Source organism: Malus domestica, chromosome 11, assembly GCF_042453785.1.
Source record: "Malus domestica chromosome 11, GDT2T_hap1".
NCBI classification, from domain to species: Eukaryota; Viridiplantae; Streptophyta; class Magnoliopsida; order Rosales; family Rosaceae; genus Malus; species Malus domestica.
The window spans coordinates 32,843,379-32,915,467 of NC_091671.1; the positions used below are offsets into that span (position 1 = coordinate 32,843,379).

A 72,089-nucleotide genomic window follows, 5' to 3' on the forward strand; every position below is an offset into this window, starting at 1 on the left:
CATTAAAGTTGAGGGGATCATTGCTACAATTGACTGTTTCCATGAAATTTGAATTCCACTAACAACGGTCAAATAGTTTAGGCTCGCTCTCTCCATTCACAATCACGGTCCTGCGCCGTCCGTTTACGTCTGGGAAGGTCTCGCAGCTTTGAAAGCTGAAACGGCATACATACTGTGCCTTCGCAAATAGCAAAACAGAAGCAAAAATGAGGATGGTCATGGATGAAAGAAGAAGCGCATTCGCCTGAACTTACTCTCTCTCTCCCCCCTCGAATTAAGGGTTTTTTTGGGTTGGGAAATTGGGGTTCTTGGCTTTGAAATCTTGGGTTTATTTTGCCCTTTTTGTAATTTTGAGTTCTAGTTGAAATTGGATTTACTAGGTGTAGGAATCTGGTTTGATTGACAAGAATATGGCAATTTTTCGTATTTCGATGTTGCAATCTTTATTTGTGTTCGTGTTTACCATTGTACTTCTTTTTCTTAGCCTACATATTCTTAGCAACCAAACATATCCTAATCAAACCTGAAGGTGCATTTTCTCCGTTTTGTCTTTGTAATTCATGCTGTCAAATGAGAATGCTGAGCTTTAGTAATATAATGGAATTATTAGGTTCCGCCCATGCTCTTCAAGCTAGTTGATGGCTGCATATTCGAATTTCCCTGAGGATAGTATGGGCTTGAACTTCGACTTAGTAGGACCATCTTCGCCACAACTTCCATCTTCTGTCTTCAAGTCAAGAGCCAATGACTTTGTAAGCAAGAAACGGAGAGGGGAAAACCAATATTTTACATTCCACATCCCATTTTTGTTCTTGTGAATCGTTTGCTGAAACTATGTTCGGTTATCATTTCAGAATCGATTGAGTTCAGTTCTATGTTTACAAGATTGGGAGTAGGGACAGGATTTAGAGCTTTACATCTTTACGGAACCCCATTACTACATTAGGATACTTGCAATCTCTTTTATTTCATGCAATTTCTATGGACCTTTAATTTGCTTGTTTACATCTTTCTTTGTTGATTGATGCAGGAAGAACGTAATCGATGTGGATCTCACATTAGAAGCCAACTCAACGTATGTGAGTTCTAGTATACTCAGAAACAAATATCGTGACATTCCCACACCTTTTTTCCTTTAATTTTCAGAAATGGTTTATAATTCAGAAAGTATATGTGATCACCAATTTCTAATTCTTCTTTTTTGGATACATTGCTTGTAGTGATGATGACTGGTTTTACCGAAGCCATCTGTAAGTACCTTTGACCCTTTGATTATGAGGCATTCTCCATTTTGATTATGATACATAAGATGTTTTATTTAGAATCTTTTTTATACATAAGATGTTTTATTTAGAATCTTTTTTTTTTTTTTTGCATTTTCCGAGAAATAAACAGGGGTCTAGAATTGCTTCTTGAGCAAGTTTAATAGTTATTGTAATAGTATATTACGTAGCTAGCTGTAATTTAATAGTTATAGTTATTGTAGATAGCTATGTGTATATTCCTCTCTTTCAATAGAAGACAAAAACCCTTATATCCTTCTCTTTATTTCCCTTGCATCATTTTCTTCCCAAAGTTTCTTTTATTCCTCTCAGATCTTTCTCTCTGTTACTTCCTACCCATTGATTTTCCATGGACACTGTAGACTCTAGATCCTCAATGCTTATCAGGGGAGGTCTTAAATCTGATGCGCCTGTTTTCAGCAAGTCATTGTACAACCTTCAATGCCTTCACCCATAAACAACGAGGGTGCTTTTGAGGCGTTCGCGGAGTTGCATCACGATGTGTTGGGGAGCTCCCACCTCAGGCTGGGGGCGCATGGGGTGAATGTGTTTGCTGACCCATATAAAGGCAAGAAGGTGAATGTATTTAAGCCTGGGTCTCTAACTCCCCATGTTCGGCTTCATCAAAGAGGTACTAGCCCATTATCAGCTTGCCCCTATTAATCTTACCCCTACTGCCTATAGGGTTATGTACGCTTTCGAGCGCTTAAACATGATTTATGAAGCTGGGTTGGGCTTTCCTGAGTTCCAAGCCTTATATCTGTTAAAGAGCATCTTTGCAAGTTTGAGCTACTTTTTTTCCAGAGTCGCCATGCCGGATAATGGAATCAGACTTGGATTAGGAACTTGCCTAACAAAGATTATGATCATGACGTATTTCGAGTCATAGGGAATTAGAAAGGTGACGTTAAAGGCCGTCGCATTCCCGTGATACATGCGGCATCATCTGCTATTTTCGATCATGCTCGCTTTGTCAGAGTCGTGAGGGCGTATCTAATTGATTATGCCTTTACTGTCATTCCTGATATTCATAGGGACTGGTCTTGGATCATTCATCCAAAATAGGATTTTCACAACAAAATGAAGGATATTACCAGGCGATGTCTTGAAAAGGTGGTGCTTGAAAGAATTGGTGATTATTTGGACGTGAAAAAGATTAATAGAGCTGTCAAAGTTCCCAGAGATGACCAGACAGAGTCAAGGATGGCAAAGAGGAAAACTGCCACCTCTTCTCGAATAGAATGCTGGTCATCCTAGGGAAAGGTTCGGGAGGAAGTTATCGATTTATGCAAATCTTGTGGCACTACAGAAGGTGGAGCAGAGTCAATGGCAGAGCTGTTAGCAATTGAATCTTGAATCTAGACCTACAATGGCGGTTAAAAGAGGAAAAGTGGACTTGGAGTATTAAGTACCTCTAAGAAGGAAGTGACTTCACAAGACCAACAAAGTGGCCACCAACAAGTTTAAGAAAAGAAAGACAGAGTTGGTTGAGGTCGTTAATGTTGAGAAGGTTATAAAGGTCGCCGATGTTGGTAATGTTGTTGCGCCTGTTGATGGGGGGACGAATCCCGTGAAGTCGATGTTGAAGTTTACTAGTATAGTAGAGTTAGAGGATGCGAGAGTGCAATCCGTCGAAGTGGACTTTCAGGCTCCGATCACTCATATCCCCGAAGTGGCACCCTAGGTCGTAGAAACTAGCAGTCTTGACAGATTAGGCACTAGAAAGTCCATGATATAGAGGCTGTTAAAAGCTAGGTTATCTTTTTCTTGGAAGGTAGTTCCTCGCCTTTCGCCCACTCTAGAGGACGGTCATCATTGATGTAATACTACCCCGGGTTTCCGGATCGAGAAATATATATTCAGTATCTTTATCCACCTTGGACTTAAGCATACAATCATCCTGGGGGTTGAGATCAAAGTCAAATTCTTTAATATTCCTCAGCAAACCCCGATTTTGATTGTTATGCAATGTTGATGGCCGGAGCAAGCAACTCTGCCCTGTAGAGCTTACGGGCAAGGTTAAAGCTCAAAACAGTATAGGAGCAAGTGTTTGTCTAGTCACCCTCAATCTCTTTTACCCCGATCGGAGTAGGATACCATATCACTTGATGGTAAGTGGAAGGGACTGCCCTTATAATATGTATCCAGTTCCACCTTAAGATCGTGTTATGAGGCGAAGACGTGTCTAAAACATAAAAGTTAATCATAGGATTGTAAAGGTCGGCAACGATCGTCAATTTAAGTCCCTAGAGTGATAGGTGTCCCTTCAAAACGCCATTAAAATCAACCAAGTTTTCTTGATGTCGCTGAGTAACCCCTTCCGCTCTATGATGTCTTTGAAGAATGGATTAACTCCGGCTCTGCCATCGATTAGGATACGACTCATCTTCGTGTGGGCTATCTGTAGAGTGTGCGTCATCGTGTAAAGTGCAAACTCGCGCCATGTCCAAATCCGAGAATATGATTATGTTACTATCAATGGGGAAAACTTTATTGACAGAGGCCACTATCTTCGGTTTCTTGCAGGCAAGCTTCTACTCTTTTTTTGAGGTCCCTAGATACTCTTGGGCCTCATAAATGCAATTGATATGTAACGTAGCCTCTTCACAGACCTTTCATCTTCGTCGCTTTTATTCATCTGAGTCAATCTTCTGGTGTCATCTCGCTTATCTTCTTTCGCCTTCTTGGCTGTGAACTCTCAACAATGGCCATAATCAAGCAAATCCTCGATGAAATCCTTGAGGTTTATGCAATTCCTTGTTATGTGACCTCAAATTTTTTGGTAGTTACAATATTTCTTGGAATTGGGATTCGAATTCGCCATAGGACAAAGCCTTGCATGTCTCTGTGATTTCATTTAGTACGTTGTTGAGGGATGTGTTCAGTAGAATGAAAAAGGATGAATCTCTGCGATGCTTTCCGCGCGGTCCGTCTACCTTGTCCGACGAGCGCAACATTGACGAAGGGCCAGACTTCAATGGTTTCCTATTCTGTTAGTATTCCTCATCTCAGATGACTATCTCTTCTGTCTTGTCAAAGCATTCTGCAGTGTGATATGCTCATACTTGGGTCTATGGAGCTTGCAACTGAGTTTAAACTTGATGGGAAGTCTCTTTTTGTATGCAGAGAAAACCCTCATGAATTCATCGCTGAGGATCTTAAAGTCGGTGATGGATTTGGAAAAGAATTATACGTACCATTTCATGGCATTTCCCTTCAACGTGGTAGGGAACATTTTGCACATTAGGGAATATAAGGCCATAGCTTTCCGGTACGACATTATATGGCATAAAGGGTCAGAGTATACCCTGAAATATTTCACCCTTGGCTGCGTGAACTTGTTTGGTGGCGGTTCCTATGCTAGAGCATTGGAGAAGGAGTCACCACCGTAGCATGATTTTATGAAGTCATTATTGAGTATCTAAAAAGTCAATTTATGAATGATTTTATGAATCTTCATTTACCCTCTCTCGGTGTAGAGCATAGAAGTCGTTATTGAGTATGCAGTTAAGCAAAGTTTATGAATGATTTTATGAATCTTCATTGAAAATAAGTAAAATGTATCAAAATTTGCTAGAAAGAGAAAACTGCAAAACAACAAAGACAATCCTCAACACCTGAAGAGTACATCGATCTGCTTGATTCTTCAAACTTGATATGCCTAAATAGGATTCATGGAGTGACAGGAGGTCACACCTAATACTTTCTCAGATTGCAGGCGTTCCGATGCTTTTAAATCTACTTGTCATTCATGGTGGTGAGGGTGTAACTACGTTTTCCACCTATCCTGTTGACAACCTTCCCAAATAGGATCCATCCTTATAGAGCATTTTCCATGGGCAATGATAAAGTCCTTTCTTAGGAATACGTCTCCAATCTGGAACTATCAAATCTTGGTCATTTATTGTAGCAGGAAATGAGTTGCCGCCCGATAAGCGGCTATTTAATGACAACTTTCTCGCGTTCTTCCTTTGCCAGGTACAGGTTAGTGGCCACCTCATTGTTTTGCTCCAAATTTGGCAGTACAATGCTGATGGTTGGCATAACGACGTTGGGATGGATGATTGCCTCGGTGCCAAACGCCAAGGAGAAGATAGTTCACCATTAACTTAACATTTGCTTGTATGACACTCCCATAGGAGCTTGTCTGGCCACTTCCCTTTCTTATGTATGAAAGACTTCTTAAGGCAATCCATGATAGTCTTGTTGGATGCCTCAGCTTGCTCGTTTCCCCAGGAGTATCTTGGTGTAAACATGTGATGTGGGCCGTTGTCAGTGATGGTGTAATGCAAGATTCCAAATAGGCAGATGATGTTCTTCTAGATAAATTTCTCTATGTATGTCTGGGTGATTATAATCATAGGTTTAGCCCCAACACATTTGGTGAAGTGGTCGATCGCTACGCTCATCACGTCTCTGCTCAGTAGTAGGCGGCATTGGTCCCACCGTGTCGATCGCTCACTGCATGAATGGGCAAGGGCTTGTCTGCGAATGGAGTACACTAGCAATTATCGCACCTTCATACAAGTTTTGTAGCGACTTGATGCATGGTTAGCTAGTAGTAGCTTGATATGAGCTTTATGAGAGAATCCTACTCTAGAGTGGTTGCAACAAACGCCTTCATGGATCAAGCTCAAAACCTTCAAGTCTTCAAGAGGTGCTGCACTTTCGTGCTTCTTTCGGTAAAAAAGTTTAGCTCCCCAAGAATTAGGCCATGGGCCAAAATCCTTCAGTTAGCTAAGTCATGATGAAAACTATTGTGACTAATTCCGGGAAACTCTGGCACAAGTCGTCATGCACCCATTTACACCAGAGCAGCCAAACCCATCCACGTTTGGATATTTGGGCATTTTACCTTCTCCCAGAGGAGAGTAAACGCTGACAAGAGTGTAAAATATTAGTTTAACTTCTCCTGGAGGAGACTAGGCCATGAGAAGGGTGTAAAAGGTGAGTCTACCCTCTCTCGAAGGAAAGTAGACACAAATAAGGGTGTAAAAGGTCAACTTACTCTCTCCTGAAGGAGAACAACCCCTAAAAATGTGCAAAAGATTTGTTTACCCTATCTCGGATGAGAGCATGAAAGTTGTTGCTGACTATGCAATCAAGCAAAGTTTAGGAATGATTTCTCTTGAAAATAAGTGAAATGTATCAAACTTAGTGCTAAAAACTATTTAAAGAGAGGTATATACACACAGCTATCTACAATAACTATAACTTTTAAATTATAGCTAGCTACGTAATATACTAGTACATTAACTATTAAACTTGCTCAAGAAGCAATTTCAGACCCCTGTTTATTTCTCGAAAAAACGTAAAAAAAAAATTATTCTAAATAAAGCATGTTATGTATGATAATCAAAATGGAGAATGCCTCATAATCAAAGGGTCAAAGGTACTTACAGATGGCTTCGGTAAAAACAGTCACCATCCCTACAAGCAATGTATCCAAAAAAGAAGAATTAGAAATTGGTGATCACATATACCTTCTGAATTATAAACCATTTCTAAAAATTAAAGAAAAAAAAGGTGTGGGAATGTGACGATATATGTTTCTGAGTATACTAGAACCCACATACGTTGAGATGGCTTCTAATGTGAGATCCACGTTGATTGTATTCTTCCTGTATCAATCGGCAAAGAAAGATGTAAACAAGCAAACTAAAGGTCCAGAGAAATTGCATGAAATAAAAGAGATTGCAAGTATCCTAATGTAGTAATGGGGTTCTGTAAAGATGTAAAGCTCTAAATCCTTTCCCTATTCCCAACGTTGTAAACAGAGAACTGAACACAATCGATTCTGAAATGATAACAGAACGTTGTTTCAGCAATCGATTCACAAGAACAAAATGCACCATCAGGTTTGATTACTGTGTTGACTTCTAATGGGATGCGGAATGTAAAATCTTGGTTTTCCCCTCTCCGTTTCTTGCTTACAAAGTCTTTGGCTCTTGACTTAGAGACAGAAGACGGAAGTTGTGGAGAAGATGGTCCTACTAAGAGTCAAAGTTTAAGCCCATACTATCCTCAGCGAAATTCAAATATGCAATAGCTTGAAGAGCATTGGTGGAACCTAATAATTCCATTAAATTACTAAAACTCAGCATTCTCATATAACAGCATGAATTACAAAGACAAAATGGAGAAAATGCACCTTCAGGTTTGATTAGGATATGTTTGGTTGCTAAGAATATGTAGGCTAAGAAAAAGAAGTACAAGGGTAAACACGAACACAAATAAAGATTGCAACATCGAAATACGAAAAATTGTCATATTCTTGTCAATCAAACCAGATTCCTACACCCAATAAATCCAATTTCAATTAGAACTCAAAATTACAAAAAAGGCAAATTAAACCCAAGATTTCAAAGCCAAGAACCCCAAATTGCCAGCCCCAAATAAACCCTTAATTCGAGGAGAGAGAAAGAGTACAAGTTCGAAAGATGAAATTTTGTACCAGAAATGCCCAGTGATCGTTGCTGTTCTTGAGAGCCATATTCTTGTCGATCAAACCAGATTCCTACACCTAATAAATCCAATTTCAATTAGAACTCAAAATTACAAAACGGGCAAAATAAACCCAAGATTTCAAAGCCAAGAACCCCAATTTCCCAACCCAAAAAAAAAACCTTAATTCGAGGGGAGAGAGAGAGAGTAAGTTCAAGGAGATGGATTTTATACCAGCAATTCCCAGCGATCGTTGCTGTTACTGAGAGCCATATTCTTGTCTCCTTCAACTTCTTTGCGCCGCTGGAAAGAACCTCCAAAAGCCTCAGGCGAATTGGCTTCTTCTTTCATCCATGACCATCCTCCATTTTTGCTTCTGTTTTGCTATTTTGGAAGGCACAGTATGTATGCCGTTTCAGCTTTCAAAGCTGCGAGACCTCCCCCGACGTAAACGGACGGCGCAGGACCGTGACTGTGAATGGAGAGAGCGAGCTTCAACTATTTGACCGTTGTTAGTGGAATTCAAATTTCCACGAAAACAAAAGGTTCTCACATTGGTAATGGGCCGGGTTCAATTTGAAGTCCGTTTCAAAATGGGCTGTTGGGCTTAATTTTGGCACATTGTATTTTTAGAGGTTTCAAAATTATACCAATATTTGACAGCTCGTGTAAGAGACCGGATAAGACTAAAAATATAGACCCGTTTGCTTGAAGAGGTTTTTCAGTGTAAATGGAACACAGCCGAATACACCAACTGTCATAATACAAGTGATCGGATACCTGAAAAGAAAAAAAAAAAATTCCAATCATTTACATTATGATACTTCAGAGGTACACAAAAAAATTTCTCATTTATCTTGCCAAAATCATTGAACAACCTTGACATTTTATGGTACCCATACATGTTGCGAGTTCATTCATGTCTACTGGGAAACGAACGTTGTGACGGACGGCCTTGCCAATTGAAGTTATTACATGAATCTTGGGTATCATTGTTTTGAGAATCCACCTGAATGGATTGGAACTCATTTATTTGATGATTTGATCAGAGTCTTCAGGACTCGAACTATTTATAATAATTTATGGGGTAATTTCATTCTGCAACCTCAAGTTTGAGTACAACTGCAAACTCATACATCATCCTTAAAACATTGTAATGTCATACACAAACTTTCTATTTCATTGCAATTTCATACATCCATCCCAATTTCTGTTATTTCCTCCATTATTTGCCTATTTGGAAGTCGTGGACCCCACATAGTTGTGCCACATGGATAAAAAATAACTTTAAATGTTAAAAATTAGAAAATCTCATTTATGGAAAAAAAAATATATAAAAAAAATAAGGAACGCTTACTGGATCTCCCATTCTCATTGTCCACCGAGAGTAAATATGCAGGTCATGAAAACGTGTCTCAAAATGTGTGTCTAAAATGGTGTCCCCCCAATTCTAACTCTTTATATAGAGAGATAATTAGATATAACTCCAAAAACATAATCAATTATTATGGCACTGTCTATCCCGCTCCTTCAACGGCGGAGCGAGATTCCCAACAAATTGTACAGATTTGTGCCGTCAAAGTTGTTTGGAGACTTGCAACCGAGTTCCTAGATTAGAAAAATCTATCCTTACAGCGTGGAGAATGTCTTAGCTTTTATGACATCCAAGGGCTATGAAGAAATTTCAAAGTGAAGTAAGGGCAACATCGCCGGCTACAAAACAAACATAACAGAAGATGTTGGAATGCACTACTTCAAATCACTCTAGAAGTAAAACTCAGACTATTAAGCATCTTCCCTTTTTATAGATAGTATATGTAGAGAACAAACTGACAATCCAAATCATTTTATTCAAGCATTTATACACACACACACACACACACACACACACACATATATATATATATATATATATATAATTTCAACAAGAAGAAACACTGTCTTTCGAAACTAACTTGAGAGGACTTGGTGCTCCTTGTTTTGCTACAGGGCCTTCGGAGACCACATTATTTATCGGCTTATAGCAAAGACCATAATTTTTAGTAGGCTTAATTATATGGGCACGGGATCGACAAACAAAGGAACAATGGAATCCTTAAGCACTAGTTCGGCATGAGTAAAGCCATCTTCATACTTGTATATAACTACATTTGCACGTGCAAGATTGAGAATTCGCAACAGAAGGGGCCTAGGAATGGTGGGAATCAGCCATTCTTCGTTTATGTCCTTCCATGCATCATCACCTGTTTGGTGAATTCGAGTGTTGTTTCTTCTTCTGTGGCACCATGTTAGGTCATGTAGCATTCCACAGCCGATGCAATATGTCCTCTCTTTTGCTCAAACTACATATACATACATACATGCATGAATTTTAAGGTTAAAAGAGCTTTTTAACTGTTAGATCTTGATTTGTGTGTGTGTGTGTGTGTGTTTTTATATATCAAGGATCTAAAGTGAAAAACTTAAATCCCCCAGAGTATCCAATGCTCCGGATGCTATAGAAAATCCCATGTGATTGTTTGTCTAAGTACAAAATATTGTTTTACGAAAAGAAAAAGTTGAGAATAAAAATACTTTAGTCTACGAGTAATGTTATTCGTACTATATTTACTAATGAGCATCTCAACTAAAGATGGATCTCACATACATGGGTGAGTCGCTTCTCTATTATTGAGTAATGTATTCAGTAAATATTCTACAAATATCTAGCATTACTCTAAGTATATTACTCATATATCACTAGTATATATGCGTTTATAGATATTAGTATAGGTACGAACCTTGTGGGATTTCATGTCATCCATGAGTCTGCCAAGTAGTAATAAAGCGTGAAAACTCTTAGAGTCATTGAAAATCCAGTCCAAGGAGTCTTTTATCACAATATCTGCCATTCCAGCAAATGACACGACTGATAGCAGAAAGTAGGACGTGGTAAGTGCTACCGACATATATTCATCCATTTTTGGTGTGTAATTTTGGTGCAACCATTTGGCTTTCTCGAAGTAAGCTCGAACCAGAACCTTCATCTGTGAAATCAACACGCAGTCTCTAGTTAATTACTTTCCGTATGTAATCTGATGATAATACAATTACAACATTATTTTTCATGATCAATTAAATTTGCTAATAAACAAGATTAATTTAATGGTGTAGTGGTATTCATATAATTAACTTATTATGTGGTTTAAGCTCAAATCTCACACCCCTGACTCTATATCATGAGTTTTGGTAACTTTCACGGTAGTGGTACAAGTGTGACACTGAAAGTCAATGAAGTATGGTGAGTCATTGAGACTCCCAGAAGCAATATGAGATTTGAACATAAAAAGTAAAAAAACCACAACAGGCCTTTTGAGCAATTGTTATGAGGCACTAAAACGTGGTATGATCAATTCATTTATATCATGATAATACTTTGATATGTTCTTGCTACTATAATATACGCATATATTCACTTTTAACACCTTATTATAATATGAAGTGAATGTGCTCAGTTGAAAATATTAAAAAGTTTTACTGCTTCTGTCGCATAATGAATGCCATATAACTTCCCCTCTTTTGTAAGCTTTTCTTCGATTTCAATATGTTCATCCAACATAGCTTGATAACAGACTTTCATATACTCCGACAGTTGGTCCATGACTGAGATATCCCACCTGCAGGTGATTAAAAAAAATTAGTAAGACCTTCTCGAGTGATGATTATATTTTGAATCAGTGTTTAACTAAACTTGTAGTATTAGTATGAAATTAAAAGGATAATTGACTGTATTAATATATAATCTATGAACCTTTCAACAGCTTTAGTAAACAGTTCTAGTTCTGCATATATTCCATACGCATCATAAATGTCATCAATAGTGGTAATCATAGCAATAGCTTTGTAGAATATTCTCCTAGCAAAGTAATGCTCCGGCTCGAAGAAGACTCCCAATGCCCAAAAGTAGCATTCAACCACTCTATTTCTTATAAAAGGTAATTTGTTTACAAAGTCCAAATCCTTCCACCACCTGCCAATTAATAAATAATAATAATGGAATTAGTCAATCCAATTATTATTTATTGTAACTTTTATGTGTAACACTTACTAATAATATATGTAGCCATAGAGAATAACAGGGCATAGTTTGATTAGTGTCAACAAATGTATTATAGTTTTATGTGTCCAAATAGCGTTATTCACACACATTTACCTTCACTATTGTAAGAACTGACATGTCACTACAAGAAAACAGCCACTAAACAAGTGCGATTTCTGTGCTTTTTCTTGTAGCGTGTATATGGCTTGTGGACGCAATCAGAGTTAACCTTGTAATTTCACTTAATTCTTTCTGATGGACTTGCTGCAACAGATTGAAGTCCAACTTTGCAAAAGTTAGGAGAGTTTGATTTACTGAATGACCACGTTCTTCATAAATAGACAAGTAACTCCTTGCTTCTAGCCTAGTGAAGCCCTTCCGAAATGGTTGATACAAGGCATGAGTTACTTGTTTCGAAAGTAACGAACTTAAACGGTGCGCTTCAATCGAAGATTCAAGATGAGCGGTGGTGAAAGTTAGTGCTTCATCTAGCAAGTCCTCTCCGTGAACTCTAACATGTGCGGCTTCGAACAAGCTTAATAGCCGTACTGCATCAGTTGCAAGTGATTCCTTGAATTTTCCATGGACGTCCTTGAACTTATTGAACATGTCTGCTAGCTCCGCCAAATACACGTGTTAACGTAAACAAAATTAGGGAAAATCCAAAGTTATAAACATTATTAATTAACAAACCATGACCGCAAAGAGAAAACTGACCACATGAAACCTTAAAACCTTGTTGTCTAACCAACCGAAAACGGAGAGTTTTCTCCGCCATCACCTTCATGATAGCTCTTGTGAATTTGCTGCAAAACTTCCTCAATCTCATTTTCGAAACGGCGGGAGACACCTAATTGCTAAACGTTATTGATTATGTTCAATTTTTCGGAAGGCATTGATGGAGCCATTACCATCCTCTTCACTTTCTCTTTCAGTTCTTGGACATCTTTCTCAAGTTTTGTATCTATTTCCTACGTAAACAAATTAAAAGGATGTTAAGAAAAGTATGATGTTCAAGCATGGTGTATGAAAATTAAAAGTACTTATCAAAATTAATCTACAATAACAAAGTATTTATTCTAAATGTAAGTCGCAGCTATTAACAGCCCATTATTAATTAGCATTATTAGGCATAATTTTCTGTTGGAAAATTATTTATTATTTTATTATTACTTATGGTTTTCTTGTGGACAAGGATATTAGAGTTTCTTACCCGTCAAGGATTAGGGTTTTGCTTTAGTTTTCATTATATATAGTAGTGATTGTATTAGTTTATTTCATTAAGTCATTTGCAATGTAGCATCTTGGGTTATGTAGCCGTCATGGCAATCTTTCGTTCACTTAATAAAATTATATTAGTTTATAGTTAGTTTGTTCGTTTGTTAATCACGCACTCTGATATTCAACTTGGTATTAGAGCAGGTTTGATCCTTCAGGGTTGAATCTGTTATTGGTGGCTAGTTTGTTTGTCTTGTAACGTTCCTCTTCTTCTTTGTGGTTTGTCGTGGTGCCCTAGTTAGGGTTTTGTTGCTTAAAAAAAGGTTGAGAAAAAAAAATTGAATCTGTTTGCTGCATCATGTCATCGTCTTCTTCCACACTCAGAAAAACCGCCACAAACCCGCATCACCATCCACGCATGCTGATCTGCAGAACCATCCACCACCGCTGCCGTCCCGACAATCTCACCGCCGCTGATTGTGTCTAACATGCTTGTTCCCTGCATGTTTTCTTGCTTGCCTGAATCAGGAACACAAACCACCACGACCTGCCGCTGCTACCTGACCAACCTTCTGCCCTGTCGCCGCTTGACCATTGCACCAGACCATCACCATCCCGCTGCACCATACCTGCACCGTGACATCCCCATCCGTTCTCTGCTTCACCCATCATCCTATCCACCTACCCAGGCCACGACTCCTGTTTCTTGAACCGTGAAGCCGCTATCTATTGCGTCCTTGCTGAAAAGACTGCAACTACACCTCAGAGTCTGAGTTTGGAGTGTTGGTCTGCACTTGTTTTTGCGTCTAGTTTGCTACCGTGAAACAAAGAAAGAGAGAATGGAGTTGAAGCTTGGGCCTTTGTTGATTGAAGCTAATGTTGGGCCTGATTTGTTTGGAGGCCCACATGGTTGACCTAAGAATGGTTAATGTTGGGCTTGTAATGGTTGATTTGAATTCAGTATGAAGTTTGCTTGGCTATCACCCGAGTGATAAGTTTTGTTTTTATTCGTTCGTTGCTGCAGTTGGGATATAGGAATATAGTCCGTTTAGTGACAGAGTCCATACTCCCAACGTTTGGTTTTGTTGGAGTTGCTTGTTCGCTTGCTCGCCTGCTCGCTTGGATTGTTCGTTTCTAATAATTGAATTCATACGATGAATATTTGCAACAGGTGAAATATGTCATTCTTCAATGATAGTAGGCATGTATTAATCCAAATTTACCATATGAGAGTATGTAGTTGGAAGATCAATTGTGCAAGAATGCACTGTGTGGATGCAAATTTTCTCCTCTTCGATCTTGGACGATTTTGCACCTACAAAACAACTAGCACCTTAGGTTAAGGCCAAAAGCCTCACGCGCCCACGATGAATGGGGGGGGCTTTGGCCGAAGAACCTCCGATGCCAAAGTTAGAATTTAGAGAGAAAGAGTGTTTAGAGAATTTTGGGATTTTTGCCAAAGTGTTGGAATTTGATTTTTTGGTGAGAATAGGTGCCTATTTATAGAGTTAGGAGGTGGCTAGGGTTTTTAGGTTTAATTTAGGTTTAATTAGCCAATTTATTATGATTAATTGGCTAATTTAAACATAAAGGAATGTTTTGATGGTTATGGGTTTAATTGGCTAGCTAATTAGTGTAATTAAAAAGGGAAAAAGGTGGAAAAGGTAGAGAATATGATAGGCTCTTTTTGGATGGGAATGGCCGGCCCTTGGTGTGATTTTGGGGTGATTTGGTGATGTAATTAGCCTTTAATATATTGATTATATTAATTGGTTGAGGATGTTATGGAATGTTTGAAATAAATGGCTAATTGAATAAGGAAAAAATGAGGTAAAAACATATATGAAATAGGTTTTGAATTGTTACCCATTTTGGGTACTTCTGACTTGGTTGATGGATGATTCTCCACTGCTCGCGTGTAGGAGACCCGGTATGCCTCGAGGGTATTTTTGTCCTTTTTGTCCAAAAAACCCACATGTCGCCTTGTGAATATTTTTGGCTCCACACACTGCATTGAAGTATTGACGCCCCCCCATTACTCACCCACCAACCTATTGAAAATGTCATATTTGTTTAAGTTCCAGTTAATTTTTTTTCCCGTTGAATTTAACTAGCGCTTAATGGAAATGACTTTTCAAAAAATTGGATACATATTTGCAATGTTTGAAAAGGTTAGGATCACCTTGGAATGATACTAAAAGGTTAGGGAGCGTTACGTAATTAATATACAACTTAGACACAAAAACTCAAAAATTATTACAACTGAATTAATATTTGAAAATTACAATTAAATGTCAAGGACTAGAGTAAGCTTTTAATATAATACAAGGTTTTATTAAAAAAAAATTAATATTTTCCAAGGATTGGAATATAATTTTCTACTACATGGTATTATGAACCGGAATTGTTGAGATTATGAGTCACACATCTGCAAAAGAAGAAATTTTACATGTACTAATAAGTAATTGTGCTACTCTACATATATTTCATTATTTGATGATAAAACTGTAACTTTTGTCAAGAACGTCACTTAACAATTAACCCCATTCCATACAAAGTGTTCTCATATTTCATACATCTTCCTAACATGCCAGAAACATCGACATCGAAATTAGGCCTAGCAAACATGGCATGTTTACCGTGTTTTCTGTTGTTTTCGTGTAACACCTATTATCTTAATGAGTCCTTAACAAGTTGGGTCACCTTACCCAACATGTAAAATAACCCAACCCGTTATGACCCGTTAAAATTTTTTTTTTTCTTCTTAAATTTGCACGTACCACATTGTCACATAAATATTACTTTAAAACATAAAAACATATTTGTCGTTAAGTACTACATCTATACTCCAAAATAAGAGACTAATAAAAAATCACCAATACACTACTAGTCTACTACAGAATATCAAATGTGCAAGGATTTGAAAAATGAATGAGCTTTTCTTTTCAAGGTTGTGAAGCCTTTCTCAGAAATTAAAATTTTGCCAATGAAACTCAAAGCTTGCATGTTATTCCTTTTCCAAAATCCTTCAATTTTCATCGATCATCATGGGGAAATTGTATTGGAACTTTGGCTTGATCTGTTGCCTTCAAGAGTTATGTTGATGATGCTTTCACAAAGGTTTTCCACATCAAAACACTCTTCCGCATAAACTAAGTATAGAAAAACTAAACATTATAAATCATTCAAATTATGTGAAGTTTATCAAAATAATTATGAAAAGAAACAAAACAATAGTACTATACCATATAAAAATATATTACCTCTTTTTCCAAATTTTCTAAATTTAATTTAATATATATATGATTATTATATAATAATTATATGTATAATTATTATATAATTATTATAATAATATAATAATTATTATAATAATTATGTAATAATTGTATATATAATAATTACTATAATAATTATACAATAAATATATAATAATTATATAATTATATATATATGTGATTATATATATATAATTGTTATAGTATTTTTAAGGATATAAAATTATTAAATTAATATTTTGCTAACCGTGTATTGGGTTACCCACATGTATACCTAGACCAATCCGTTATCTTAACAGATGTTTATCGGATTATCCGATAATGACCCTCTCTGTTATCGAGTTAACCAGATAACTTGTTAATTTTGTGTCATTTTGTATCGGATTAACGGATCGTGTTAGAAATTGCTAGGCTTAATCGAAATAATGCCCTAAATTGGAAAAGGACAAACTACTAAACGTCCCAGCAATTATGTGACCCCTGAATAAAAGGCTCCCACTCATAAAACGTGGAAGGGAGCATTGCCGTTCGCTGACATTAAATTATTGCATACTTTGCAGATTTTTCACATGATTTATGAATATCTGAGTGTTATCAAATTCTACATTTGCTTGCCTATATATAGACATGATCGTCCACGCATTGTTCTTCAAATTGACTAAAATTTTCCAACAGGAAAGCATGGAAGACATGGCATTAATCCAAGGTTCAGCAGAAGCTCAATCACAAAATCCCAAGCCTGAAGTTGCTCGTCGGACGGCAAATTTTCACCCAAGCATTTGGGGAGATCAGTTCATAAATTATGATGCTTCCCAAGACATTGTAATATACATATTATGCATGCATGAACATTTTCTTTCTACAACATCACAGCGGTTTTTCTTTTCCATTTTTGAAAATCTACGTTTGCGAGTTTTCAAATTTGGTGGAAACTTTAGTTATTTTTTCTAATAAACAATAATATCTACACTAAGGGAGAAGAGGTGGGTTTAGCCTCACAATAGCGTAACAATAATGTGGTTCAAATATGCCTTATAACTAATTCTGCACGTGACTTTAATTTTCTCAAAACGTCCGTATGCCATTGAAGCTCAAGGGAAATTTTTATAAGACGGCAATAAGGCCGGCGATACTGTATGGTACAGAATGTTGGGCGGTGAAGCATCAACACGTACACAAAATGGGTGTAGCGGAGATGAGGATGCTTCGTTGGATGTGTGGGCACACGAGAAAGGATAAGATTAGGAATGAGGATATCCGAGGTAAAGTAGGAGTAGCCGAAATTGTAGGAAAGCTGAGAGAAAATCGGTTACGGTGGTTTGGACATGTGCAAAGAAAGCCTACTGACGCTCCTGTTAGAAGATGCGACTACGGGATAGAGGTTTAGGGCCGAATGGGTAAAGGAAGACTTAGGAAAACTTTGGAAGAGACTCTAAGAAAAGACTTAGAGTACTTGCATCTAACGGAGGACATGATATAGGACCAAGCACAATGGCGTTCTAAGATTCATATAGCCGATCGTACTCAGTGACTTGGATTTTTCAAGTCTTCAACCGAGAAGTTTTCCTCACTCGAGAAATTAAGGGAACACTACCTCAACCTACATGCTTCACTCACAAAGCTTCAACATACAAGCTTCAACAAAAGAAAAATTCAAAGAACTTAGTGAAGAAGGCTTTGGTGTATTTAACACAATACGTTGAAATAAAGCAAAGCTTATTTATTGATATTTCCAAAATAAACAAATAAGAGGGGGCATTCACAAAGGTTGTTTAGGAGAAGTCTCAGCAGTCGGTAGAGCCCCAGAAAGAGAAGGCACCAGAGGGTGATCACTCGGAGCTTCAGTACTGGACAGAACCCTAGAAGGAAGAGGCATCGGAGGCTGATCATTTGGAGCTTCATTACGCGGTACAGCCACAGAAGACGAAGGCAATAAATGCCTTTGGAACAAACCCACAAACCTCTGATGATCAAGTAAAATCTGACCATTAGATTCCTTCACCTGGTCAAGCTTCCTCTTCATGTTTGTAGCATAGTCATGTGCGAGCCTGTACAACTGTTTATTCTCATGCTTGAGCCCTCTAATCTCCTGCTTGAGACTCATCACTTCAGCCGCCAATGATTCAACTTGGCGGGTTCGAGCAAATAGGCGTTGGGCCATATTCAACACAGAACCTGCACACTGAACATTAAGAGCCAGAGAATCCTTAACAGCCAACTCATCAGACCGTTTGGAAAGAAGTCTGTTATCTTTGAGAGTGAGAATGTTCCTGGCCACCATCGCAGCGGTCATATCATTCTTCATCACAGAATCCCCAACGGTAAGAGGACCAGTAAGGGATAAGAAGGATGGGCACCATATGTTGTCTGGAGAAGGCGCGGCTGCCTCTTCACTAAGGTTCAAGTCAAAACGACGGTCGGAAGGGCCAGATATTTTCAAAGGTGTTGAAGAAAGAAGAGGTCGGATAAATCAAGATCTTAGAAGTGCAAGAAGGGAGCTTATACTGGTGGAGATTCAAGTGTGCTTTGGAACTTAATGCCAGCCTCTATAAAAATCTGCACTCGACGGAGCTTCAGACATCGAAGAGGCGCCTGCTCAGAAATCGAAGAGGCGTTTACTTTCTCAAAAGCTGGGCTGCTCAGAGACCACGAGGGCCGATCTTAGAGATCGAAGAGGCGTTTGCTTTCTCAAAAGCTAGGCTGCTCAAAGACCACGAGAGCCGATCTCAAAAATCGAAGAGGCGCTTGCTTTCTCAAAAGTTGGGCTGCTCAGAGACCACGAGGGCCGATCTCAGAAATCGAAGAGGCACCTGCTTTCTTAGCCTTGTCAGCACCTGTCACATGCACACTCACCCTTGCGGAAATTACGGACAATCTGTCGAAGATTTCTGGTGAAGTAGAAAGCACGTGAATCTTATTGTTCAATCATCCACTTTCCACACACAACATCAGCTCATGGGTACCACATATAACTTTGCTAAAGATCTCTGACAAAGTTTAGATACGTGAAGCTTGCAGCTCCCACTACATCGCTATAACCAAGAAGGGTAAAAGAATAGCAAAGAAACAGCACTAACAAAGTTTAGACACATAAATTTTGAAGATTTAGCTACCATATTATTACCCATAAGGGTAAAGGAACCGCACCACTGCTGGATAATTGGAAAGTCCTTGTGTGTCAACCTCTGTGCTCCGTGGCAAGGTAGACTAGCAAAAATGCCCAACCTTTACTCACATTCGAGAAAACACTCCCAACAAGATTGCTTGCTCCAAAATCGAAGAGGCACCGCCCTCCGAATCTCAAGAGCCAGACTCCCAACAGGATTACTTTCTCAAAAATCAAAGAGACACCGCTCTCCAAATTTCAAGAGCCAAACTCCCCGCAGGATTGCTTTCTCAAAGATCGAAGAGGCACCGTTCTTCGAATCTCGAGAGCCAGATCCCCGACAGGATCGCTTGTTCGAAAACCAAAGAGGCATCGCTTTCTCAACTTCGAGAGTCAGATCTCCTTGGATAAAGCTTGTCTGTAATCTTCACACGCAACATCAGCTTTCCAGATACCACAGACCACTTTTTCAAAGTACTCTGACAGAGTTAAAACACGTGAAGCTAGTAGCTCCCACTACAATGCTATGACCAAGAAGGGTAAAGGAATATCATTACAACTTGTTGTTAGGGAGACTCCAATATATGTCGACCTCCATCCTCAACGGACAGGCAAACCTGCAAAAATGTTCAACCCTTCCTCATATCTGAGAGGGCACTCCCAACGAAGCCTTTCGAAATACTCAATTTTCTTTCCCCCGATAATACCTCTGCAAACAAGCTACACCAGAGCAAGAATATCTCATATCATCAGGGTTAAAAGTAAGAGTATCTCATATCATGCTTTTTCCCTATCTTTTCCTTTGGCCTTGTTCTTACCTGCAAGATAAGGAGAAAGATACCACTTACCTGATTACTTACCTGGCATTGCTCTCGAGTACTCATCTTCAACATCTTATGCTTCCAGAGAAGATACCACATCTGCCTGAGGAACAGATAGGGCAAGTGAGAAGGATACAAGGAAGCATGTGGAGACAAGCGTAATAAAACACGTGCCGATACTTCCACTACTTTGTCAACAACAAAAGTATCCCATATCAGTAGGGTCGAACGTACTCTAGATTTGATGGACTTGTTTTGACCTTCAAATTCTTCAGTCGGCCTTATACTCTAGAGGTAACCAGACCAGCCCAGTTCAAGAATAAGCTTGTGGAAAGTTACTTCTTCAAAAGTAAAAGTATCTCATATCATCTCATCTCTTTTTCTTCTCTTTATCCTTCATGCTGCCTGCAAGATAAGGAAAATGAGAACAATCAGCTGGAACTCTAAATCAAACTTCTGATCTGGGACTGATTGCTTGGAGCTCTAATTGCTTACCTTGTCTGTCACCTCTTTCAGCAGATCCCCTAGCTCAGTGACTTGGGGGACTCCTACTACATGGTTTGTATCGCGTTTAACCAAGCCTGAAACTACAAGTAAGCTTCAAGTGAAATTGATACATTACCTTGTGCATCTCCACCAGTTAAAAATACCACCCCTGGACGGAGGAATAGTACTTCCAGAGAAGATGCCACATCTACCTATGAGACAAATAAGGCAAGTGAAGATGATACCACACTTCGATACTTAGAAGCTTCGTGATTACTCAGCGGCTTAGATCTTGCAAGTCCCCAACCGAGGAGCTTCTCTTCCAACCAGGAGGCCAATCACAGAGCGACACGTGTCGACATCAGAAGCCAATCATAGCGCGACACGTGTCAACATCGGAAGCCAATCACAACACGACACATGTCAATGTCAGAACAAAGCTAGAAACTCTCTTCTATAAAAGGAGATCATTCTCCCAAAATATTTCCTAATGTCATTTGTACTAAATCATTCACTTATACTCACTAAAGGAGAGCTTGAACCTATGTACTTGTGTAAACCCTTCACAATTAACGAGAACTCCTCTACTCCGTGGACGTAGCCAATCTGGGTGAACCACGTACATCTTGTGTTTGCTCTCCTGTCTCTATCCTTTTACATACTTATCCACACTAATGACCGGAACAATCTAGCGAATGTCACAAACTTAATACTTTCTGTTGTACCAAAGTCCTCACTGATTTTGTGCATCAACAATCCTTAAGTCCTTACCTTTTTGCATTGGTAATGGATGAGTTAACAGGACATATTCAAGATGTTATTCCTTGGTGTATGCTTTACGCAGACGATATAGGGTTGATAGATGAAACTCAGGAAGGAGTAAATGCGAAGCTTAACCTTTGGAGAGAAATGTTAGAATCTAAAGGTCTTCGCCTAAGCCGATCAAAGACAGAATATATGGAATACAAGCGGGATGGATGAAGTGGAAGAGTGCATCTGGCATGTTATGTGACCGTCATATGCCACTGGAGCTCAAGGGAAAATTTTATAGGACGGCAATAAGGTCGGCGATGCTGTATGGCACAGAATGTTAGGCGGTGAAGCATCAACACATACACAAAATGGGTGTAGCAGAGATGAGGATGCTTCGTTGGAGGTGTGGGCTTCCAAGAAAGGATAAGATTAGGAATTAGTGGGTTGGACATGTGCAAAGAAGGCCTACTGACGCTCCAGTTCGAAGATGTGACTATGGGACAGAGGTTCAGGGCCGAAGGGGTAGAGGAAGACCTAGGAAAACTTTGGAAGAGACTCTAAGAAAAGACTTAGAGTACTTGGATTTAACGGAGGACATGAACAAAACCGAGCGCAATGGCGTTCTAGGATTCACATAGCCGACCCCACTTAGTGGGAAAAGGCTTTGTTGTTATTGTTGTAAATAATTTGTTGTTGCAGTCTTGCAGATTACTCAAGCTCACAGTCAACAACAGGTTGATGAACTCAAAAAAGTTGTGAGGGAAGTATTGATAACCAGTGCAACTGATTTTTCACTTCAGCTAAAGTTGATTGATGCAATCCAGCGCCTTGGCGTGGCATACCATTTTGAAAGAGAAATCGAGAAAGCACTTGAACGTATGCATGCTACATTTGATGGTGACCATGGCAACAATGATGTTGATCTATACACTGTTGCTCTTGGTTTCCGGCTGCTAAGACAACACGGGTATAATGTTTCATGTGGTAGGTGTAAACAAATTAACTTAATTAATTATTTGATTTTAAGTTACCATTAAAACTTTCTTAATTCTTGTGTCCCTATTTTCTGAAAATCATGCAGCCATATTCACCAATTTCAAAGATAAAAGTAGTAGCTTCAAGGAAAGCTTGATTGATGACGTGTCTGGTATGCTAAGCTTTTATGAAGCAACACATCTGAGGGCGCATGGAGAAGACATATTAGAAGAGGCTCTTGTATTCACCACCACTCACCTTGAGTCAGCAGCAACCCGTGTAAGCAATCCACTCGCTACACAAATAACTCAAGCCCTAGAGAGACCCCTGCGAAAAAGTCTAGAGAGATTATCTGCGCGACGTTATACTTCAATCTACCAAGAAGAAGCTTCACATAATGTCTCTCTTCTGAAACTTGCAAAGTTAGACTTCAATCTTGTTCAGCTTTTGCACAAAAAGGAGCTGCAAGAGATTACTAGGTAATTAAGATGATCTTATTCGTTTGCAAGATGGCACCAAATATATATAACTTTCGAATTCGAAGTAATTAATAGGTAAGTAATATGGTTAGGTAGTGGAGAGCACTAGACTTTGAAAGGAAGCTGCCATTTGCAAGAGATAGGATGGTAGAGTTGTACTTTTGGATCGTCGGAGTGTATTTTGAACCCCAGTACTCTGTTGGGAGAAAAATTATGACAAAAGCAAGTGTCTTGCTGACAACATTGGATGATATCTACGATGCATTTGGTACATTTGAAGAGCTCGTAGTCTTTACTGAAGCGATTGACAGGTTTGAGATATTTAAATAATAACTATTTGTTAAAAATAATTAAAAACTGCTACTTTATTCCAATGATTACGATGATGTTATGCTAGCGCTTCAGGTGGGATGTCAATTACATTGATGAACTCCCGGAATATATGCAAACATTTTATCATGCACTTTTAAATCTCTACAATGATATTGAGGCAGAGATGGCGAAGGAAGGAAGATCATACCGAGTTCCATATGCAATACAAGCTGTATGTAGTACCTTAACATATGCAGAACTTTCCTTTTAAACTATTTTTCTTCCTGGTAAATTAACGTATATAGCCTTGGCTCGTCAGATGAAAGATCAAGCTCGATCTTATTTTAATGAGGCCCGATGGTTGCACGAGGGACGAGTTCCAAGTATGGAGGAGTATATGCGCGTTGCAACAGTTTCGATTAGTTACACCTTTCTTACAACCATATCTTTACTTGGCATGGGAGATGTTGTGACAAAGGAAGCATTTGAGTGGTTGTTCACTGACCCCAAAATTGTTAGAGCTGCAAATACCATTTTTAGGCTCATGAATGACATTGTTTCGACAAACGTATGTATCATTGTATCAACTTCTTGTGTGATTATTTCAATACAACAAGATCCTAAGACATAATAATTTTGGATTTAACTTTTGCAGTTTGAGAAAGAGAGAGGGCATGCTGCTTCTAGTGTTGATTGCTACATGAAGCAATATGGGGTGTCAGAGCAAGAGACAGTTGATGTTTTTAAGAAACAAATTATGGATTTGTGGAAGGATATAAATGCGGAGTTCTTTAGACCAACTTCTGTGTCAATGCATGTTCTTATGCGCGTTCTCAATTTAACAAGAGTAGTTGATCTTCTTTACAAAAAGGAAGATGGATTCACACATGTGGGGAAGGTGATGAAAGATAGTGTTGCTTCAATTTGTATCGATCCATTGCCACTATGATGTGGTTTCATTGTTGTTAGAATATCGATGTTTTATGATGTCTTGTTGAATAGGATGACTTTTGTACTTATCTTTGGGAGCCTTTTAGAGATAAGGGCTTAAATAAGGTGATTCTAAGAGTATAGCCTTATGGCTAGTTTGGTATTGCTGTGTTAAAAAAAAAAAAAAACTGCTTCTGTTGTGCTATGAGAATAAACAGTGCTGTAAAATAAAGTTATTAAGTATTTGGTAAACTTTTATTATAAAAGTGCTTTTAACAAAAAAACAATATTTTTATACAAAACTGTTGTGAATATGTTAAATGACTAAAAATGATATGGTATTTAATGTGATTCGCTAAAGAGAATAATTTAGGGTTAAATATAGTAGTTTTGTAAAATATGTAGGAGTATACTTGGCATTTGAAAATTTCATTAAAGGAGCACTGTTAACTATGCTTTGAACAAACTGCTTCACGAGGTAATCTCCGTCCATCCCAGCGTTGTTGCAAGTTTTGACGAAATGAGATGTGTTTTACTTTGGATTACCCTCCCCATCGAATTGCATGAACATAGTAGGTTGGTAACTTGTCAATATCCGAAAGCTATCAATTCGTTTGGTGTATGGCTTGGAATACTTCAGTGTATCTCATGAAGCACCTTCATATTGCGCTCTAATGGTGTTTGCAATCATGTTCTGAAGTTGTTGGATAGAAAAAGAGCACATTGACGTCGCTTTGGACTCTGGGTTTTGTTTCCCTTCAGCATTGTCGACACAACACACCTCCTCCTCGTCATGCTTATTCTTCTTTGGGTCAAGGTCTGCAACTCCAACCTGCTCATGAGCATAGTGATCTGCATGTCCTTCTCCTTGATAGTCCTGGTCAGCTTTGTTATCGCCTCGTTCATCTGTGCGAGTTGTTCTTCGATGGAGGTGGCACCCGTGGTCATAACTTGAGCAGCCAAAGGATGAGACTCTCTACAGATATCGAGGGTATCAGCGTAGTTTTTGTGCGACTGTCGCTACTTGATGATCTACGGTACAATCTTGCGCTTGAGTCCTTATCCAAAATTGGTGACAAGGAACGCTCATTTGAATTATTTGAAGTCGAAGAACGCCGCTCATTTGAATTATGCTTTGGTGCCCCCAAACGAGGCTAGGTTGATGACAGGCTTGCGCCTCTGATGTTCCCTTTGCTCTTTTAGTGTCACCAACTTGGAAGTTGCGTGTTGAAGCATGGGTACCGCCTTTGACTTGCTCCGAGTTATGACACCAACAGATTCTCTGCTTGTAGCGGAAATGCTGATGCTCATTCTCTTGGTTGCAAGTATGTGCTTGCGAATCGGTTATTTCCCACTCCACTTACAGAGGTCAGGTACCCGATCAATGCTTCTCTTCTCTTCTGCTTCTTTTTCTATAATTTAATTTGTGAGTGTTGTGTTTGTAAATATAATTAGGATTTTCGATTCTAGGGTTTATGATTTGTTTATTTTAATGCATATTGTTTATGCGAAATCAGAGTGTTCAAACTTGTGGATGCACTTAATAAAGTGGTTAAATCCCTTCAAGAAGATAAATGGATTATGGGTGTACTTAACAAGGTTGGTTACTTTTGCTTCCTAACTAGTTTTGGTTCAAGATAATTTGAAGTTTCGATGTTGAATTTTACTTTATTTTTTATGCGCCTCGTTTTGTGTTGGGTAGTAGATAAAATTTGAATTTTAGTTTGTTTCTTTGTCAATTTGTTGTTTACTGAATATTGAATTTTAGTTATGTAAACTGAATTAATACATTTGCGTCTAAAAATGCGAGATGAGTAATATTTAAGTAATGTTTGCATATCTTTCTTCTTTGGATATGAATTCTAATAATTTTGTATGTAGAAATGAATTTTTTCATGTATTTAACGAAACATTTTCTTATACATATAAATGTACAATGAATTGGGTGTCAAAGAACTTTAGGGCCCCCACTCGAAAACTCGCCTAGGGCCCCCATTTTCTCAGGGCCGGCCCTGATTCCATATCCTTATTGATGCATATATGAGCCTGTAACTTTGGATTTCTCCCCTTCTGTTAGTTAAAACATGAATACCCATCCCAAGAAATGTAGTAAAATAAGAAGCTAGTCCTTTGAAATTGTTTCCAAGCCAGTGCCTGCTTCCTATATATACTGGCAGTTGTGTTTCAATAAAGTAATTTGGATTGTATGCATTCCATTCATACTGTCAACAAATGAACAAAATAAAGTAGTTTGGATTGTATGTATTACGGTCGGGCTGCAAATGCCGCCAGGCTGCCCATGCTTCTCATTCCTCGCGTAGCGTCTTTTTGCTTGATTGCCCGTGATTTCTTTTAATTTGTCACTTTGTTATAAAATCTGAACACATGGTTGTAAAGCACGAACGTCCAGCAACAAAACTCCTTTGATGTCGTATAATTTGATTGAAAATTATTGTCTGCGAAACTAGCTTAGATTTGATTTTTCTCTGCAATAAGAGGGTTAATGGAAATGTTACTAACGATGACTGAAACACTATTCTATTCAACCAAGTGTGCCTTTGGCATCCGGTCATTTTCTCAATGCAATGGGATATTCTGCTCATCAAATGCTCTAGAAGAAAAACTCAGACTATTAAACATCTCCCCTTTTTATAGATAGTATATGTAGAGAACAAACTGACAATCCAAATCACTTTATTCAAGCATTTATATACATCTACATAGACATACACACGCACGCGCGCGCGCGCGCGCGCGCACACACACACACACATATATATATATATATAATTTCAACAAGAAGAAACACCGTCTTTCGAAACTAACTTCAGAGGACTTGCTGCTCCTTGTTTCACTACAGGGCCTTCGGAGACCACATTATTTATCGGCTTATGGCAAAGACCATAATTTTTAGTAGGCTTAATTATATGGGCACGGGATCGACAAACAAGGTTTAGGGTGATCCATGTTATAGTTGAAAAAGACAGCATCTCAATGAGTGTTACATCGGCTCCACAAAACATAGCTGAAAAGGTTTTTAATGAAAAACTAGCTTCAAACATTTTACTGAATTAAAATCTCTATGTCTCTCTCCCCCCCCCCCCCCCTGAAAGAATTTAAACTAGGTTTATAGAGACTGATTTCATAAACTCAACTCAATTGAATTCAGTCCTTGCTGCTCTTCAACAGCAGCATGTTCTTTATACAAGATTTACATACACGCATGCAATAATAAAGGCCACGCATGCAATAAACAACTACCAGAAAGTGTTTGTCTAGCTGTGTGAGTTTATACAATATTCTTCTGTCCATCTTCATCAGCATCTTCGACAAGGTCTCATGGCTTCCATTTAGAGTAATCATTTCAAGTCAGCAGCACATGGCTTAGCAGCACATGACTCAAGTCAAGTCAGCAGCACATGGCTTAGCAGCACATGACTCAAGTAGATCGAACTGCATGGATTGCTGACATGGAGTGGTGTGCTGACCTGGAGGAAATGTAGGTTTATCACGCCCTCGCAAGCGAAGCGGGCGTGGACGCACGGGAAGCTTGGAGAGTAGATAACGGAAACGAGGAGAGGACAGACCTTTGGTGAGAAAGTCTGCAATTTGATCAGCAGTGGCAACATAGCCAACTTGTAGTTCTTTGCGGACGACCTTTTCGCGAACGTAGTGGTAGTCAACTTCAACGTGTCGCATTCGCGCCTGATATACAGGATTAGAGGCAACAGCAAGGGCACTGATATTGTCGCACCACAACCGTGGTGGAGAAAGAGAAAGGTGCAGGTCACGAAAGATATGGCGGAACCAAGATAAAGTGGCTGCCGTATAAGCCAGCTGTCTGTACTCGGCCTCAGTGCTGGATCGAGACACCCCGCGCTGTTTCTTGGAGCTCCAAGAGACGAGATTATCACCCAAAAAAATGCAATAACCCCCAGTTGAGCGCCGATCGTCAGGATCCCCGGCATAATCGGCATCAGCAAAGGCAGTGAGGGTGAGAGAGCTAGGTTTATAAACAATGCCGTGATCAGGAGTGGCTTTCAAGTATCGAAGTATGCGTTTTACAGTAGCCCAGTGAGTAGTGGTGGGAGAATGCATATATTGACAGACCTGATTGACGGCGAAAGCAATATCCGGTCTCGTGAAGAGAAGGTATTGGAGAGCGCCAACGATACTCCGAAAAAGTGTGCCATCAGATAAAGGTTCACCTTCATAGAGACTTAACTTGCGTCCAGTGGTAGCGGGAGTGGTGAGAGGTTTTGCATCACACATATTTGTCTTTTTGAGAAGGTCCAGGATGTACTTGGATTGAGTAAGATACATGGCAGTGGGTGTCCGCTGAATTTCCATGCCCAGAAAATAATGCAAAGGACCTAAGTCCTTCATGGAGAACTTTTGACCAAGTTGTTGAATAAGCTGAGAGATATGAGAAGGGTTATTACCCGTAACAAGGATGTCATCAACGTAGATCAATAAGTAAATGACAGTGGACCCATTAAAATATGTGAACAACGATGAATCTGCGAGGGATGCCTGAAACCCTAGATCTTCAAAATGGTGGGAGAAACATTGAAACCAGGCACGGGGTGCCTGTTTGAGACCATATAGTGATTTGTGCAAGCGACATACATGATTTGGAAACTGAGAGTCCACAAATCCTACAGGCTGCCGCATATAAACAACCTCTGCTAAAGAACCATGTAAGAAAGCATTATGAACATCAAGTTGTCTGATAGGCCAGTTGAAGTGAAGAGCAACTGAGAGGACGAGGCGAATGGTTGCATGAGTAACTACCGGACTGAACGTCTCGTCATAATCAATACCATCTTGTTGGTGATAGCCATTGGCGACTAATCGAGCCTTATACCGCTGTATTGAACCATCAGAATGTCGTTTGATCCGATATACCCATTTATTGGGAAGCACATTCATGGAGGGAACAAAGGGAACCAATGACCATGTTCCAGTGCGTAAGAGGGCAGTAAACTCTTCTGCCATGGCCTGGCGCCATTCTGGAGATTTGTTAACCTGGGTAAAACAAGTAGGCTCAAGCACAGGATTAGTGACAGTAGAAGTAAATGCATATTTGGGATTAGGTTTGTGAATCCCATCCTTGGCACGTGTGGTCATAGAATGAGTAGGTGCAAGGATCATCTGAGAAGAAGAGGATGTAGAAGGAATGTGACTTGCATTCGTGGGTCCTAGAGGAGTGGATATAGGGGGAGTAGGGATAGGTAATATTAAGGGAGGGGTAGGCGTGGGAGTGACGGTTGAGGGTAGAGGTGGTGGAGTAGGGTTAGGAGGGATGGGAGGTGACTGTGGGCGGTATGGGAGGGATGGACCTATGTCTAATGTCATAGTGTCGGTGGAAATGGTTGGTGATGGAGACACGGGAGTAATGGATTCTTTATATGGGAAACAAGTTTCATCAAATACAACATGACGAGACAAAAAAATTTCCTGTAGACATGTCAAGACATCTATAACCTTGGTGATTTAAAGAGTAGCCAAGAAAAACACAACGTTTGGAACGAAACTGAAGTTTATTACTATTATATGGTCGAAAATATGGAAAACATGCACACCCAAAAACCTTTAGGAAATCATATTGAGAAGATTTGTGAAAGAGTTTTTGAAAGGGAGAGTCATTATGTAAAACGTTAGTGGGTAAACGATTTATCAAATAATTGGCGGTATGAAATGCATCATCCCAAAAGGATGTGGGAAATGAGGAATGGGCAAGAAGAGTGAGGCCAGTTTCAACAAGATGGCGATGTTTACGCTCTGAAATTCCATTTTGTTCAGGATGATGTGGGCAAGATAAGCGATGATGAATACCATGATGAGTCAAGAAAGCTTTGAAATTGTTACTAAGATACTCACCTCCCCCGTCAGTTTGAAAAGATTTAATAGTGGTATTAAACATATTTTCAACTAATTTCTTGAAAGCAACAAATGTAGAAAAGACATCAGATTTGAATTTTAATGGATACAACCAAGAATATCGAGAGAAATCATCGATAAAAACTACATAGTATTTAAAACCATTAATTGAAACAGTAGGAGAAGTCCATACATCTGAATGGACCAATTGCAAAGGAAATGACGATTTTGAATTAGATAAACTAAAAGGTAACTTGTGACTTTTGCCCAGAGGGCAGGACTGACAAAATGCTCTTGTTACAACGCCATTGATAGGCAACTTATTGCTAGAAATTAAACTTTGCAAAACATGAAAAGATGGATGACCTAATCTAGAGTGCCAAATGGAATTGGACACCCTAGCACCTATGAATGCAGAGACTCCTTTAGTGCATGATGAAACTGTTGAGAAAGGGTAGAATCCATTGTTACTCCGGCCGTGGAAAAGCATCTTCCCCGTGTGAAGGTCCTGAACACGATAGGCGTGTGGGAATAAAGTTAGAGAACAATTATTATCAGTGGTGAAGCGATGAATGGAAATGATATTAGTGGATGCATTAGGGCAAAGTAATGTGTTTGGGAGATGAAAAAGGGCTTGGGGTGTACGAATGCAAGTGTTACCAACATGAGAGATTTTCAAACCTGTTCCTCCAACGACGCCATTCACTTGATCAGTACCATGATATGGTCGAGCATTCGTCACCTGAGCAGGATCATTAGTTATGTGGGCATTGGCTCCAGAATCGAAAAGCCAATTCTGGATGGTGGGAGCACTGGCAGCATAAGCCTGAAGCTTTGGTGCTGGAACGCGCCCTTCATAGGACATGTTAAGACGGTTGTAGCAGTCAATTGCGGAATGGCCATAGCGAGTACAAATTTGGCATTGAAGCCTGCCATTAGGAAAGGAGGTCTGAGAGGGAGCAGGACCAAGGAGGCCATCAGGTTGGCGAGATGGAGAGCCATGGGATGATCCGTGACGGGAAAATGAGCTACGACCGCCATTGCCACGACCTCGAAGCCCGGAGGAGGAGCCACGGCCTCTAAAGGGAGGAGATGGACGACCACCATTATGGGTGGCTGCAAATGCAGTAGGGCCGGTATCTGCAGTGAAAGCAGAATGCATTTTCTGGCGGCGTTCAGCACCAAGAAGGAGTGCTTCCAAAGCACTGTACGTAATCGCCTCGTGATGGGCTTGGGCGGAGGCAACCGTGCTTTCATAAGCAGGACCAACATTATTAAGAATGATGGCAACGATGTCCGAATCTGAAACGGGAGCACCAGAGAGAGAAAGAGTATCTGCAAGACAATTAATCTTATCCAAGAATTCAGAAATGGAAGAGTCACCTCGATGAGTATTCATCAGCTCACTACGAAGCTGAAGGAGACGACCGGTGGACTGCAAAGCATAGCGGTCACGTAAGGTCGTCCAGGCAGAATGGGAGCTAGTTTTCCCAATTAAGGCAGCAAGAATAGTGGGGTGAACAGAGGAGTTAATCCACGACAGGACTGTGGCATCTTGTTGAACCCAGATTTCAAACGCAGGATTGACTGCGTCAGTGAGGTTACCATCCGCATCTTTCAAGAATGCAGAAGGACATGGACTGGTTCCATCGATAAAGGAAACAAGGTTTCGGCTACGAAGAAGTGGAAGCATTTGAGCTTGCCAAAGGGGGTAGTTGGTACGATCAAGTTTGATGGTGAGAAAATGGGAGGCATTTGGGAGGGTAAGAGAAGTAAATTGAGAAGCCATGGAAAAAAAAATGGTTGTGTCGTGAGACTTTCAGCTCTTTGATACCATGAAAGAATTTAAACTAGGTTTATAAAGACTGATTTCATAAACTCAACTCAATTGAATTCAGTCTTTGCTGCTAGTTGTGTGAGTTTATACAATATTCTTCTGTCCATCTTCATCAGCATCTTCGACAAGGTCTCATGGCTTCCATTTAGAGTAATCATTTCAAGTCAGCAGCACATGACTTAGCAGCACATGACTCAGGTCAAGTCAGCAGCACATGGCTTAGCAGCACATGACTCAGGTAGATCGAACTGCATGGATTGCTGACATGGAGTGGTGTGCTGACCTGGAGGAAATGTAGGTTTATCACCCCCAACCCCACTTCTCCCTCCCTATGTGTCCACGTTATAGTTGAAAGGGACAACATCTCAACACGTGTTACATTTACTCCACAAAACATAGCTAAAAACTTTTTTAATGAAAAACTAGCTTCAAACGTGTTACAAAATTAAAATTTCTATATCTCTCTCCCTTTCTCTTTGTGTGATCCATGCTATAGTTGAAAGAGATAGCATCTCAACACGTGTTACATCTGCTCCACAAAACATAGTTGAAAAGGTTTTTAATGAAAAACTAGCTTCAAACGTTTTATTGAATTAATCCCTATATCTCTCTAACCCCCCCCCCCCTCGCTCTCCCTCCCTGTGTGATCCATGCTATAGTGGAAAAGGACAACATCTCAACGCGTGTTACATTTGCTCCACAAAACCTAGTTAAAACCGTTTTTAATGAAAAACTAGCTTCAAATGTGCTACTGAATTAACATCTATATATATTTCTCCCTCTCTCTCTCTCTCTCTCTCTCTCTCTCTCTCTCTCTCTCTCTCTCTCTCTCTCTCTATGTGTGATCTATGTTATAGTTGAAAGGGACATCATCTCAACGCATGTTACATCTGCTCCACAAAACATAGCTAAAAACGTTTCTAATGAAAACTAGCTTCAAATGTGATCTCCCTCGCCCCCCCTCCCCTCCCCCGATCTCCCTCCTTGTGTGATCCATGCTATAATTGAAAAGGACAGCATCTCAACGTGTGTTACATCTACTCCATAAAATGTAGCTAAAAACATTTTTAATGAAAATCTAACTTCAAATTATACATATACTAAAACCCAGTTCCCCGGCACTGTTTTTCACTGTTAATGAACAGTGAAAGGGCGGAAATGCCCTCCGCTTCTTCTGGCATTACCATTTTATGTTCTCTTTTGTGCAGTGGAATGTCTGTTTTGCCCATGATAGCCACATGTCTTTCATCCTTCGTTTCTCTGGTTCAACTCATTTGTTTTGCTTTACCTTTGGCTTCCCGTTTTTCTGCTTCCTTCATTTCGTTTTTATCCGTCTTCGTCGCGTCCTGTTTTCTCTCAAATCCTTCGTTTTTGTTGAATAAAATAATCTCCCGCGAGATCGTGTCGTTGATTTTCTAGGATATTTTGTTTCAGAAGTTTGATTTTTATGTGATCAAGGATCATCTGAGGAGTCACACATAGAATTAAAGTCAAAAGGGGCATCATCTAATGAGTATTCTATTGCCAAGGAACGTCCTAGGAGGGTGGTTACAAAACCCATCAGATTCCAAGATTAACAAGGCTAATAATGTTAAAACTGCTATGTATATTGGGTTTCTCTATTTATTTCATGTACTAGTTTATGTTCCTTTTATTGTATAAATAACTCGTACCTGGGATGTTGGAGGAAAAGTCTGATTTGAATGAAATTATTACCATCGAGTTGGCTGTCAAGCTTCTCTGTATTCCAAACTTGCATTTTGTTCTACCTTTTCCAATTCTCTACAGCCCTAAGAGGACTGTATCACTATGGAATTTGAAGTGAAAGATTTTATGCTTAATTTTTAGGTTTTTTTTTAACATAAATTGAGGTGTTATATGCCATATCAGATGTTAAACACTTGGATCACACAGTTCACAGGAAAAAAGAATGCATTCTTAAACTTATGTAGAAACAAGAATTCAGCAAGTTTATATATAAAAGGATGCCAGACACAATTCTCTTTTAGGATGATCTCTTGAAACGTTTTGTTTCTTTTTCACAATTGTGCAGGGAAACAATAGGAGCTTCAATGAACCAGTGAGAACGTTAGGGCCAGCCATAGCTGCAAACAATTACAAAGCCATATGGGTCTACCTCACTGCACCATTTCTTGGGGCGCTCATTGGGGCGGGAACCTATACCGCTTTCAAGTTTCCAGAAGATGGTGACTTTACCCTACAAATATAATGGTGCCATTCTTTTTGAGGTGAGGTGAGGTAAGGCTTTATCTCTGTAGATATATATATCTTAGCAAGAACCACGGGGGTTGCTACCGAAATTGATTTCTAAAATATGGGTTTTTGGTTGTTTTTGAATCTCATTTATTATATTTTAGGGAAATAGAAAAAAATAACCCATTTTGTTAATCTTGGAACCAAAATATTACAAACAAGCCATACACAAGTCATGCACACCATGCACATAAAAAACAGGACCAACACGGACATCCAAATAAAAATTTCATCAATTTGTTTATACTAAATCCGTTATTCTGATTTCATTTTGAATTCACTGGGAAAAATACATAAATCCATAAGACGGGAGGAAAAAGTCGTGATTCAGCACCATAAGATGTGATTAACAACAATTTTTTATGAAACCCCAATTGAATCTAAAGTGAGCAGCTTTACACACACACCCTGAATTTATACATGAAGAATGAAGTTTTATATTGCAAATCCATGATTTGTTTTTCTCAGTCTGTTGTTCCTCCTGCCAGGAAGAGCTTGGTGAAAAATGGCTCCCTCTTTGTTTTTAGAATTAAGGTATGCATGTATTCATGTTCTTCTACCTTTTCTTCGTTTCTATTTTTTTTTAGTAGAAAAATGATTTCTCCTAAATAATTTATAGCCATGGCAGCAGGTCACTTGAATATAAGATGAAAAATACTGATTGAGAGATGGTTTTACATTTTTATGGTCAAATTTTTGTTAGAAATTGATGTCTGAGATTACTGTCAGCTCAACATTTGTTTTCTTATGATTTCTAGGCTTTTAGATTAAAAACTAGCAAGAGTGTCTGCGCGATGCTGCAGGTTTTAAAAATGTATAAAATATGTCGCAAGTTTTAAATATACATGATAAGCCGTACTACTTGTATATGTGGAAATCCAATTACAACCCTATCTAAAATAAGAAACAATGAGTAGAGTTGAAGTTCCTTAATCAAATGAGTTTGTTTCTTCACCTTGTTCCTCCTTTCTTCTCATATGGACCTGTTTTCATTTATCTGTTAGAAATTGGAAAAATAGAAGTTAATGTGAACAAATGACGGTTGGATTTATTAAAAGGATCCTCTTGCTAAAGATCAGAACAATAAAAGGACTAACAGGATCCTCTTGCTAAAGATCAGACCAATAAAAGGACTAATGGAAAGTTAGAAAAATGACTTACGCAGTTGAAAACATTAGGCATTATTAACCAAACATGTAAAGTTTATATCAAATTTTATATTATGTGTGGTTTGAACTATGGATGATAACAATGAGATAATTGAACATATTTGTGGTTAATGGACAGACAGTGTTTCAGAGAAAAGTCTCTCTATCTTAACATTCAACACACAAAATTTTAAATATAAAGGATTTAGCATATTTAAACATGATAATTGCATGAACTCATTAGGCTTAAAAAAATGGATTCAAGTAGATAGAATATTAAAATTGAGAACAAAACAACAAAGTTGGAGTCAGTCGTTGGAAAATGAAAGTTGATTCCATTGTTCCTCTACGTTCCTATTATAAAAAGTAACAACCCTTTTTTATGACCAGTCCCAAATTTTAGATAATGGACTTTGCTTATCAAATTCGTATATATAGATAACTTGCACGTTGCCATGGGAATGTGAAATAGATTATCAGTATTGTATATAACTGTTAGAATAATGGATTATATGTGTTATAAGCTTTGTGCGTATATATGTAAAAACTATTTACACAAAACATGTACAACGCAAAAATGCTGATTACGAATACATGCTTACCTATATGACAAACAAATGTGACGTCAAATGCGTGAAAAAAGAGAATCGCATACTTATTCCCAATGTACTCAGAGAGCTTGATCTGAAATCCAAAACCAAATCTTCAATTTCAATGAAACAAAGAGCTTATAGTCATTTGAAAGATCTTCTATAAGAAGCACTTAAACTTTCAAGCGCTTTTGCTAGAAATGTTTTTACTTTAAACATGTTTGAAGTTTCTATCAAGGTCCAAATGCTCCCTTAAAAAAACATAGAAGTGCTTCTTGAAGCATCTGACATTAACAGAACACAAACTGAAAAATGAAAAGCAAGTGACTTGTACATGAAATTATGTTCACTCCAAAAACTACACTATTCAACTTTAAAATGCAGGAAAAATGAATGTTTTGATACAAATTTCAAAGAGGATAATTAAACTACAAAAACATAATTATAATGCATGCATCCGTACCTGGCAATCAAGAAGGCAATCAAGAAGCTGTTGCAAAGCAGGTAATTGACTTAGTAAATCTGTGCTATCAAGACACAAAAATCAGAGCATGCTAAACTTTTTTGTGCATTCATTGGTTCATTGTTAAAAAAAAAAAATTGCAGAGAAGAGATTTTTTACCTAATTTTTCAGAAATGATGGTGCACCTGCAGCTGCTGCAGTCTTATTCTGTGGAGTTTTTCATGTTATAATCTCAAGTAGAATTGACTTACATACAGTTGTTATAAAACAACATTTGTATAGCACATAAGAAGAGAATGCTTTGAATGATGATATATTCTTCTCAATAAGAGGAACTTATAGGTGTACAACCCTAACAAAAAAGGAAAGAAAACTAATTACAAGTGATTACATGGGATTACATATCAATTAGGGATCCTACCTAAAATACAAAAGTCAACACTCCCCCTCAAGTTGGTGCATATATGTCGCTCATGCCCAACTTGTGTAAGAAACTTGAAATCTTGTGACTCGAAACAGCTTTTGTGAGGATATCTGCCAACTGATCTTCTGTTCTTATCGCCGGTACTTCAATTATTTTCTCTTCCAAATTTTTCTTTGATGAAGAACCGATCAACTTCAACATGCCTTGTTCTATCATGTTGTACCGGATTATGTGCAATGTCACGAGCAGCTTTATTATCACAAAATAATTTCATGGGCTGATCATGTTGTATACCCAAATCGCTTAACAGAAGCTTAAGCCACAAAATTTCACAAATCCCCAAAGCCATACCTCTGTATTCTGCTTCTGTACTGGAACGGGCAACCACATTCTGTTTCTTACTTCTCCATGTAACCAAGTTACCCCCAACAAACGTAAAGTAACCTGATGTTGAACGTCTATCATCAATGGAACCTGCCCAGTCTGCATCAGTATAACCTTCAACACTAAAGTGATTATTCCTCTTAAACAAAATTCCTTTGCCTGGACTTCCCTTCAAATATCGCAATATTCTCATCACAGCATTCATATGTTGTTCTCCAGGATCATGCATGTATTGACTCACTACACTCAAGGCATAAGCAAGGTCCGGTCTTGTGTGTGCCAAATACATCAAACGGCCTACTAACCTTTGGTATCTTCCTTTGTCAACTGGTACTTGATTAGGATCACCACTAAGCTTCAATCCTTCTTCTAATGGTGTAGCTACTGGCTGACAAGCTGACATGCTAGTTTCGTGCAACAAATCAATAATATACTTCCTCTGAGACAAGAAAATTCCAGAACTGCTTCTCGACACCTCAATCCCTAAAAAATATTTCAGGGATCCAAGGTCCTTCATTTCAAATTATGTAGACAGGTATCTTTGCAAGGCCGCACGTTCTTCCAGATCATTACCTGTTACCACCATATCGTCTACATACACAATAAGTGCAGTAAGCTTCCCATTCTGTCTTTTCAGGAACAAAGTATGATCAGAGTTACTTTGTCTGTAACCAAATGCTCTCATAGATTTTGTGAATCTTCCGAACCATGCTCGAGGGGACTGCTTCAAGCCATACAAGGATTTCTTCAACCTGCACACTTTTCTTTTGTATTTATCTGGAGCATTACATCCCGGTGGAAGATCCATATAAATCTCTTCTGTCAAGTCTCCATGCAAGAAGGCGTTCTTCACATCGAACTGTTGTAAGGGCCAATTAAGATTTGCAGCCAAGGACAACAAAACACGAACTGTGTTGATCTTGGCTACAGGTGCAAATGTATCTTTGTAGTCGATTCCATATTTTTGAGTGTATCCTTTTGCTACCAGTCTTGCCTTGAAACGATCCACTGTCCCATCTGCTTTGTATTTCACAGTATAGACCCATTTGCATCCCACAGGTTTCTTGCCAGCTGGCAAATCTGTGATTTCCCAGGTAGCATTCTTCTTCAAAGACTTCAACTCTTCATTCATTGCTACTTGCCAACGTGGATCAGTTAAAGCCTCCTGCACACTGTTAGGAATAGATACAGTAGATAATTGATGCACAAACAACTTATTTGATTCTGACAGGTGACTGGTAGACACATAATTACTTAACGGGTATAACACATTAGACTCAGGGTTGGGCTTACTCACCGGATGCCTAGTTTTGCATTTAGGGTCGGCTTCATAAGTAAGTTTAGGAATACCTCGGTTGACGTGATCAGGGAGACGACGTGGTGGTGGTGCATCCGGGATCGAAGACGATTGATTATGGTTATTGGGACTCAAGATCGACTGTGAGGTAGCTGGCGACACAGGGTTGTCTGGTGGTGAGGAAACTGGTAGTGAGCTATCAGGCAGTGAGTTATCTGGCGATGTCGACTCGTCCCTTTCAAGGTTTTCAACATTGTTTCCATGTGAATGATCACCACTTGTCTCCAAGACATTACCACTTAATTCCAATTCATTCACATCATTATTTTCGTGTGAATGATCACCACTTATTTCCAAGACATCACCACTTAAATCCAAATCATTCACTCTGTCTATATCTGGAATAGTATAATCAAGAGTTTGAACTTCTTTCTGATTCTCCCCCTGAAGTGAAGACTCGGGATTGGCAAAGTACATATCATTCTCATGAAACGCAACATCCATAGTGACAAACAACTTATTCGTCGATGGGTGATAACAACGGTATCCTTTCTGCCTTGATGCATACCCCACAAACACACATCGTAAGGCTCGAGGTTCAAGCTTACTTCGCTGTTGTTTATGAAGATGAACGAAGGCCACACAACCAAACACATGAGGTGGAAGATTAGGGACTGCAGGAGCATCAACATGTGAAGAAAGTGCCTGAAGGGGTGTCTGAAAATCAACCGATCGGGATGGAACACGATTAATGAGATACGCAGCTGAGGTGAGAGCTTCTCCCCAATAGGATAACGGGAGACGAGCCTCGAGTAAAGAAGCACGAACAACCTCCAGAAGCTGACGGTTCTTGCGTTCGGCAACCCCATTTTGTTATGGAGTATATGGACATGTAGTTTGATGAACAATCCCATGATGATCAAGAAAGGCACGAAGTTCAGAGTTAACATATTCGCCACCATTATCACTCCTGAGAACCTGTATTTGCGACTTATATTGTACTTGTACCATTTTGTAAAACTGTTGAAACAAAGAAGTAACTTCACATTTGGATTTCATCAAACAAACCCAAGTCATACGTGTGCAGTCATCAATAAAAGTAACGAACCAATGAGCACCACCAAATGTAGCAGTCTTAGATGGACCCCAAACATCAGAATGAATTATCATAAATGGAACAGAACTTTTATTCAAATTGGATGGAAACGAAGCACGATGACTTTTAGCTAGTTCACAAACACCACATTTAAAGCTAGAAACATCATGCTTAACAAATAGGCTAGGAAACAACCTCCGTAGATAGCCGAAAGAAGCATGTCCAAGTCGACGATGCCACAACCAAACCTCCGAAGCTTTATTCCGATCCCTCGGATTTCCTTCCACTGCAAGAGCTTGAGTCAACATTCGAGAACTGTTTGATGTCAGCTCCAAGTAGTAGAGCTTCCCTTTCCTAATACCATAACCAATCGTCTTACGAGTCCGAATGTCCTTAAAAACACAAAAAGAAGGCCAAAAAATCACAAGACAATGCAGGACGACAGTTATTTGAGCAACAAATAATAAATTATAGTCAAGAGAAGGCACAACAAGTACGGTATCAAGACTAAGGGTATCTGAAAGGGAGACGGTTCCTTCCCCGATAACAGGGGCAGAATTACCATTGGCGACACTGACGACAGTTTTGGTGGATGGTTTTAGGGTGTCTACCTGTCTAGAATCACAAGTCATATGTTTAGTAGCACCAGAATCAATTATCCATGTATTATTCGTAACAGAGGTAGAAACCTTTAAAGCCTTACCATTGTTACATGTATTAGCAGAATCACAAGGCCAGACTGCCATTCCCAAGCAAACTTCAATCAATAAGTCACTCGGTGATTGATAAAGCCCAAATTTCCAAGCAAACCAAGCCCAAGAATTTCACGGGCCAACAAGAAGGATAGCCCAACAAAAATAATAATAATCTATAAAAAAAAAACACAATTTTGTCTTTCCTTGCCGTGTGGGCCTTAATCAAACAACCAATATTTTTTTTTTTTTTAACACCACCAAATCTCTTCCGTATGATTCCCCTTTTTCTTTTTCCTTTTACCTTTTCTGTTTTGTTTTCTTCTCACTTTGAAACAGCAGCAGTGGTATGGTGGTTCAAGGCTCCAACAAGGATAATAGCAGCAAGGACAGATTGCAGTTCAAGGTGCGAGACAAAGGTGCAACAGTGCTGTGGTGGATTGGTCAGATCAGCAAGTCGGATGGGAGCAGGTTCGTGGGTCGTCGGACCTCGAGTCGGGTACAGCGCAGCAACACAATTCAATCGGGTTGCAGTCTGTGCAATTTTTCACGGCTTCAGATCAAATCAGAAGCAAATAGGCCAATTGGTCTATCGTGTCACACAACAGAGAGTTAAACGATTCGATGAATTCGGATCAGCAACGACAGCGTCGCTCGCTGTTCGTTTCGAATTCAGATAGGGTAGCAACGACACCAGTCGCTCGCTGATCGAGGTCGACGCACCACACACGGTTGAGCCGCAACAGTGCTATCGCAGCTATGGGTTTTTTTTCCTTTTTTTTTTTCGACCTGGCTCTGATGCCAAGAAGAGAATGCTTTGAATGATGATATATTCTTCTCAATAAGAGGAACTTATAGGTGTACAACCCTAACAAAAAAGGAAAGAAAACTAATTACAAGTGATTACATGGGATTACATATCAATTAGGGATCCTACCTAAAATACAAAAGTCAACAACATATACTAAGATTTACTCACATTCTTAGTTGTGAGTTATTGATTTGGTATTTTTAATCAATTTTTACATACAATTAATATATAGATTGTAGATTTACACTCGTTGTTCTTTCCTAAATTTCTATTCTCAGTTTTTTATTTATTATTAATTCATAAAAAAAAACAATTTCTTTTTTAAAATGAAAATAAGGCGGAGAATGCAGTAAATAACATATTCACTGGGGTAAGAAAACTAAAATCAAATAAGTTACTCAATGCATCAACAAATATAGTAAATCTAATTATCCATGAGTTCCAAAAAAACTGAAGCATGTAATAATGTTGAAAAGCATACTATCTATTTAGTCAGATCACAAACAATCCCATGATATCTCACAATATCATGAGGGCATAAACACAAGCAATTATCAAGAAGAACACATAACTATTAACCCACTCCTCCACCGCTTGACCCCTTTGATCTACAAAACCAAACAAAAATTTTCAACCAAAAATAACTAATTTAACAAAGCAAATACATTATACAAAAACAAATATTCAATTTAGCTTCATTTAGATTACAGGAAGTCCATTCAAACAACCAAAAGGATATAAATAAAAATATTCAAGAACCAACCTTCTTCAAAGATCACTGGTTCTAGCGTTCAAACCCAAAAACTGAAGACGATTACTTGAATTAAATGAAAATGAAAATATAATTAATTTACTCTTAACCATGGTTTTTTTCAAGAATCAGAAAAATCTAAAAATATCCCAAACAATCCCAAATTTTGGAACTGCTTTAAGCCAACTTACCATGAAATTACAGTTGCTTGAGAAATATTCTTCAAATCAGGCCGGATCAGGCATTGTAGACTGTGTTTCTTGGAAATCACTAAAAAACTGGAATCAGTGCAAAAGCTCCAGGGATTACGGTGGTGGTTCTCGATTTTACCGAGAGGGAGAAGGAGAGTTGTAGAGGGGATACAGATGGGAGAGGCAGAGAGTAGTGAGGGATGAGAGAGAGTGACAATGTTGGGAGTTGGGGGAGTCTGAGTAGGGTAGAGAGAAGTGAAGAGAGGGTTGAGTGAATTAGTGGGGGTGTAATTGTGAGTCAGATGGATTGGATGTGTGATAGAAACCAAAGGAAAATTCTAGAGATCCAGCTGGAGGGCATGCAAGACCGAAGCAAAAGGAAAACCGGATAAAGGGTGGGTCGATGTTTGACACGTGGAAAGGTTAAGTAAAAACGATGCGGTCGAAGCAGAGAAAGAAACGATGAAAGGCCCGTGTCTAGGAAGGGCAAAATAGACTTTTTACTGTAGAAAACGTAAAATAGTATCTTATCCAAAGAAGAAACTGAGGGCATTTTGGTCAAACCACTGTTGATGAACAGTGTTTTTATGTTGGGTTTTAGTATAATCAATACCTTAAATTTTCGTTTCATATAGATGAAACATCCAGCGTGATAAAGATCCAAGTAGATTCAACTTAAAGGTATTTAATTTTTTATATTTTTTATATTAACATCTACTATCCAAATCAAAAAAACAACACGAAAAAGGCATAATAATATTACTTCAGTTGTTATCATTAATCAGTATCAAATTGTAGTATTATTTTATTCATATAAAAAAAGATAGATTTACCTCTTTGTTATCTATTGCACTTAGCATTTCTTTAATAAAAATAAATAAAAATAAAAAATTATATTCATTTTAGATAAAGATTTTGTAAGAAAGCAGTAATTTTTGACAAAATTTTTCCATTGTTTGGTGATGAATGAAATTTGAACTGACTCGAACATGGCTTCTTTCTTAGCCTTGACTCTTGAGAGGGAGAACGTGTGTTTTAATTATGAGATCCAAATTCCTATAATGCACTTTCAATGTTGATTGCACATTCTTCATTTATAGTTGCTACTCCTGCTTTGTTTCAAAACGTCCATGCTGCTGTTTATTTAATTTTCTCACTTTTGCTTCTTGCAGTGAATGTTTCTTCATTGCCGATGCCCCATTCTTCATTGTTGGCAAAATTATCATTTAGCATATACTTTAACATTTTAACTTATTTATGAACTTCCAAAATTCAGTACGTATCATCGAATTGCACATGAAGTACGTATCATTGAATTGCACATGATTTACACTTTTAGCTACATCGATTAGTACTGAGTTAAGTACAAGTGCCAATAGAGAACAATGCGAAAAATTGGGACATGGAAAACGAAGATTTTTTTTCTGTGTAATATATTCTACAAACACATCTTTTTTACGTTATTGAACATAAGGATGTAAATAGACTTGGATATAAATGTAAATATATTTTAATATATTTCGCACTTTAAACACGGTTTCCAAACCCGTAGCATCGCGCGAGCTAAATTGCTAGTGTTTTACTAAATTAAAATCTCTATATCAATTTAAATAACTAATAGTGACAGATAGGGGTGGGTTCGGTACGGTTACCGTACCAAAACCCTTGTACCAATTACCGTACCAAACTTTCGGTTTGGTAAAATCTATTACCATTACCGTACCAAACTTTCGGTATACCGAAGTTCGGTATTGCCAAAAATTTGGTTGGCATGGTATGGCAATGGTAATTGCCATTTTGTTTTGGGACAAAATATGTTTTTGTTTTTTTAACCCAATTCAAGGGCAAAACTTTTTTTTTTTGTACCTTTATCTCATACATTATAGATTAAATTCATCTATTATTCATCATTCACAATTCACACACATAATAATTCAAATGAAGCATCAAGATTCATCATGAAAATTAAGCTTACAATCCAAATAGAAGTTACGAACCAAAACAAATAGAAGTTAACAATCCAAATAGAAATTAAAGTTTCAAACCAAATGAAAATTGGAAGTAAACTTCAAAAATGAGAATTCATTGATCAGTTATTCAAGCTTAAGATGTCGAAGCTTTTGGAGGAGGCATTGAACTTGTAGAAGATTGAGTTTGTGTCAAGCCTACAATACAAACAAAGAAAACATATTAATTAGTAGCAAGAAGAATTAAAGTTGAAAACCATTTAATAACAAATTTACTAAAAAACTTAAAGCATATCTTTCTTGTTTTCTCTTCTTCTATTTCCTTGTAAAATTGAAGCATATTTTCCGTTGCTCATTGTAGAAGTTTACTTCACCTGCCCTAAGCCAACCACTAGTACACACTAGTGCCTCCATTATTTTAGGAGTCAAGGATACCCTAAAAGGGTTCACAACCCTCCTCCCTAGACTAAATGCATTTTCACTAGCAACAGTAGAAGTGGGGGTTACAAAGATATTTTGGCTATTTGTGAAAGAATTAGAAACTCTTTTGTGTTTGATTTCCACAATTTTAAGAGATCAAAGTCACCAACAACAATGCTAATATAAGTAGGGTTTTATTTTCAAATTATTGGAATATTATAAATATGTGTTATATAATTATGTATTATATAAATTATAAATTATAAATTATATTGTATTTTCGGTATGGTACGGTAATACCGTGGTAATGGTATCCATTACCAATACCGTACCATGAAATTTCGGTACGGTACAATACCGTACCATTACCGATTGGTACAAAAAATTTGGCACAAAATCGGTATGGCACGGTTGGCAATTCGGTTGGCATGGCAATTTGGCAAAAAAATCCACCCCTAGTGACAGATAAAGTATCGATCATAAGTCTTTATCATGACATGTAGAAAGTATATATGAATTTTATTGGCTTTAATGTCAAAATGGTCTCTGTGTTATAGTCACATGGCAAATTTAGTCCCTGTGTTTTTAATTTGGCTAATTTAGTCCTCGTGTTTGTCTCTGTTGGCCAATTAAGAACATTTTATTCAATCTTTTTTAAAAAATTCATAAGAACAATTATATTATATATGATTACCCTTTCTCTTTACAGAAAAATGCAAATCAATTAGAAATAACACATATAAGAGATAAAACTTCCAATCTGAAAAATGATTAAGGTTTTGACATAGAAAAGAGAGAGGGTAATGTTAGGGAGGAGGTAGAAGAATAATTTTTCTTTTAATTTTTAGTTTTATTTCATTTTTTAGATATTTTAAATCAAATAAATAATTTTATCATAATTTATAAAAAAAATTACCAAAATTAGATGCAAATGTCCTTAATTGACTAACGAAGATAAACATAAGAACTGGCCAAAATGAAAATACAGAGACTAGATTGACCTAATGACTAAAACATATGGATCATTTTAACATTTAAACCAATTTTATATCATAGAAAGAAGGGAATGCACGGGACTGATGTGGCTGGGGCAGTACGGGTGTCAAAGTGGGGTCGGCAGGATCAGGTGTGGCAGGGCGCAAAGGCACAACAGATGAACGCACGGCCTGGGGCTGAGATATGATGTCGGCACGCTTACAAGCTGGCAGTGGGGCTACAGGAGACTGGTGCAGCGAGCCTAGACGAAACAGAGGGAAGCAAAGGGAAAGTCTGTGGTAGGCTAGGTAGACCATGGTGATACCATATAGAAATATGACTCTTTGTATTAGTATGTGATAAATATTAAAATATGTATAAGATTATAACAATTTCTATTTAGGTATAATGTATACGTTAATTATAATAAAACATTGTTATAATACATGCAAGAATCACGTAGATACGTTCGGATTAATTAACTCTAACCTAACAAAAGTAGGACAAGTTGGAAAGTATAGTATAACTTCACATGAAAAAGATGCACACAAATTTTGTGGCAACAATCCTCATTTTAAAACTTTGTACTCTACTAACTCTCAAAGAATAAGCAGGGTCATTCCTAAGAGCATCTCCAATGGGAGTCTCTATTTATGGACTTCCACCACCACTTTTGAGAACTCATTTAGGGATTTCAAGGGAATCTTTCTATCTCTAAAAGAATATTGCCTCCAATAGAAGAGTCCTTATAGTAGAATTCCTAAATTTGAGGTTTTTAAGATTTTAAGTAATAATTTAATTAGGTGAAATTTTTTTGTTTGTGTTAACTTCTTTTGAATTATTTCATATTGCGCGAGTGGCTCGCTCATCCCCATTTTCCGTTCATCCAACTTGTTCGTGGGTTCTTCCTCTTGGTGGTGGTGGTGGTGGTGGTGGATCTGCGATGGTGGTGTGGCTACTGTGGTGGAGGCAACAGTCTTCTAGAACTAGGGTTTTTGTTGTTGTGGACTTGCTATTGTTGGGCATCTATGATGTATTTCCTTTCGAACTATGCTTGTATTTGGACTACCTTTGGGCTTTCTATTTCATGTAATAGTTTTTTAATTAAGAAAGTTTCTAGTTTGACCAAAAAAGAAAATAGGAAAAGGCCATTCAACTGGGACCCACGCCTACAGCAGGGTCGGCAGATGTCTGGCGAGTCCAACAGCAATCACAAGTGTGGGGCAAGTAGCCTTTTAGCAGCACAACAGCATCCAAGGTGATAGGCCACGTTTTTTACTCATTGTTGTCCCTAGATATGAGTACATACGCTATGTATCTGGTGAGTCCCTATACTTTAGGGACGCACTTTACGATCTATTGGAGATTCATTTTGTCCCTATATTTTTTTATACCCATTTTAAACGTTGGTTGTCCCTATTTAGGGACTTCACTAAAGATACTCTGACCAACGACGCAAAGATCAACTGTCTGAGCCCCGTATCAAAGAGGGCCCCCAATTTTTTTTATTAGTACAGATATACGCATAAAAAATAAAAACGTAAATATTTAATATTAGGTTATGCGAAAGTAAGTTCTTAAATCTCAATATTGTTTTTAAGGACCCAACTGTAAATGCCCAAAAGAACAATATATAGATAGAATAATTAAAAAACAAGGAGACTTTGGATGTGGTGATTAGCCACTAATGCTCTTGACTAAAACCTTATGCCATCTCTCATCCGTCCACCACCTTTCCTGTGCCTTGAGCTTGACTGATTTTTTCAGTCTCTTAATAATTAGCATGCATATGCATTAGAAGAACATCTAAACTTATTTAGGATAAACATCGATCACAAGCAGGAAAAAAAATATATTATGTGTTATCAAGTGTTTCAAGCCTATTTTGTGTTGTAACGAGTTTTAACTTACTCACATGACATTACATGATAAATTTGAAATACATTCACATATGTAGTTGGTACTTCCCTCCTTAAATATTATCTTCATATTCAGTATCAAATTAAATAAATGAAACTAACAAAATAGTTGAAAATATGTATAAATGAATAGTTCAAAATACGATACTAAATTTTAGGTATTTTGCTCCTACCATTGGTTTAATAGACGGTTCATCGTGAATATATTACTTGGTGCTCAAACTGTCAATTTGTTCTATACATTTGGATGTATAGACGATCTTTGAATTGAATGATTTTTTGTAAGAATGATCTTTAAATTAAGAAATTGAATGTTTCCAACAATTGAATTCATACGATGAATATTCGCAACAGGTGAAATATGTCATTCTTCAATGATAGTAGGCATGTATTTATCCAAATTTACCATATGAGAGTATGTAGTTGGAAGATCAATTGTGCAAGAATGCACTGCACTGAAGTATTGACGCCCCCCATTACTCACCCACCAACCTAAACTCTTCTGCCCTAATTAATTACAAACAGGGAGATAAACATCCCACTCCAAAACACAAAGTGTAGCGACCTCAGGTCCGTTTCTACAAACCTATTGGATCGAATGCTCGAAATCAGTAAAACCTACGAACTTCTCTCTTCTCTAACATTATATAAGAACACTACCACCCTCCTAATTCTAACCATCCAATCCTTTGAAGCTTTCAATCTTCCCACACCATATCTCATCACCCTCCATTACTTCTCATTGTGTTCTTGTACTGCTTCTACGCTTTTTCCTTTTAGATAATAATATACTATTCTTCTCTCGCCATCCCATCATTGCAGCCCATCTCCCGTTCCTCATCATCACACCATTACTTCTCTCCATCTTCTCTATGACGACGACCTACACCGACTCATCAGAAGACGAAAACGGGAACGCAACGACCTGCACTGACTCATCAGAAGACGAAAACGGGAATGCAATGGCTTCCCTCGCACAATATGGGGCTAGATTCCCCCTAGGATTTAAGGATTTAAGCCTGGCTTAAATTATTTTGGACGCACCAAACTGTCATATTTCAAACCTTTTTTTTTTTTTTTACTTATAATCTAACGGCTATGATCTATGAGAACTGAGAAAAATGCAGAAGAAATGCAGAAGAAGTTTAGAGAGAGAGAGCTCGAAAGCTTTGTGAATTGATCTTTCTTGACTACCAAGTAACTGGTTCTCACAAGGGGCCTATATACTAAACCATTACAAAGTTTGCTAGTTAAGCTAATACAATGCGTAACCTTCTTACTTCAACAAACTACAATCCTAACAACCTTTATATAACAACCCTCCTTATCCATTGACATGTGGCACAATCTTAACCATTATTTCCTCTTCACTTAGATCACTAGCGAGCTTTGATATTTTTACATCCCCCTCAAGCTCATGCTTCATGGAACTGAGCATGAGATTGCTGCAATGTTGATGAAACAAAGATGATGACAACCCTTTAGTTAAAATGTCTGCAAACTGTTCAGCAGAAAACACCTGTTGGACATGAAGGTCACCCCTTGTTACTCTTTCTCAAACAAAATGGTAATCAATTTCAATATGTTTTGCCTTAGAATGAAAGGTTGGATTTGTGGATAGTGCTATAGCTAAGATGTTATCACAATAAAACATTGGAGACATGAGAAGTAGAAGATGTAGATCACTGAAAAGATATCTTATATAGGCAAGTTCAGCTGATGTGATTGCCAATGCCCGATATATTCAGCTTCAATGGATAAGCGTGATATTGTATGTTGTTTCTTTGAAGCCCAAGATATGGGATTAGAACCTATAAATACAACAAAACCAAAAGTATATCACTTGTCATCGGGATCACCTACCCAATCAACATCATTGTATGCCTAAAGATGAATTGGCCCTGGTTTAAAGTGTATTCCATAATCTAAGGTACCTTTGAGATACCTGATAATCATTTTCACAGCGACAACATGGGATTCCATAGGGTTGTGCATAAATTGGCATGCTTGATTAACATAAAAGGTTATGTCAGGTCTTGTGAAAGTAAGATATTACCAGGCACCCACAATTTTCATAGGCAGGCAATTTTCAAAGCGTGCATTTTGGATACAATTAATGTCTCTATAAAAGGAGAGACAACACAGCCACTTGTTCAAAAATCAAAGAGACACCGCTCTCCGAATTTCAAAAGCCGAATTTTCCTGAATAAAGTTCGTCAACATTTCTCAGACGCAATCTCAGCTTTCTGGTTATCAAGGACAACTTTGTCAAAATGTCTCTAGCAAAGTTAAAACGCTTAAAGTTCACTATTCCAACTAAACCACTGTTGCCGACAAAGTCACAACCTCACCACTACCTGCTATTGGGAAATCCCTATGTATGTCAATCTTCGTCCTTTATGGCAAGGCACACCTCCAAAACGCCTAACTCTTCTTCCTTGCCGAGAATGCATCTTCAACCAAGCCTCACAAAATACTCAGTATTCCTCATCTCAGAGAATACCTCTTCAACCAAGTCCCTCAAAAATGTCAAACTCATTTCCTCAACAAGAAACCTATTTCGATCGAAAAGGTTTACACCAGCATCAAAATCTTACATTTTTTCCTTCAAGAGCAAAAGTTTCCCATATCATTAGGGTCAAGAGCAAGAGTATCTCATATCATGCTCTTTCCCTCTCTTTTCCTTTGCCCTTGCTCTTACCTGCAAGATAAGGAGAAAGAGAGCAATCAGTAGGAACCTAAAATCAAACTTCCAATCAAGAACTGATTGCCTAGAACCTTTCCATGATTGCTTACCTTGCATTGCTCTCAAGTAGTCATCTTCAACTGTTGTTGGAGCCGAGTCTTAAGTCACCAATAATTGGTACACTGTTGGCTCTTTACACTGAAGTTGCCAAGCATAAATGAGTCACCAAGAAGTGATAGACCATCCAAGGGTAAAGGTTGCACACCACTTCTACTATGCAAGAAACTGAAGCAGAAGGATTAACAATGAACCCATAGAAGTCTAAAGGGAGAAAATTGGTGGCGGACTGAGTGAATGGAAGACCAAACTTCAATGATGGGAATCCTACTCACAGTCCCAACAAACACTACCAATTTATATAATTCACATAATGTACAAAAAGGTAATGAAAATTACTAATTGATTACAAGTTACAGAGATGCCGCATCGATTGAAGTCTTAGTAAGATTATCTATAAACTTGGCACTGCTTAACCGTTGCATACCTGAAGCATGACAGTCGATGCATGGATTCAAGTTCCAAAAAGATAATCCATGGACACAATAATTTTAATATATCTTATGCCTGGAGCATGATCGATGTGTAGGTTCCAATGATCCAACTCTCCAGAATTGGAGATTATAAATTCAAGCTCTATAACGCTCTAAAGGAGGTTATGATCCAAATTCTCAAACAATTCATCTAATAAGAGATGACTATCCTAAAAGAGACAATGTAAAGCCCCTGAAGAGGCAAGGATATCCAAAGTAATGAAATGCTTGTAAATATGTATGTGCATGCACACGAGAATTATATGATCACAAATTGATGATTACCAATGTCAATTTTGGTTTTACAGTAGCTACTAAATTCATCAATGATCGGTGTTGATATTGAGACACGTTCTTTTGTTTGTCGATGAAAGAAAGGAAACATTATTGGTAAAAATGGATAGGCAATTTCATTACAGTTTAATAAGAACCCAAAAAAATGGACCTATATATTGTACAAATAGCCAAAGGATGTTGAACCTAGAAGGTTACATATGGGCATTTGTGATACAATGAAATACACTAGTATGATATGACACCCGGTTCCTAGTCGAAACCTGAAATTGTAATACATTCCTTTAAACATGGTTTCTCATTGTGAAACCTGTTCATTTTAATGGAGAATTATATATATGCCTGAAGCATATCTCCATAAGTAATTCCCCCAAGTATACATAGAAGCAAATTGCTTTGTATAAAATTCCAAAGGAGAATGTGTCATGAACTGTAGAAAATCCCTAAAGGATTCAAATAGCTTGAAGTAAGCCCTAGAAAGGTAAAGCACAAATTATGTACACAATGTCAATGGATGGTATAAATTGCCTTAGTGAATACTATCATTATGATATTATTGCAACATACTAATCTCTTATAAGAGTTGATATTAAATTGGGACTTGTGAAGAGTCTAGAAAGATTATAAAGTGTTAAAAGGAATATTGTTCGAGTTGCAAATCGAACAATATGCCAACACGATTCTTATCCACCAAAAGAGTTTTATGGTGTTAAAGAACCATGTGGATTAAAGGTCATGAGTTGAACACTCAACTGATTAATTGATATTTAGACACTAAGGAAGATCATTCATCCTCGTGTGAATTGATATTTGGTCCAGAAGTATCACATCTTAGTGAAGTATGTGCCTTATTATATTTAGCTAATACATTGAATCAAATGAAACATTTTTTGTGAGGCACAATACCAACATATAGGTATTGGAATGAAATGAAGCTTATCTATTGATATCTCCAAGAAATTACAGACATGTACTTGTTCTATTCCAATGAAGTCACTAATAGCCATGGTCTTATTAGGCAAGCAAAATCTGAATACCTTTCTAGCCTGCATACAAATCACTCTCGGAAAGGATTTGTATTTACATATGGAAATATATTGATTATGCAATGATCAACGAAGCAATGATCGTTTGTTGCATCTTCATATCTCTCAGAAATACATACTCCATGAAACTAGTCATGAATGTGTTTGGCTTATACTTGTTGCCTATTAAAACTTGGAGCACATGTGATCCATATTCAGAAGCAAACACTTCAACTATCATGCGTGATATCAGATTACATCAACTTAGTAATCAGTCAGATTGGAGAATTCGAAATCAAGGAGAGATACCCATTAGGCGGAGCATCCAAAACAGAACAAGGTTTTAACGAGGCAACCGAATTTGACATATAGCCATCCAAGGGGCAGCGTTGTAATGTAATAGGTAGATGGCCCACATGAATAGTTCTTTACTATTCATCTGAAGAAAAATTAGATGGATTACTTTTTATGCAATATTCATTTTTTAAAAATTTGTAAAGTGAATAGGGTTGCTATATTATTCTGTCGGAAGAAAACCTCTATAAAAGGAGGCTCATTCGTTCATTGTAAACATACAATTCAATATCAAAGAGAGAGATGAGAAGAGGAAATAAGAGAGATGCGGAAGAAATTAACAATGAGCTGAGCTAAAGAGAGAAGAGAAAATAGTGAGAGTTATCTTTGTACTCCTATTGTTTCACATAAAGAAAGAAAGTATTGTTGCTGCACCCCAAGGATGTAGGCTCGTAAATATTGTGTCTCATTTATTTTATATTCCACAACACACATATCACCAATTTTATAACAATTATCACATTCCTAGAATTTGTTGAAAAGAAGGGAAAAACCAAAAAACAAAAAGTCTCCCATCATCCTAATAATAATGCCATCACCCCCAAAAATAAAAAAAAATAAAGTCTCCCATCATCCTAATAATCGGTGTAAAAGAAAGAAAATATGAGCTCTTTCTTCTTTCTTTTTTTTGACATTTAAAATTTTTCTAGCAAAGCATGGCCGCTTTCCCATCTTCTTTAACACAGAAGCCGCCACCCCCCTCCCAAAACAAAATCCCTACTTAACCGCTGACTCATTCCTCTCTGGTTGGGGTCGGCAGGCAACTTACTTGCTCTTTCTCCTTTTCCTTATCCTCTATAGCCTTCTACCCCTCCCTTAAATCATCTTTCTGTAGAATTATCAGACAGACACGGCAAAGGCTCTCTTCCAACAACACCGATATTGTCCCTAACTTGATAATTACCACCTGCACATTCCATTAGGTGTGGGGTTTTATCACAAAAGGTTTCGGTATTCATTGGAGTGGAGTTAAGATATTTAAACTCTTCTTTTCATAGAGATATTGTCGATGTAGGATATTTCAACATACCCTATCACGTGGGACCAATTGGTGGGTCACACATGGCAGATCCACACATCGACAACCACGTGGAGCCAATGGAACTCATCCTACACTCGGGGTCAAGGGACCAACCATCAACACATGGGGCCAAGAGGACCCAATTATCACATGGCAGTATGGGCCCGTTCCTTGGCTCTGACGTCATATTGAATTATCAAAGAGACGAACCGAATTCCCACCTCCAACAACACCGATATTGTCCCCAACTTGTTAACTATTACCTGCACAATCCATCAGGTGTGGGGTTTTATCACAAAATGTCTTGGTATTAGTTAGAGTGGAGTTGGGATATTTAAACTCTTTTTTTCACTGAGATACGATCGATGTGGGATATTTCAACACTTTTTTCCCTCCGATCTGGTCCCCCTTCAACTTACTTCTTCCCAGCCCCTCTCTCTTCCCTCCCATATTTTCTGGTCCCCAGTCCCTCTCCTCAATTTTCATGGTTAATTTCTCTTCCTTGTATCCAATAATTTTCTTAATTTCTTGTTTTCTTGACCTTATATGCCCCTTTCTTCCTCCGTAGCTTGTCCCGTCGTCAGTTTTCCACCACCGACCTTTGCTACTCGGCCCATCGCGTGTCTCTCAGTAACGGCGCACTTTGGTGTTGTGTGATTGTTAAAGTACTTTTAGCACTAATTGGTACGATTATGGGAGTGCTTTTTGCGCGAGTGGCTCACTCACCCCCATTTTCCGTTCATCCAGCTTGTTCGTGCGTTCTTCATCTTGGTGGTGGTGCGACTACTATGGTGGAGGCAGCAGTCTTCCAGATCTAGGGTTTTTGTTGTTGTGGACTTGCTCTTTTGGGGCATCTATGATGTATTTCCTTTTGAACTATACTTGTATTTTGACTGTCTTTGGGCTTTTTATTTCATGTAATAGTTTTTTAATTAAGAAAGTTTCTAGTTTAACCACACAAAAAAAAAGGAAAAGGCCATTATGCTAAGACTCGTCCTGCAGTTGTGTCAACAGTTGTCTAGCGAGTCTAACAGCAATTGCGCATGTGAGGCAAGTAGCCTTCTAGCAACACAACAGCATTCAAGGTGGTGGGCCACGTTTTTTTACTCATTGTTGGTCCCTATATATAAGTACATACACTATGTATCTAGTGTCCCTATACTTTAAGGACTCAGTTTACGATCCATTGGAGATTCATTGTCCCTCAATTTGTTTATACCCATTTTATATGTTATTTGTCCCTATTTAGGGACTTCAATCAAGATGCTCTGAGCAACAATAAGAAGATCGACCACCTGAGCCCCGTATCAAAGAGGGCCCCCATTTTTTTTTAATTAGTACACATATACAGAAATACTATAAAAACGTAAATATTTAATATTAGGTTATGCGAAAGTAAGTTTTTAAATCTCAATATTTTTTTTAAAGACCCAACTCTAGTGTAGTGTAAAGGCCCAAACGAACAATATATTGATAGAATAATTAAAAAGAAAGAAGACTTTGGATGTGGTCTTTAGCCACTAATGTTCTTTGACTGAAACCTTATTGGTTTTTAGTTTTTATCGAAGTTCCTAACTTTTAATATTAATGTAATTAATGTATTTTCAAGCTGACGACCTTCGTCAAATCTAATCTCTACTATTATACAAAGCCTTGAGTGATTCTTCAATCAACCCAACTATTTTTAGCACAAACCTTATTGTTCTTCAGCAAAAAGCAATTCCCAGCTCTTCAACTGCAAACTCAAAACCTTCCTTCAAAGCAAACGCTGCTTATGACCCCTGAGATCTAAATTGTTATAGTTCTGTCACCCCATGGTATGATTTGGTTGACATGCAATTCCCTCTCTAAGGAGTACGTTTTGTACTAAGTCCAGTCTGAAGACAGTGATCTCAGTCGTCTAACATTATCTTTCCCTTCATGTCCTGAATCTTGTTAAGAGCTTTTACTACTTTACATTTCTAGTGCATTTACATTTAAAGTCATGTAGTTCGGCCCATCGACCTAATTTTACTTTATGAACATTTGCTTGACTCCATCATGAAATTATTAGATGTGCACATATAAACCACATCACATTCCATCATTCAAGCAATGTGAAATTTGAAGTTCACGCAAAGTCATCACAGTTTAGCCGTCTGATTATGCACATCACATTTCAAACTAACAAATTATGTTCCTTTGCACATTTAGGATGATTATTCGGTAAAGATGTAAACATTTATGAATTTGGATGATTATTTGCATGGATGACACTTAAATAAACACCAAAGTACATACAATTTTTTATCATCGAATGCATTGTGGAGTAGCCATACAGGAATGTCCATATTTTTCTTCCAATATGGACATCTTATTGTAGAAATATTGTATATGGGTGCATATACATATGAGGCTTTCTATGTTGCGTTTCACTACAGTTTTTAACTGCAGATATGTCATTGTATGCAGTCGATATTTTGCAAACTATCGTCGTTAATGTGTACGATACTACGATATAGTTATCGATATAGAAAATTTTATATAAACTCAAAAACAATGCCATGTCTTAGGAAAAACTCTAAATGTTAAAACTTTTTAATTTTTCAAAGGGTAATGCTAGGTAAACTAAATTTGCAAACTAAATAATGTGTCACCAATATCAAACAAGCATGTTAGTTAATACTTCAATAATAATTCAATCAACTTTTATGTCATTTAGTTTACAAATTTAGTCTCCCTAGCATTACTTTTTTTCAAATTAGTGGTGATGAGTCGGATGATATTTCGGTTGTAATTTTCTATTTCTTTGTACCTATTTTACCCTTCTAGCGTAGGCGATTCATTAATCAAGGCAAGTAATGTTAATTGTTTTATTAACGTTTTGAATTGCAATTTTTGGGTTTTCAATCAATTATGGTGTGCCAAACATGTATATTTAGTATTACTTAACCCTAAAATTCCAATAAATCAATCCATCCTCAAAAACAAGAAAAAAAAATTCCACATGCAGATGGTTGATTGCCCTAGTGGTTAGGGTTTTCTCTTCAATCCCCAAATTCAAACCCTCTCCCCTCCCCCTCAATATAGATTAGTATAGAATGTCGCTTACAATACAAACAATATTTCACTTATAATACATAGTCTAAGAGTAATGTTATTATTACCATTAAATATACCATAATTTCATACCACCTTATGTGGCAATTGACATCCCTAGAGTGGACGATGTCTGAGCTTCTTAGGCATCCTAGAATCCTGAAAAAATTGCAGAGCGAGGTAAGAGAACAGACATTTTAACTGAGGATGATTTGGTTGGAATGCACCACTTGAAGGCAGCGATCAAGGAGAGTCTCCGATTACATCCTCCAGCTCTAATACTGCTATTGCCAAGGACGTTCTCGCAAAATGTGAAAATAAACGGTTACGACATTAAAGGCAACACACAAGTTCTTGTGAATGCATGGCAAACTGGAAGAGATCCAAAGTCGTAAGACCTGCAGCCGGAGGAGTACAGGCCAGAAAGGTTCTTGGATAGTACTATAGATTATAAAGAGAACGACTTCCAATTCATTCCGTTCGGCGCTGGAAGACGAGGCTGCTCAGGGATTCGGTTTGCCATGGCTACTAACGATATTGCTTTGGCAAATTTAGTGCACAAGTTCGACTAGGGACAGCTGCCTGATAGTACAAGAGGGGAGAACTTAGACATGACTGAAAACATTGGTGCAGCCCTACGTAGAAAGTATCGTCTTAAAGTTGTGGCTATTCCATATTCTTGCTGAAGTGTGCCACCGTGTGTATATTTAACGAGTCAGTCACGTAATAAAACTGTTTCAAGGACAGTGTGGTCCTATAATGGCCTTCAGATAGTTGCCCAAAAATAGAAAAGTACCTGCCGTCCAAACCATATTTCGATTAAGTAATTTGAATCGATTATGTTCTTCTGACTATGTGTACTTCTTTTACTTAAATCAATCAAATGTCTCTTCCCAATCAGGTCATGATAAATAATTCATTGTGAGATGCAAAATAATGGATTATATAGTATTTTAGAGGATGATCAAGGGTCTGGTTGGTCACGTTTTACAAATCGGTTTTTCATTTTAGAGATACAAAAAGGAGTGTAAAGTATGTTTGGTATACTATTTTAAAAGAATAAGATGGAAAAAAAAATACAACAACATGCAATATTTAACTTAGGTTGTAAGACAAAGTTGGTGTTTTAAGAAGAAATAAAAAAAAAATTATGCACTATGTTGATGCACAAAATCGGATTGACTTTGAAACAACGTGAAATGTCAAGGTGTGATCTTTGTAAGGTTGCCTCGATCACCAAATGTAGGTTATATGTAAAGAGATAGAGATAGGGAAGCAAATACAAGATGTATGTAGTTGACTCTAAGTTAGGCTATGTCCACAAGAGTAAAGGAGTTCTCATTAATAATGTAGAGTTTACATGATACAAAGGTTTATGTATAATCATTATTAGTGAGTTTTAATAATGAATTAAGTAGAATAATGAAATTAGTGTTTGAAATTAATGATATGTGTGCAATGAAATAAAGTAAATAAGAAACAATATTTATGTGATTCGGCAATGCCCACGTCCTTGGGGCAGCTGTAGTACTTTCTTTCATTATCTAAAATAATAGGAGTACAAAATAATTATCACTATTTTCTCTTTTTTCCTCTAGCCTAGCTCACTGGTATTTTTTTTTATGCATCTCTCTTCTTTCTTTCCTTTCTTTCTTTCCTTTCTTTCTTTCTCTCTTCTTTCTTTTCTCTCTTCCTTTCCTCTTTTCTTTCTTTTCCTCCGTATGTTTCTCACCTCTCTTTTTTCCTTTATTCTTCAATCAGGAAAAATGTCTGATAAACTTGCCAAACCTACCAAGCCACTCTCTTTGACAATGTTGTAAAGGTGTGAGTCATCCATTCGAACCAAATAATAGATGGGAGCAAGTGGCCATCCATAATTACAACAATTAGGGATTAGTTGTAGGAGAATAGTCTCCTTTTAGGGTTGAGGATAGTCACATGCTTTCATCCGCGGTCAATGTGAGACTTTATGAGCTTTAATCTGATGTTAACATGTGTCGCGTTGTGATTGGCTTCTTGGTTAGCAAGAAACTCTTGAGCATCCTCCACACGAATCCTTTAGTGGATCCCTAAAGGTATGAAGTTGAATGGTGTTCAGTAGTTTTGAAATTAGTGAAGTATGGTACAAACATACGACACCACCACCTTATTATAATGGTCATCACAACCGACACCTCAACCACCATTGCGATTACTACCACAATCACATCATCACTCCCCTCGAACCATTTACACCTCCATCTCTGCCACACCACCATCTATAGCACCATCAATTCCACTACCTCCCAACCACCATTTAAACCCCACCACATGCACCACCACCACACTGTCAATAGAAAGAATACAGAAGAAATGAGCGAGAAAAATATTCAGAGAAGAGTAAGAGAATCTTGGAGGAAAATACTTTTCATTTCACAACTTAACCTTTACAAGATATTTCCTTCAGGTATAAATACTCATAGGAACTACTTTAGGACATAACACAACCAATCTCCTAATGACACTTGTCAGTCAATACAAGACTAACAATACTCTTCACCTATGTATATCCTAACATTCCCCCACAAGCTTATGTTGGGAATGTCCCAACATAAGATTGGAACAATGATCATTAAACAAAGAATAACATAACCCTTTGGTGAAGATATCTGCATATTGATGCTCAGAAGCAACAAACTGAAGGTAATGGTGCCTTGTTGAACTCTTTCTCGCACAAAGTGACAATCGATCTCAATGTGCTTGGCTTTAGAGTGTAAAACTGGATTTGTGGCAAGAGCCATTGTTGAGATATTATCGCAGTGAATAACAGGTGCAAGAGAACCAGAAATATAAAGATCATTGAGGAGTTGTTGTAGCCAAACCACTTCAACAGTTGTGGTTGCCATTGCACGATATTCTGCTTCAGTAGAAGATCGACTAACAGTGTGCTGTTTTTTAGAACTCCAAGAAATCAGATTGTGTCCAAGGAAGATGACAAAACCAGTTGTAGATCTCCGATCATTGGGATCACCAGCCCAATCGGCATCCGTATAAGCTCTCAGATCCAAAGAGCCAGGTCTGAAACATAACCCCCAACCTATAGTGCCCTTTAGATACCGTAGAATCTTCTTGACTGCACCAAAATGTGACTCCAAAGGTGTGTGCATAAACTGGCAAACTTGATTGACAGAGTAGGCAATATCAGGTCGAGTGAAAGTTAAGTATTGTAAGCCACCAACAATGCTTCTATAGCTTTTCGGGTCTGCATAAGGATGACTGTTATTATTCAACAACTTGAGATTGGGGTGACAAGGAGTAACACAGGGCTTACAATCAATCATGGCTGTTTTGTGTAGTAAGTCCTTCACATACTGGGACTGATGAACAAAGAAACCCTGGGATTGATACTCAATTTCCAAACCAAGGAAAAAATGCAGAAGCCCCAAGTCCGTCATGTCAAATTCGGTAGTTAATTGTTGAACCACAGAATGAACAGCAATGTCACTGTTACCAGTGAGGATAATATCGTCCACATAAAGTAACAACACAACCATAGATCGCCCATCATGTTTGATAAACAAAGAAGAATCAACATAAGAAGATTTGAACCCCAAAGTGACTAGAAACTTTGTAAATCTGTCATTCCAAGCCCGAGGGGCTTGTTTCAAACCATAAAGAGACTTTTGAAGTTTGCACACAAATTCTGGATGATCTTTATCAATAAAGCCATGTGGTTGACTCATGTATACTTCTTCATCCAAAACACCATGCAAAAATGCATTTTTAACATCCAACTGTTTCAACTTCCAACCATGAGTAGCAGCCAAGGACAATATCAACCGAACTGTTGTAGGTTTAACCATTAGGCTAAATGTCTCATAGTAATCCAAATCTGCAGCTTGAGAGAACCCTTTTGCGACAAGTCTGGCCTTATACCAAGTCACAGAACCATCAGGATTTCTTTTGACCTTATAAATCCATTTGCAACCGACGAGATTTTTATTTGGTGGAAGAAGAACCAGATTCCAAGTTTTCTGTTGGATAAGAGGTACCATTTCTTCATTCATAGCATGTTGCCACTCACTAGATTTAGAAGCAACACTAAAATATTGAGGTTTTGTGATACCATCACTCTGAACCTGAGCCGGAAAAGCAGTCTTCTTCTTAAAAATGCCCGACTTTGAACGTGTCTGCATAGGATGGGAATTATAGGATGTAATAGGCACAAGTTACAGATTAGGAGCTTGAGAAGTGACAGTAGATGGACGGAGATCAATATATGTGTGAGCCACAGAAGCTGGCCTTGATGAAGCAGGTGTACTTGTGGTAGAGGGGACAAGGTCACCATTGAGCAAGGACTGAGACTGAGTGAGCGGAGAGACTACAGTGGAATTATGCCAAAAAACTTGAGGAAGAGGTATAGGTATAACTGGAGAAGTGAATGTATTTGGATGAACTATAGGAGAAGCAGCAGAGGATAGAGAGACTGGAGGATGACTATGTGGTTGGACACCGGGAAAACTGTCTTTATCAAATAAGACATGCCTAGATACTATCAACTTATGTTTCATAACAAATATACCCTTTGTACTGAGATGCATACCCCAAGAAAATGCATTCAGTGGTTTTTTACTCAAGTTTGTTGGACCTATAAGGTTTCATAGATGAGTAGCAGGCACACCCAAATATCCTTAAATGTTCTAACTTTTGTGGAGAGTGACATAAAGCCTCAAAGGGTGATTGCATGCCTAAGACAGAGGTGGGCATCCTATTAATTAGGTAGGTGGCAGTGGCACAACCGTGATACCAAAAAACATAAGACAAAGAAGCTTGATGAAAAAGGGTAAGAGCAGTTTCAACTACATGTCGATTTTTCCTTTCAGCTAAGCCATTTTGAGCTGGTGTATAAGGACAAGACTTTTGATGAATAATGCCATTGGTTTGAAGAAAATTTTGAAACACATGACCAGTGTACTCTCCACCACCATCACTTTGTAAGATTTTAATAGAAGCATTAAACTGATTGAAAATAACAGCATGAAAGTGCACAAATACTCCAAACACAGCAGCTTTATTCATTAATGGAAAAATCCAAGTATATCGAGTACATTCATCAATGAAAGACACATAATACCTATATCCTTCTATTGACAAAGTAGGAGAGGGACCCAACACATCAGTGTGAATGACTTTAAATGGTATGACAGACTTTGAAGCAGTAGAAGGAAATGGTAACTGAGTAAACTTGTCGTGCAAGCAAGATTTACATATGTGAGGTGATGCATTACAATTGACCAAAATGGATGACTTACGAAGGGCAAGTTGGACAATGGAATTAGTTGGATGACCCAACCTAGAATGCCACAAAGCAAAGGACACTTTTTGACCTATATAAGCTGCTGGAACGTGTTGAGTAGATTTGAGCACAGGTAGAGGATACACTGCATTACTGCTCAGTCCTTGATAAAGAGGTTTCTGGGTGACCTTGTCCTGTACACAGAGAGAAAACTCATCAATAATACAACGACAATTATTATCTTTGCACAGTTGATGCATAGACAATAAATGTTGAGACAACTGGGGAACATGGAGAACTGAATTAAGTTTGAAATTATGAGAATGAGTATTAAGAGTTGAATAGCCAATGTGTGCAATGTCCAAACCTTCACCATTATCACCAGTAACTTTCCCTGTAGAGGAATAAGGAGTAGCCATCTGCATGTTAGACAGATCCGATGTCATATGATTAGTAGCCCCGGAGTCTAAGAGCCAGAACTCTTGTTATGGTGCGGAAGGTGATGGAAAGGATTGCACATTCATAGCAATATGAGACTGAGACTGAGATACTCCACCCCCTGAAAAAGGTACTTGAGACTGAAAAGGCACAGAAGAATAATAAGAAAGTGGGGAGCCAGATTGAGGTCCGGATGGAGCCATTGAGAGTTGAGAACGTGGATAGCTCTGCGGAGAGGAACCCTGTGTTGAATGAAACTGATCAGAAGAGGAACCATTTCTGTCAAAGCATGTGGCAGCAGTATGACTAACCCTATGACATATCTGACATCCATTCTGAAAACAAGTGAGTGCAGAATGTCTTTTCCTGTCACAGATTTGACAAACTTGCAGTGGGTGATAGGCCTGAGAAGAAGACCTTTGGGACCAGGAAGAGAGAACACCAGGTTGAGAAATGTGGGCATAAGGATTTGCACCATAGGAATTTTGTGGAGAGAATTGAGACTGATTGCCTGAGAAGAATTTATTTCCTTTTCCTTTCCCTTTGAAGTTATTTCCCCTGAAATTATTGTAAGTGCCAGATTCTTGTTGTGATATAAAAGCAAATGGTCCTGGAGTGAACATAGGTGGCACATGAGATGGAAAAGGCATTGGTTGCAGTGGTGGAAAAGACTGAACAGAAGACTGAACATGAGAACCAGGTGCAAAACATCCAAAGTTTGAGCCTAGATTTGAAGGGCAGAACTTAGTACCAGATGAACTGCCAGCATTAAATATATAACCTGAGGATTGAGCTATCATTGCAGACATAAAAGGAACCTGTTTTGTTGTTTCATCCAATGTGAACTCTTCAACCTTAAGTTGGGACCTTAATTCAATCAAAGAAACAAGACTTTCTCTACCACAAATGACAGCTTTAATAGTGTTGTATTCAGGTGGGAGTCATCTAAGAGCAACAATAACAACATCTTCATCAGGCAGAACAACACCAGTAGCAGCTAACTGATCCTTTGCATCTTTAATCCGTTTAAGATAACCATCAATAGACTCAGGTCCTTTCTTAATATTCTGCAAATCAATCTTCAGTTGCACAATACTAGTTCTTGTCAAATTGGCAAATCTTGCACGAATATTAGTCCAAACTTCCTTAGAAGTCTGACAACCAATCACACAAGAGAGTGCAGCAGTGGACAAAGTCGCAGTAAGTAGCGTCATCAAAGCTTTGTCATGGATGGTCCAGATTTTATAAGCATCAGACACCATAAGTATATTGTCAACAATTTCACCTTCAGAGTCAGACTCATTAAACTTTGGTGGACATGGAAGTGAACCATCAACAAATCCACGAATTCCATTACCATCAAGTAATAATTCCATTTGAAAATTCCACATAACATAATTCGAGTCAACAAGTTTGATAGTAACAGTATTGCCTACACTAGGAATCAAAGAGGAAATAGGTGACTGTGTAAGAGCTAACTAAGGAGATGTAACCATGACGATTAAACCAACAATTACTTCAATGCGAAGGAATTCACAAATTGAACAGGTAGATATCGAAATCACCACTCCAAAACAACAATTAAGACCAGGTAGAAGATCGAATCACAAATCAGACGAAAAACCCCAAAAAAAAATTAGGGTTTATACACAATCGCAGATGTGATGAAGAGAAATTCAACAGATCGGCAGTAACAGAGAATAAAAGATATCACCTCTGTGTGCGCGAAGAACACAGACAACCAACAAATTCACCGACGAACATGTCCAACGAAATCACCGACAAAATCACCGACTAAACAGTGCAACGAAAGCACCGACTATCGCAACCAACAAACAACAGCAAGAATTAGCAACAAGAACAAGCACCAACCAAGCACGGCGGAAGCAGTAGGATCGCAATCAATGGTGCAAGCTTTTGATCGGCGATGATACCATGTCAACAAAAAGAATACAGAAGAAATGAAAGAGAAAAATATTCAAAGAAAAGTAAGAGAATCTTGGAGGAAAAGACTTTTCATTTCACAACTTAACCTTTACAAGATATTTCCTTCAGATATAAATACTCACAGGAACTACTTTAGGACATAACACAACCAATCTCCTAATGACACTTGTCAGTAAATACAAGACTAACAATACTCTTCACCTATGTATATCCTAACACACACATGCCACCATCGATATAGTTGCCTTCGCCGCCACTGCCGGCTATCATCACCACCTTCGCCATCATGACTCCCACAATAATTGCTCCCTCCTCCCAACTATTGTCACCACCCATACTAGCACTACCACCTCCATTATCAAGCCCTGTTAATATAGTCAAATAATCTCGGGATCATCTTAACGAGATAATCATCTTGCAAATCATGGCCCCTCATAGGCCATGATTTTCGAGGATATATACTAAGAGTCCCCTGACTGAGGGCTCTTAATGTCGCCGTTCATCGCGTCTCCTCAAGTCCAATAGTTAATTGACAAGGGACGTAAGAAAAACTCCAGCACGAGTAAAGCCATTACCATGCTTGTACGTATATAACCTTAATTACTCGTGAAAGACTAAAGAATTCATAACAAGAACTTATTAGTTGGCTCATTATGCACTTGTTTAGCTGCGTATAAAACATGACCTTTAGTTGGCTCGTTATCTGTTTACTTGTAGGTAAGGGGTTCAAATATCGTGGATGGCTAGTTTGAAACCAATTTATTATGTCACTCTTTAGTGTAAATTTATCATGATAAAATAAAATGTGTTGTTTCAAGCCCCTTCCCCCAGGCAAGGGCAACATGTCCCTATCAGTTTGGAGAATGATTAACATGCAATGGGTACAAAGCTACTATGGCATCCCAAGCCAATAATATAATATACATTATACAGTAACATGTCATGTGTAAGTTTTTGTTATTTGATATTATATTATTAACCACAACGTCCGGTATAGTAGTGAGCCCGTTTTGTGTAAGTTACTCCCAAGCAATTAGAGACGTTAAATCACAACCACCATTCATTGATCCATCAGGAATTTGCCGTAGGGCCCCATACAAACACTAAATCCATCTGTGCCACACAGTGCAAGTTTTCCCAACAAATTAATATTAAGGACTTGTGAGTTTGTGATGTGCCTTTGGCTAGATAAAATGTGGATAGAAAGTTATGAGTTAGAGATGCTTAAAAATCCTTTGAAGCCTTCTCATTGGTTGATTCAAACCGTCAGAATCCCCACCATTACTTCCCACTCCTGCATTCTCAACCACCCATCTGTGCATAATATTGCACACACAGCTTTCCTTTCTACACACTTCCAAGCTTCAAACACAATTCCACCAATTAATTCATCAGAACATAAATCAAGTCAACTGAATTAAGTTTTCAAAGCTTGGAAAGTCATGGCAGCAGCTGCTAGCTCAAGCACGCTTCTAAGAACCACCCCATTTCTTGGCCAAAGCCGAGGGCCAAGTTTTAACACTCTCAGAGATGTTGTCCCAGTGGGAACTGGCAAATACACCATGGTACGTATCTGTGTAATTTTTTTTTTTTATTCGAGCGATGGTCTACACTAAATTAGTCTAAACTACAGAATGCATGTCTAATATTCGGGGTTTGTGACATGAATAGGGGAATGATTTGTGGTATGGACCAGACAGAGTGAAGTATTTGGGACCCTTTTCTGCTCAGACTCCTTCGTACCTGAACGGAGAATTTCCTGGTGATTACGGATGGGATACTGCAGGGTTGTCAGCTGACCCAGAGGCCTTTGCTAAGAACCGGGCTCTTGAGGTATTTCAACACTTCAAGTACTGTTAATTTTTCACTCCCATTAGTGTTAATTTTCCACTTCCCAAATAACCCAAATAGTTACAAAAGATTAAGAATGAATGAAGCAAGACTTTAAGCATATTTTTCAAAAATACATGCATGTTATTGCCTTCTATTCGCAATTCAAAACCAAAATGAGTGGAGACTGATGATGCAGTCTTTATTCACAGTCTAACAACATAACTTTTTTGATATTTGACGAGAGATTGTTGTTGATAACGATTATACTACTTTGCATTGATTTGGAAGTAGAGGTTTAGTAATGTTGTGCAACTTTAGGTAATCCATAGCCGGTGGGCTATGCTTGGAGCACTAGGCTGCATCACCCCAGAAGTTCTCGAGAAATGGGTGAGAGTGGACTTCAAAGAGCCAGTGTGGTTCAAAGCCGGAGCTCAAATCTTCTCAGAAGGAGGCCTCGACTATTTGGGCAACCCCAACCTAGTCCACGCTCAGAGCATCCTAGCAGTGCTTGGGTTCCAAGTCATCCTCATGGGTCTCGTTGAAGGATTCCGTATCAACGGTCTTGATGGCGTAGGAGAGGGCAACAACCTCTACCCCGGAGGGCAATACTTCGACCCCCTCGGCCTTGCCGATGACCCTGTCACCTTTGCCGAGCTCAAGGTGAAGGAAATCAAGAATGGGAGGCTAGCCATGTTCTCCATGTTTGGGTTCTTTGTCCAAGCCATTGTGACTGGGAAGGGTCCCCTAGAGAACCTCTTGGACCACCTTGACAACCCTGTAGCTAACAATGCATGGGTCTATGCCACCAAGTTTGTGCCCGGATCATAAATTAATCTTCAGTTCCTCTAATTAGTAATTATTAATCTTGTTTGGGAGAATGTAATTGAACAGAAAATTTTATGGAGATGTTAATACTTGCCGTTTTAATTGATCAGATTTCTCAAATGTCACTATGAGTATCAACTCTATAACTGTGATCCAATCTTCATAGTTCCATCATTTCATATCTACTTTGAATCATTTCTTTTGTTCGAGCTATATTTTAATTTAATCTAAATAACAAGAGGGAGATATCAAACTTGAGTGCAAGGAGAGACTCAAGCCCTTTAGCTGAGCCCAAGTCAAAATATAAATTACTCATCCAAGCGGAATTTTTTTCTTTTTAACAAAATATATTATCTAAACCAATGGATGTGGGAGTGAGCTAAGTCTCACAATAGGCTAGCAATAATGTGATTCAAATTCGCCTTTGCTGAGAATTAAACCTAAGACCTCTCACTTACAAGTAAAAAAAAAATATCATTAGACCGTAATACTAAGTGACCTGAAACCTTTCAAATATACACAATGGCACAATAAGAAGGATGAGTTTCTTTCACGTGTCATCGCTTCTAAATATACAATTATTCACCTCTATCCTCAACATATATACTTTAAACTTATAAAATTATCCAATCCAATCCTAGGCACCAAACTCCCCCACACAAACACATTGCTAAGGAGTTGAATATAGAATAACCATAACCCTACAATTATATATGTAATCTGCTTTTAGAAAGATAAAAAACACATTGGAAAATCAGGTACTAATCACTTCATACACAGACAATGTGAACATATTTTCCCACATCTTCACTAACAAGATCTACACTGTAGCACATTACATCAATGCCAACTGATTATACACAAACTACGTAAACTAATCAACAAAGAAATAGCGGCTGAAAACCACTTAAAAGTCCCTAGTTTTCTGTTCACTTGATCATCAACGTTCCCACAAAGTCACAAAAATTTGGTACACCTACAAGTTTCTCTCCATAATACTACACCGCACCAAGAATCACCAATATGCGATGCGAGATATATAAACAGAGGAGTAGCCAGCTACTGAAGGAGGTAGCTTACTGAGAAAGTTACTTCCCTTCTTCAATCATCCTCTTAGGTATCTCCTTCTTGGTCCACCATGAGATGGTGATTGATCATCTAAAACAAGATACTACAATGCTCTTGAGCCTATCTTTGCCCACCATTTTCTCTGTCGTTTTTCCTCTTCTGAGTGCCAAATTTTATGAAGCTTTGTCTTTGTTTCCCGTAATCTTGCCTTGTACTCTTTCTTCCAGGACTCAAACCGGTGTTTAAGTTTTCGTAAATCTTCCTCAGGATTCATATTTGCAGCTGACTGCCCAGGTTTTACCTCAACTAGAGCTTTCGCATCATCATCGAATGTCTGTCTCCGCTGCTCAAATTCCTTCACCAGACCGCTGACTGCATTTGAACTGCCATTAGCCTCAAGCCCTGCTCCATTGAATCCCATGGATGTGGCTTCTTCAGAATCGTATCGGGGTGATGAAACAGAACCTAGTCTTCCAGGTTGACCAGCAGTATTGTCAGATGCAAGACTCTTTCTGGCTGCAGCAAGACTCGTCTGCATAATAATAGAGAGTATTAAAGGTGATGCAAAGTTCAATCTAAGATGTCAATCATCAACAAGGAACCATCCATTTCTTTCAAAGGAGACAAAATGTAAATATAATGTGAAGATGCATGTGCATGCACATTGGTTGTGGTGAAGTAAATGATGATCCCAAAAGCTTACGACTAAGGTGGCGGTTCATCAATGTTGATCGAAAAAAGGTGGGGGTTCAACAAACTTCATCAAGTTCTTTTTCTTTTTTTTTCTCAAAATTTTTAATACAGGGGGGAGGGGGAAGAGTTTGAAACTATTACAATAAATTAGGGGGGGGGAGTTTCGAACCCATGACGCATGGGTACAAACACAACACCCTATCGAGTTCAACTTAATAACATACACTAACAGTTGACTTCTTCTAAGTCAACATAAACTGGATAATCATCTCCAAGTCACCAGAACAACAAACTCACTGGTCAATTTGGGTTTTCATCGCATGCAGCAAGAATATGATTTTAATTGGATGAAGATAACCATCTCTGGTGCAGCTTTATAATGCAGTTTTACAAAATAAATTAAAATTGCATAATTTTAGCATCCATTAGTTTTCCAGATCTGAATATTCAGATTGACTGTGAGTTGGAACAACCATACAAGTTGCATCATTTTCCCCAATTCTTCGACTCATTTCAGGATTCGCTTTTGGTTCTATAAGCATAAATTGCATAATACCACTTGTGCATATCTCTTAAAACTAAGATCAAGCATACACAAGAAAACTCACCTGTAAAGACGCCATCTGCTTTTGCCACACATCCTGCATCGATTTCATCTTTGATTCATATTCTGACCATCTTGTTTCAAATTGCTGCAGTTGCTCCTGTAATTCAGCATTTTCCTCCTCCTTCCGCACCAGAGTTGCCTCAGCCTGAAGCACCCGCCTTTGAAGCTCTGCCAAATCTGATGGCAAATCCTGTTCAGAAAACATTTCCATTTTCAGTTATTCAGATCCGCAAACCTCAGAGACATAAGAGAGTGGAAAATAGTCGGCCTTTCATTTACAAAACCTCCAAAAAGAAAAATTTACCAAAATGCACAAGTATTTCTTGCAATTTTCAGCTTTAAGTGTAAGCATACTGTTTCAAAGAACAGATTTTCACAATTTAAATTTTTCGAGCCTTGGAGAATTTTGTCTATATAGTGGGGCGACTTAAATTCAATAGCCAAGGAAAATAAAATTCTTTAACCACACTGGAAAAGACTTCTATTTAAAACTGAAACTCAAGTTTAAAGCTAATGCAGTGCTTTTGAAAACTCAACCTTAAACCTAACGGACTTGTTTTTGGTTCTATTAAATAAAGTTAGATTGTTTCATGTGGTTAGGTAAAAGTAAAACTATAACTATTGAACAATTTTTTGACAAATCAGCTAAAAAAGAGCAAGTATTGGGTAATGACTAGTCAAATTTCAGTGTGGTTTCAGCATTAAGATTTCATAAGGAGATGAAGCAAAGGAAACAGGTTTAGCAAGTAATTACTTTATCGGAAGTACCTTCACCTCTGACATCTTCCTGCCGGCCTTCCTTTTAGCTTTCCCATTCTCAGGATGTGACTTCTTCAAATTTTGACGCTCATCAAGAGTTTCATGAGAACCTGCTTTCCTTCCAGTATTTTCACCAAGACCGTCTGCATCTTAAAAGTAATTTTCATTAATACTAAAAAGTAGTCAAAAGTGATTATTTTTCATTATACATGAATTGGGCAACAAATGGAGTTTGAACCACAAATTCAAGCATGTTCACTTCATAACATAAAGAACAGTATGGTCAGCCAAACTACAACGTCCTGAAGAGAGTCCAAAATTTGTATTGAACCAGGATTTTGTTTTTCAGAAGAAATATCAAATTGTACCAAACAATGCTGTAATATATGATAAAAACAGCTAAATGTCTTGACCAAATGAAACTATAAAAGTTAGTAGGCATTACTTGATGGTATCTTTGGGACTCCTTCCTTAAGTTGATCAAAGTGGCAACGAGCCCGGTGACCACGGAAGTATTTTTGGACACCAATTATTCCTCTCAGAACTTTCTTTCTCTTATCCTCCAATGATGCAATCTATGAACAACCAGACTCAGCAACATTAGGAAAGCCACCAGAGAAATAAACTTATAAAAAAAAAACAGAAAGTGATGACGAGAAAAATTTCAAAACTCTTAAAGGAGCTCACCTGCCCTGTTCTAAGAAACACTTTTGTATAGCCAATTTGGTACATCTCAGGGAGGACACTGAATCTTTTTAGAACAGCAATGGATAGACTTAATGGATCCCGAGGTAAATCGTCCTCCAAAAGTAGAAAACCATACCTAATCCAAAAGACACATGAGAAAAGATAGTTGAGAAAACCAGTACTAACTAAAAACCTGAAACTCCGGTTCAATGTATACCAACCTTCCTGCAAATTCTTGATGCGCCATTCTAGTAGGGTATCCAGATCGTGATATCCTAACAACCTCCAAAACTCCACAACACTTGAGCTGTTGTAAAACAAGGTTTACTTCATACATGCCGGGAAGCTGCTTACTGTTTGGCTTTATGCAGCTAATGAAGTGAGGGGTGCTGCTCTCCAACTGGTGCAGTAGTTTAAACAATTGACCCTACAGGAATGAATGATGTACAATTAAACTTTAAACGATGCAGTACAGCTATGTCTCAGCCAGTGTTAAATAATTTAGAATGAGATGTAGCTTTCTGAACAAATAAGATCATCGACCCCCATATGTTACCAAAAGAAAACTATCATCCAAACTCATCTAACAGAGTCCCATCCTACTCAGATGACATTCAAAATTTTGGCATCTGATCTAAGCATACAAAAGCTACTCCTATATCCAGCTAAAACTTGTGCAAGCATATGTACCTTGAAGTCAATACCAGCGCCTGATTTTGAAGGGTCCAATGCATCTATCTGGTACAAATCATTTTCAGGTTTCTGGAACTGCTTAAGCTCTTTGGAAGTAAACAACTGCAGAAGCCGGCATCTGCACGATGACAGGAGTTGGACGAAAACAGCAGGCAACTTATCTCTGTTTTTTTTTAGGAAGCCACTTGTGTCATATAGAACCTAATAAAAATACAAATGTTAGTAAAACTATTACACTATGAAAACCAATAGCAATTTTATAGAAACAAAGGTCATCAAACTTGCATCAATGTGTACAGGCTTACATCATGTATTGCCTAGTACGAAAACATAAGTTCGACTATCCTCAAATTACATTTAAGAGAATCAAGAGCAACCAATGCAATGTCTCGTAAGCCAGTCCTTCCTTATGGTCAAGGCTTAAGTTATTTAATAAAGCCAAGGAACAAGTCATAAGGAAAAAAAATGTGTTAATCAAGTGTTTGCAAACTCGCAATTAACAATGGTAGCTTGAGGAGACTCAAATTAACAATGAAGATTGGTGATGAGAATGAGGATAAAGGTTAAGAATCAAAGAAGTAAAAATTTTGGGAAGGATGAGTTGAAGACACCTTTGATATCAATAAAGCCAAGGCAACAGTCATAAGGAAACATGTGTGTTAATCAAGTGGTTGCAAACTTGCAATAATTTGTCACCACTGTTATTTTTACCTTTCCATGATTCACTTAGCTACTTTCTATGCACTACTTTCAGGGCATGCAGAAAGAATGATAAAAAGCAGAGTCAAACAATTCTTAAGTTGGTGTGTACATATACAATAGTGCAAATGAAGTCAGCACACAACTAAAGCTTGGGAACATGCTCAAACAAAAACTAACCTCTCCAGCATGATGACGAATACTGAAAGTGCTTCCTTTTTCTGCTTTAAAG

At 38.2% G+C, this 72,089-nt stretch overlaps 2 protein-coding genes, 1 long non-coding RNA gene and 2 pseudogenes across 12 annotated transcripts in view; 2 read left to right on the forward strand and 3 right to left on the reverse strand.

The window, feature by feature from the left end:
- Positions 1-9,779: 9,779 nt before the first annotated feature.
- LOC103448613 ((-)-germacrene D synthase-like) lies at positions 9,780-13,692 on the reverse strand (annotated as a pseudogene).
- Positions 13,693-16,970: 3,278 nt separating this feature from the next.
- Positions 16,971-24,395, forward strand: LOC103448608 ((-)-alpha-pinene synthase-like; annotated as a pseudogene).
- A 10,563-nt stretch (positions 24,396-34,958) lies between these two features.
- On the reverse strand, positions 34,959-42,308 carry LOC139189386 (uncharacterized). 5 transcript variants are annotated; one of them, XR_011573320.1, is made up of 7 exons: positions 42,005-42,277; positions 41,826-41,866; positions 41,612-41,670; positions 36,518-36,565; positions 36,359-36,417; positions 35,908-35,989; positions 34,959-35,154 (listed from the first exon to the last, which is right to left on the reverse strand). It is a non-coding gene; the product is annotated as an uncharacterized lncRNA (long non-coding RNA). The 5 variants fall into 5 exon arrangements; XR_011573319.1 differs by having other exon boundaries at positions 41,826-41,879; positions 42,005-42,204; XR_011573322.1 differs by lacking the exon at positions 41,826-41,866 and having other exon boundaries at positions 41,635-41,670; positions 42,005-42,297.
- A 22,846-nt stretch (positions 42,309-65,154) lies between these two features.
- Positions 65,155-66,771, forward strand: LOC103408183 (chlorophyll a-b binding protein 3, chloroplastic). The gene is made up of 3 exons (XM_008347051.4): positions 65,155-65,558; positions 65,665-65,826; positions 66,145-66,771. The coding sequence occupies exons 1-3, from the start codon at positions 65,436-65,438 to the stop codon at positions 66,652-66,654; spliced, it is 795 nt and encodes a 264-aa protein (XP_008345273.1). The 5' UTR covers positions 65,155-65,435; the 3' UTR covers positions 66,655-66,771.
- Positions 66,772-67,397: 626 nt separating this feature from the next.
- LOC103408181 (myosin-2-like) overlaps positions 67,398-72,089 on the reverse strand; it is an 11,030-nt gene continuing 6,338 nt past the window's right edge. Inside the window, exons 16-23 of one of the 6 annotated variants that reach the window (XM_029088988.2) lie at positions 72,038-72,089; positions 71,156-71,359; positions 70,687-70,892; positions 70,466-70,601; positions 70,224-70,353; positions 69,794-69,921; positions 69,021-69,209; positions 67,398-68,251 (exon numbers count right to left, since the gene is read on the reverse strand). The exon at positions 72,038-72,089 is cut by the window's right edge and continues 107 nt beyond it. In XM_029088988.2, coding sequence (XP_028944821.1) covers positions 67,823-68,251; positions 69,021-69,209; positions 69,794-69,921; positions 70,224-70,353; positions 70,466-70,601; positions 70,687-70,892; positions 71,156-71,359; positions 72,038-72,089 — 1,474 coding nt within the window. In that variant the 3' untranslated portion in view covers positions 67,398-67,822. Of the gene's footprint in view, positions 68,252-69,020; positions 69,210-69,773; positions 69,928-70,223; positions 70,354-70,465; positions 70,602-70,686; positions 70,893-71,155; positions 71,360-72,037 lie in introns of all 6 variants that reach the window. The other 5 variants (XM_008347048.4, XM_029088990.2, XM_008347049.4 and 2 more) reach the window with 5 other exon arrangements.

Coding starts and splice junctions, on each gene's coding strand:
- LOC103408183 (XM_008347051.4), top strand. CDS start 65,436: ATGGCAGCAGCTGCTAGCTCAAGCACGCTTCTAAGAACCACCCCATTT. Junction 65,559..65,664: donor GAACTGGCAAATACACCATG/GTACGTATCTGT, acceptor TGACATGAATAG/GGGAATGATTTGTGGTATGG. Junction 65,827..66,144: donor CTAAGAACCGGGCTCTTGAG/GTATTTCAACAC, acceptor GTGCAACTTTAG/GTAATCCATAGCCGGTGGGC.